This window comes from Dermacentor variabilis, chromosome 2, assembly GCF_050947875.1.
Source record: "Dermacentor variabilis isolate Ectoservices chromosome 2, ASM5094787v1, whole genome shotgun sequence".
Lineage (NCBI taxonomy): Eukaryota > Metazoa > Arthropoda > Arachnida > Ixodida > Ixodidae > Dermacentor > Dermacentor variabilis.
Window position 1 is genome coordinate 239,344,933 of NC_134569.1, and position 72,089 is coordinate 239,417,021.

Below are 72,089 nucleotides of genomic sequence, written 5' to 3' on the forward strand. Positions count from 1 at the left end.
GGGGTCCTGGAAAGGGAGGCTATATGTGATACGACTTAGCACTAAAGCCTGAACGAGCCGGATCGTCTCTGTTTCCTTGAAACCTTTACGGTGACAAGTTACTCTACGAATCATACGGGAGATCTGTTTCACCATAGTCCTAAGGGTTTTGATGATGTGGTCTATTCGTTTGTTGCTTTGCAGCCACAGTCCGAGGACTCGCATTTTCTGGACCTCCATTATATGGCTGTCTCCTAGAAAGAGGTTGACCGCCTCGTGAGTTTGGCGGCCTCGACCTCGTAGCCTGATAAATTCTGATTTATCGGGAGCGCAGCTCATTCCGCTGCTGCGAGCGAAGGTTTCAACAACGGTCGCTGCTTCTTGCAGGATTTCTTCTTTTTGTCCTAACGAGCCGCTGCTTGCCCATAGGGTAATATCGTCTGCATATACCGCGTACCCTAGCCCAGGTATGACGTCGAGTGTTTTGTCTAAGCGTCTCATGCCGATATTGAAAAGAAGGGGGGAGAGTATCGCCCCTTGCGGTGTACCTCTATTGGGCACGGGAAAAGGGTCTGAGCGCGTAGTGCCAATGCCTATTGTCGCGATGCGAGAGGTCAGGAAAGAGCGGGCGTGGTCATAGATTCTTTGTCCACAACCGATGTCATTTAGCTCAGATAAGATAAGTTCATGTGAAACAGTGTCCAATGCGCTTTTCAGATCAAGAGCAACGACGAGATGTTCCGCACCAACCGTGGTGTTGCAAAGAACTTCTTCGCGAAGTAGCAGGAAAACATCTTGTGTCGACAAATGTTGGCGAAAGCCGAATATGTTTGTGGGAAATAGGTTGCGGTCTTCAATGTAAGACGTGAGACTGTGTGTGGATCACCTTCTCAAATAATTTGCCAAGACAGGAGGTTAGTAATATCGGCCTGAGATTTTGTAGATCATGAGGTTTTCTTGCTTTCGGAATAAGCACGATTTTGGCCTCCTTCCACTGTTGTGGAACTACGCACCTCTCCCATATCTGTTCATTAAAATACCGGGTAAGCTGTTCTAGGTGCTCGTCGCTCAGGTTCCGGATCATAGCATTTGTGAGCTGATCTGGTCCTGGCGCAGTATTTCTCTTCGCAGCTTGCGCTGCTGCGAAGAGTTCTGCCTTAGTTATCGGAGCGTCTAGCACCGCGTTTTCTTGCCCTTGGTATGGCAAGGTGAATGGGGGAGTGATTACTGCTCCTACGTACTCGTCCTTAAGCTTAGTGAGGAGGGCCTGATATGTTCCTGAAAATTCTCCGGCAAGTTTTTGAAGGGTGCGGTTATTGGCCGTTTTTGTTTTTCCTGGTTCCATTATGCTGCGAAGTATCGCCCATGTCTTGGAGGTGTGTAACGTTTCGCGAAGTGAGTCACAAAAGCTCGCCCAACTCGCTGTCTCTAACTGCTGTGCGTAAGCGTTTGCCCGCTCGGATATTTCAGCAATTCTGTGGCGCAGTTTGCGATTAAGTCGCAATTTTTTCCATCGTTCAGTTTGCCCCCTTCTGGCTTCCCACATATGTGACATATGGTTGTCAACTACCGGCGTTTTCGCTGTGAGTGCTAGCCGCTTAGATGTTGCTTTATGAGCGTCTCGTATGTATGTTGCCCACTCTTCAGCGTTCTCAGGTGATATCTCCGGCATGGGGATTTTGCGATAATTTACCCAGTTAGTGATTACCACCTGGCCACAGGGTTGTCGAATTTTCGGTGAGCCTACCGACACGCTGATAATGAAATGGTCACTGCCTAGATTCTCTTCTAGATTGGTCCAGAATACCTCGTCGACATTATTTGTGAATGTGAGATCTGGAAAGGCGCCTGCACTGACGCTCTTACCTAATCTCGTCGGGTTTTGAGGGAGAATGATGAGTTGGGGAGATCATATGCTTCGGCCGCTCGCGCGAGCTCCCGGCCTTAGGGGGTGTCTGTTGGGTAACCCCAGCTGGTGTGAGGAGCATGGAAGTCCCCAAGTTGCGGTAGTCTATCCTGGATGCCGGAGTGACACATGACGTACCGAATGATGGCCTCAAAATCGGCCCTCCTTTCTTTAGGTGGGCTACACACGTTCGCGATTATGGTTCTTGCCTTGCTACGCTTCTGCGGTAGTATTGTTACAATTTGGTGGTTGATGCTCCTAGTCGCCAGATAATCTATCCTGATTGCTATGTCCTTGAGCACCATCGTCGCGACCTTAGGGTAGTCTGAGTGGGATATCGTGTAGTAGCCACTCAATGTGACCGGCTTGTTACCGATCTCTTGCAAACGAATAACATCAGGTTTGACTGGCACCGTGTTATAGTATTGTTGTAGAGCTGCCGCCCGTTTGTGGAAGGTGCGGCAGTTCCATTGCCAAATTTCGAAATATGCGTGATGTGCTCGCGTTCTACTCGCCATGAATAGTGCTTTCGCTGTCCGAGGTCGGTATGGGTCGCGGACGGCGGTTAAACTGAGCCCTGGGGCTAATGCTGGCTCGCTTACGAGCCGCGCTCTTTGCACTGGCCACGGAGTCATCGACGTAAGTTTTTAGGCTTTGAAATTCTGCATACATCTGCTGCTGAAAATTTTGCAAAGTTTGTAATTGATGCACAACTTGCTGGAGTGTGACCTCCATAGAATTCGGCGTCGTTATAACCTCGAGAGGCGTGCCTGCTGCTTTAGTATGTGCTGTTTTGTTCGTTTCGGTATAGCGACTTGCTTTGAGGGAGGCCAGCTCTCGCTTAATTTCCGCCAGGCTCTCGCGGAGAAGCTTGTTCTCGTTAATGATCTTCCGATATTCGGGATTTTCTGTTACAGGAGCAGTAGGATAAAGGACTCGTGCCCAGCTTACTGTGTTATCTTGTGGCGCTTGCTTGGTCACTGTGCCGAAAGTCCCCGATTTAGGCGATTTTGGTGATTGGGAATGAGGTGGGTTTTTGGGATTGGAGTTCTTTCGGGTCCGCGATCTTGACCTGAATCGACGGCGAGTCTCTGATACCTCCGGCGAGGGATCCGATGCGGATTCTCCATCATCGGAACTGAACCAACGTAGGCGTTGAGGTGGCTTCGTTCCTTCCGGGTATCAGCTATCCTTCCGGGTAGTCCGTTGAACGCCAGTACTCGGCGTTCTTTTGCTTTGGGGTTTGAGACGTGTCTTACAACTTCGGTTTCCTGTCATGTGACCCTCCCCACAGGCTGCACACTTGGGAGCGCACTCATGTCCGGCCACAGGGTCCCGTTGTCCATATGTAGGACATACTGGAGTGTCCGGCTGGGGACAGACGTCCGATCGGTGACCAATTTGGTGAAACACTTTGCACACCTGAGTGGTAATATTGTAGGGAAAGCAAGCAAGTTCTCCGCCGTTGTAGTAGACGTACCGCGGCTTAATACCTCCATAAAAGGTGACAACGGCCGTTTTAGTGTTACGGAACATGTGCGCTTGGAGAATTTCAACCTCTTGAGTGCGTATGCGTAGATTCGCTTTTAGCGTGTCAGGCGTCGTGTGCGGGTCCAAGCCGTGAATGACACCCTTGGTTGTCCCGGCACTTGTCGCTACGTAGGCGTTGACCGAGTGAGGCCGGCCGTTGATGTTTAGCGTTGCAATACGTCTAACGCAGTTCGCCACTGTGTGGTGCGGCATGGACACGATAAAGATGTTGGAGCCCGGCTGGATTCTGAGCAGAAATTGCTCACCTGATATTTGCCCGTTGCATGCAGCAATCACGGCATCCGCCAGTAGTAGACTAGTCAGGTTCTTGACCGGTAGCCCTTGATGCGGTCGCACCACTATCTTGAAATCATCCTTTGGCAGGGAGGGTAACCGCCTGTATGCTGGTTTGTGTTTAGATTTTCCGGTTGCTTGACCAGCGGAAACTTGCTGATTCTTCAAGGTCCCCGAATATTCCAGTGCTCTGGTCTTCTTCCTTTTCGCATCGTTTCTTTTTCTGCCGAAGCGTGAGGACCGTCTGCCAATCGCTATCTGTTTGACTTTGGCTCTCTGTCCCGGCGCTGGGTCTTTTTGATGTCGTGAGGTTGTGAGCAGCGGACACGGAGTGGCAGCGGAGTCTTGAAAATCCATATTGTCAAGGTCCTGGCGGCGCATGTCCGTCACCCGCGAGGGTCCGGGACGCGCAGTTACGTCGGGCGGTTGATTTGCAAGAGCCATCGAGTGGTCGGTGGGAAACGGCGAGAAAGCCGCTTCCCATATGACTCCCGGCGAAAGCGGCCCGGGCAAGGGCGGGCGGTGAAGGTCGCGTCGTCTCGGTGGTTGGGGAGCGCGCCGACGACACGTACGTTACCTTCCAAGGCGAAACTCCTTTTGCGAATAGCCGACACACGTCGTGTACGAGGCGTGTACTGCAACCGGGCACCTCTCTTGCGCTTCCTTCTTTTTAAGGTGCCTCGATGCTAGCGCCGCCGTTGCCGGCGGCGCTGGCATCGAGGCATTCTATATTTTTTGGACATGCTACGCTAACTAGCGGCGGCACCGCGCAGTCTGCGCAAGGCCTTCGCGGGGACTCTGAGATTACGTGGTCTACGAGATTGCATGGGTGGCATGCCGGTGCGTATGAGCCACGTACTGCAGCCAGGCTCCTGTCTCGCGCTTCCCTCTGGACACGCTTTGTCATTTAGCGGTGCAACCATGAAGTCCGGGCGTGGCCTCCGAGATGCAAGGCATGCCGGTGCGCGCGAACACTGTGAAATAACCCCGACTTTCACTCAGCCATTACTGGCGTAGTGCGTTAAACCATTAGGCTGCGGTGTTTGAAGAATCCGTGCAACGTGGGCTAGATGCCACGTAGCACCGGATAACTTATACGAGTTTCAGAATGCAACGTCTTTCGAGATTGATCCATATTTTTAGGCTGCACTATCTTCGGGATTGATAAACGAGAATGTTTTGATAGGTTAAACAGCCGAAAAAAAAAGACTGGTCTTGCAGTGCCAAGAATACCATTTACAATAAGAAAAAGAAGATCCCGGAGAGCGAGTGAGGGCACGGTAACAAGCGGCAAACCCATCCACTCATTGTGGCATGTTTCAATCCTATTTCCAACTTGTTTTGCAATTAGACAAAACAATAAACGTAGATATCTCCAACCAATACAGGAGATATCACTGTATGCAATACAAAAAAAAATTGGCTGCGGCTTAGGTCAACTAACACTGGACATGCAACGTGAAACGTTTGTTTAGCCTGGTTAAGTCTTGGTTTCACTTGGTTAACCTTTTACTTAACTGTAGTTATTATACTTAGGTATACAATCATCGCTAAGCCAAGTATGACGGCTGTGTCTAGGTTGGTGGATAGACATGGCTGTGATTAGGCTTGGGTAGACAGGCATCTTTCGGTGGTGTGACGCCTGTTGTGCCACAGGGAAAGTGCAAGTGCCAGACATTCAAGGAGACGCCGCGAACAAGCTCAGCGTCGAAGCACAAAGGACAGGGCATGAACGCGGTCGCTACATTGATCTCGGCGGTGCGACGCCTGTTGCATTCCGGACCCTCTCCAGTGGAGCAGTTCGCCGGGCAATATCCGCGGGGTAGTCAGACGCCCCTTGGCGACGACGGCTCAAACTCTCCTGCTACCGCGCAAAGCTCAGAGAAGACAGCCTGGCCTCGCTCTCATCCATGGCCAAGCCATAGAATAAAGAACCAACTTTAGAGAAGGGAAACTACCTTCCGCAGTGGTACGAATATAAGCAGCGGCAGCGCATGGAACCTAGGTGGACGCCACATGGCGCTCATTAACCAGGAAGCGAAAGTGTGTTTTTTTAGAGCAAAATCAAATATGACCGCTTTTTACCGGTGGCATACGCTGGTACGCGCCGTGCTTGACCTGCCGGCTATGCGGCATCCCTCAGTGCCTTAGCTGCCTCGTAGCTGGTGCGTTCTAATTGCCAGGAGACCAAAGAGCCTCTACTGACGCCCATACAAATAAGCCAGAAGTGGGTGAACAGAACGCGCGACTTTATTGGCAGAACACAAGCAGTGTACATTCTCGTGCGATAGAAGAAAAAAACATTTGCATATCGAGACACGCTGGAATCATTGACGCGAGCACGTAAACGGCTCTGTGTGCGTAAATTGGGAGTTTATGTCGCTGTGCAGACTGCAGGAGCGAATGCTTACTTCGAGAGACTGTTTCGCAATGCAACTGACCAGGCCGCCACATCCGAGAAGCATAACACGGCGACCATAACCAAGTGAGATGACAGCGAAATTAAACAGCACTCAATCACCGGGTAGGGTTCAGACAATACATTATACATTGGCTACGAACCTCATGTCAACAGTGAGCATTTACGTACAAGGGTCTCTTACGGTACATTCAGCCGCCTACCTACAGGCATAGTGCTTGGCTTCGTCGCAAGTGGTGATCTGGTAACGAGCGACAACCAATAGCGGAAACAGACTGGACAGAGTGTGCCACCTGTTTGCAGCGACAGTCGCCCTTAAAGATGAGCAACTTGCATTGCGAATCATCGGCTGGCGCAGACATCTGCTGCCGCAGCCTACACAGTGTCATAGACTACCCGGCATTTTAGCGTTGACTCCTTTCCAACCTGCACGTTGCTTTTCAATCGGGGACCACTAATCTGTAGCTCACACTTGGTGTCGCACATTGCCTCAATATGATCAAGTCGCTTTCGTGGGCATCACCTTCATCAGCCACTTTTGCGGGCCTTTCCACCCGTGTGGCTATCAGCTTCATACACATCAGGCCATGTAAGCACGTATGCTGGTCTCCGTTCATGCCTAATCGCGGCCGAGAGAGGCCAGAGACACAATTTGGCCATGGCAGGAAAGAACGAACGGGGAGCACCAGTTACGGTGCGTGTATACTGGGAGTCTATGTTGCTGTGCGGACTGCACACACAAGGGTCTCTCGAGGAGCAAATGCTTACCTCGAGAGACTGCTTACCAACGCAACTGACCAGGACCCCACATACGATAAACGTAACACGGCGACCACAACCAGGTGGGGCAGCAAAACCAGATTCTGCAATCAATCACTTCAGTGTAGCTTGCGCAAAGACCGAGGCTATCGAGGAAGAAGAGCAATCATCAACGAGACTAGGAATATGGAAAACGAGAGAGCTTGCATTCAAGAGAGAAGCCACTCTGCTCTGCAAGCATTCAAGGCTAAAACATGAAGAAGAAAAAATGGTGCATAGCACACGGTGTGTAGGTTAATGCAAGACATATGCCGATGCTGCATCAGCTATTTCAGGAGAGGAATTGTACATGACAACATACACTAGAAGATACTGATGTCACGCTACTAGACAGTGACTGGTATTAAGTATCACGAAGAATCGGTTGACATTTATGTTTGAATGAGGATGAATGATCTCTAAGGAAAATGGGCGATGAAAAAGCTTGCATTTATAGAAAAAACATACACTTGACACAAATCGAATTGACATGTCCAAGAAGCTGATTAAGGGCAAACTGACGGAACTCTTTTGGCCAGCGTCGTCCGTACTTGGTCAAAAGTTGCAGGTGTATCTGAAGATGAAGAACTTCTGCAAAGTCCTTTTTGAGTTACCTGTTGACTCGACCAAATGTACGTGCTGGTGAAATGGTGGCTGAAGCACTTTTCAGTCTTTGCGCAGTCCTCTGCAGACTTGATATCTCATCCAAATTCTTCTATATGCGCTTCTTTGTTTGTGGCGTAGAAGTCTTGCAAATTCGGCTCCAGCCCCTTCCTGTTGGTGTAGATAGGAGCTCCTGTGATGACCAGGATGTGCTTGGCATAGACTCTGTTGGGGCCGAACAGTGACACATGAGATACAGCACAGATTAGCCAAACTCATGTAGTGTTTTCTTTTATGTTCAAACCAATTATACTGAACCATAAATATGAACAAACATTCATATCTGCTGCAAACAAATGACATGTATGTCCAGACTAGCAAGCCAATATAGCATATACCAAGCATATTCATTTCTGAACCACGTGTTGTTTACCTCGTAGTGGCCGCCAAAGTCCACACAATGTCCTTGCTGTAGTAGGCACCAGCTTCTGTTTAGTGCGTGGAGTGTGTTGCTTCATACTTGTGCCGTCCTCATTACTGCATGTCTGGAACAGAATGTTTGGCTGCATTAGAAATTGAAAAAGCACAATTTTGCATTATGTAATGCAAAAAGGTGTGACATAAGTATTGTAATGGTTTGCGACTACAGAACACATGCAAATGTGCACTGTCTGTTCTAGGGTGCTTAAAGGGACCCTGAAACGATTTTGACGATTTTCTACAAACGTACTGAGTTGTTAGAGTAGGTCCTTCTGATCCTTAATTGACGCATCTAAGTGCTCCGCGTAAAGCGTGTAATTTATTATAAGGTTTAAAAATGCACATCGCTGCCGATCGCAGTACACTGCGCGGCGGAATTTTAAGCCGCCCCTACCCATATGACGCAAATCACCCATATAACGTGAGTGGGGCGAGCTATCCGTTTGGTTGACCAGGGCGCGTGATCGATAATTTTTCCAACTTTATGGTAAACAAATGCTCGTAATAGTTGGAATGTTAGTTATTTTGTTTTTATAGAAAGAAAGTAACATAAAGGGAATGCACAAGAACAATTTTTCAGTAAACTTAAGCACTTCCGGCTCACAGCAAGTGAGTCGTCTACTCGTGTTACAACGTGCTCCGTCTTTGACGAGAGCTCCGCCGTCAGTGTCGGTCTGTCTTTGTTGCGTTGTGGACTGCAAACCTAGTGACTGGCAATATGTCAAGCTGCGACATCGTGTCCCTCTGCAAGCCAGTAGGCGAGCGGACTCGCTGCAGCGCATCGGGCGGCCGCTATGCGATCGGCGCCAGGATTTGCGCGTTTGTGGCCGTCACTTTACACCGGAAGATTACTAGCGCAATAGCGTTTCGCGAGCCCGGTATTAGAGAGTTTTAGCTCAGCGGTTTTACGTTTCGCTCCGCTCGCGGTCTCCACCGTTGCGCCAGCGGAGCGGCTCGCGAAAAAAGAATTTTAGCCTGGCGGATCACTCACCCGCTCGAGCGGAGAGAGCGGGGCGCTCTGCTTCCCCACCTAGTGGTCCGAATAGGAGTTACTGAGAAATGAATTTGAATTACGCTTGCTTTTATAATGCAAGAAATGTTGAATAAAGATATATTACATGTTCTCAGTACATTATTTGTTAATAATATAATGAGTACTAATGTACGGGTCAGCGCCGCAGTCGCCGTCGTCGATGCAGAACTGCCGGCGTTCATGTTCGCGGCTGCCATCTTGCATTTCCCATACACGCCCGCGCGCGCTTACGCACGGTCGCGCGCTGCGTATACCCTCCGCTGGGGAGTGCTTTCCAGCGGGCGTAAACGTTGCTCCGTAAAACCGCTGGCCGCCTCAGCGTTGTGCGCATGCGCAGTCGTGTCTCCGCTCGCCCGCTCCGCTCCGCTGGCCGTAAACCCGCTGGGCTAAAACTCTCTATTAGGGTAAACGCAACCGCAAAGGGGACAGGGCCTGGCCGTGTCCCCTTGCGTGTCGTTTCGTGGGATGAACAGAAGCGCAAACGTGAATGGTCTGCACGGTGCAGCCACCTGGTGGCATAGAGTTCAACCAGACACAGCAGCACTAACAAAATGCATTCCTTGCTGCTGGTGTAAATTTTTTGCAGGAGTGTAATCGTTAACGCGTTGTTTTGGTAAATGTTTAAATTGTTTTACACTTGGTAAGAGCAATATTAGCTCTTTCTTTCGCTGGTTGAGCTCTGCGCCAACGGGAGGCTGGACCGTGGAGACCGATCAGGCAGCTCACGCACGTCTACGCTAAAGTTCCTTCATCAGCTAGAGTTTATGCTTCCCGCGTTCCTTCGAAACGTTCCGCTAGTGTGTGGTGACCGCAATACCAGACGCGTTCGGCGCTGCGACGGAATGCTCGCAACGCACGCTGCTTCGATAGCTCTCGTTTGGGGTCAACAGCCGAGCGGCTAGCGGAGAGGTTTTGCGGGGGCGGGCTCCAAAACAACCGAAAGTGGACGATGCGGCCTCGCATCGTGAGGCAGACCCAGTGAAGGCGGAGCTTAGCCCCGATCGCTCCGCGAACGAGTTGAGGAGGAAAAGCATGGCAAGGGAGGAGGGCAACTTGTAATTGCTTGTAGCTGCATTATTGTGGTGCGAATGTTCTACCTAAGCTGTACCCTACGCGTCTACAAAATGTGTCCGAACCGTTTCAGGGTGCCTTTAAGCAGAAGCTTAAATTAATATTGCTATTGTCCATAAGATTGAGGTCTGCCCAACTACAATACATGTCGACATCTTAAATATTATTAAGATCAGAAATGAGAAATACACTATAAGAGATCACATGTGCACTGCTGATTCCACAAGCAAATGCATGAAAGTCATGAAGCTAGCTATTAGAAGTGATGCATTATTTTTCTGCAGCAACGTGATGCACCACTTTACTGTGAAAATTAATGCCCTACTATACACCAAACTGAACAGCAAGAACATGTGGAACCAACAAGTATGAAAGATGGGTGAATTATCATGCTTGCAACCGTTTAATACATTAAATTCTGTACTTTCCCTTCATGTTACCAAAGTATTATTCGGTTTTGTGGACGAAAGAAGTTGCCCGCGGGCTCAAAGAAAAGTTTTATATGTATACTGATAAGACTATTCAGTCACATTAGGACACGCTTTAAAATGATGAGAAATGTGACGCGTGTTCCGATATCGCTCTTTCTTTCCCGAATCTGTGTGTATAACAACGACCTCGCAACTAAATGTTTATTTAGGAAACAGCAACGGAGGATCCTGACTGCCCATATATAATGCAGGATCTAGTTTGCTAATTTGTCTCCGCCTGTAAGTTAATGAGACGAATACAATATAACGTTTCAAGCAGCGGTGTTAAACGACTCACCGTTATTGCCATTCTCAGCCGCAGCAGAATGCAGCACCCGTTTCGATGCAGACGTGTTCCGAATGGCTCACGACCAAAATCTAGCTTTCTGGCTTACATCTCCGCTTGCAAACACGTCACTTCATCCCAAGTTAAATAACGCGGGACATCGAAGCGCAATAAAGTAGCTTTAGCCACAAAGAAGCAACCAGTCTAAGTGTACGCACGAATGAATCCGTGCGGCCGTGCACTCGAAAATGCCGGTAAAAATTTTAAATCCAGTCCAGAGGCCACGCGAAATATAAATGATTCTGAACGCTATGTGCGTTTTGGTGACAAAGAAACAACAGGCTTATTAATAAAGAGTACATTATCTAATTAGCAATGATAATTTTGCCCTCTTTTTTATGTAATAGAAATGCTTCGGTAATTGTAGCGAAAAGCTTGTAAGATAAAATTGCGCTTATTACGGCTCCCCTAGCGGGATATATTGGAACTAACGTAAGTATGCCGAAGTAATTCTGCTATGCTGGTTTAATTAGCAGTGGCGCGCGGTCGATTTTTTCGCCCTCTGTGGCCATTTGTTGCACTTGAGAGTCTGCGGGGCGTGGCCAAGCTCTCACTGACAAGGCGAGCGCTGGGATCCTCTTAGCCAGGCGCAGCGGCGAGTCGCGTGGTCAGGCGGCGACACAGCTGCGGAGAGGGCATGCGCTAAGCCAGCGGCGGCAAGCGCACGCGGTGGCGGAGCTAGGCGCGCCGAGTCACGTTATGCCAAGGCTACGGCGCAACTGCGGTCAAATGAAGGTCAAATTGCTGGCGATGGTGAAACTCGGCTCGACTAGGTTAGTAAAGCTTTCGCTTTAAAGGTACAACGCACTCTCTGGATGTGAAGAAATGAGCGCCTTCGATCCACCGCCAATCTCAGACATGGCGCCGCTGAGCGGGCTCGGAGTGCGTCCATAGTGACGCCATCGCGCTCTCGAGTACAGCTCGTCGTCGGGGCTGTCAGGTGCGCCGGGTGGAGAGCGCCCGTTGGCGAGCAGCGGTTGCCGGTCGTGTAGCGAGTGCGACTCCGAGAGAAGTCGCCTGCGCGAAGAAGAGTCGTCCGACGCGCGGCTCGTGCTCGAACGGACGCCGCAGCTGCCGTACCAGGCCATCAGGATGTACAGCAGGACCATTACAGTCACCACGCACGAACACGCAATGTAGAAGACCACCTGCAGGTGCAGAGGGCAAAGAGGTTCTCGCGATTAACCTGGTCGTTTATGAAACCTCAGGTGGGGAAGAAGGGTAGCTTTGTCAGATCTGCATAACCACCGCGAGCCAAGAGCGTAGCCACGGGGGAGGAAGGGCACCTGACATGTATTGCCGCGCCCTTATCCACCGGAATTTCTGTGCACCGGGGGACCATCTGGGCACCCCGCCTCACCACCTCTCATCCCCCCATTCCCCGTCAAATGCATGCGCGCGCGCCCCCCGTCCAATGCACCCTCCCCTTCCCCCTCCCCCCGCTCGAAAAAACATAGAACAAAACGGGTAGGCTATTTGAGGGAAGCAGCCGCAGGGGTGTACGCGTGAAACGTGCTCCAAACGCTGTATGGACACTAGGGTACAGACATGACGTAACGGAATGCGCAAGTTACATTTATTCGCGCGTCAGAAAGCTCACATGCCTAACTTATGTTACAGCTAGCGGGCGCTCTGTGATGTGATTTTCTGATCGCGCTCGCTCCCTCTTCTTATGAACCGGTTTGTTTTTACAGAGGGTGTGTCAATATAGGTTAAAAAATGACCCTCCTAATGATGGCTCCGGAGACGGCCCTGCGCCGCTCGAGCCCACCACACTCGTAATTGGTTAGGACTTCTCCCTATGCAGACGGACACTTTCCGCCTTGTTCAAAGGGATAACGTATCCCTTTGTCTTGGTGCCCGAGTCTCACTAGACCACTCATGTGAGTTATAAAACACCCCTGCCTTCGACCGTAGCGATAAAACGCAGTTTGGGGGCCATAACTGAACATTCCTAACGTGTTTGCTACAAATTACAGATTTTCAGGCCTTATGAGTCCTGATGGGTACCAATATGAGTTTGATCAATCATACCTACTATGGCCTAGTCAGCTCTCTGCAACGTGACCATTCCAGCTCGGATGGGCAAAACAAACGTACTGCTAAGCGGCGCCTCTGCGAACGCCGGGCGCTGGGCTACACTTAGCTTTGATTGCGTCATGCCTGACGTGACACATGCGTGGTCAAGTAATGACTTTCTTTCCGCTGCACAATAATACCAAAGTAAAGCGCATAACAGCTATCGGCGCAATAAAAAGTTCACGTGCAAAACTCATGATGCAGCTCGTGGGTGTATTATCGTGTAATCTCGCAATCGTGCTCGCTGCCTGTTCGTCGTTGGCCCACCGCGTTCAAATGTGGTGGGCACGAATTGGCATCTCTCTGTGTTGGTGCCAGAATTTCTTCACGCATTTATGCACCATGCGTGTAGAACCCAGGGTGGCCATAACCGAGCAGGTGCGAAATTTCTGCAAACAATTGCGCACCAGTAGGCCTTATAGCGCGTGATAAGCACTAGATTGAGTTTGATTAATCATAGCTGCTATGGCTAAGTGAACTCTTTCATATGCGACCCCTCCTGCTGGAATTTATAAACGTACCCAGTCGAGGTAGTGGTGCTCTTGGTCAAAAAGGAACTCGTGAAATCTTGCCCGATTTATTGTGTTAAACTTGGACTACGAAATGATATCTTTGAAAATGAACCGACTCGTTATCGCTGTTCTGTAGCGACCCCCTACAGGGTCCGGTAGGCACAGAAAGTGCTTGGTTGGTCCGGCGATAATCAATAGAGAGTTATCTTGGGTGGAGATTTTAACATAAATATGCTTCGTTATAACGCCCACAAAATGAAATGAAGCGATAAATACAAACATTTGGATGTATAAACGTAATTAGTTCGCCTAGACGTATAACAAACACGTTCCTCTCTGCCTAATTTATTTATCAATAACACGTGTACACCGCTTTCAAAGGCTAGTGTTATTTCTACAGATGTTAGCCATCACGGTGGAATATATGTTTGTTTTGAAAAAAAGAACTGCGCCTTGCAGCATGAAAAGACAACAGCACTTTTTCAAAAAGTTACGCCCAACAATCTCGAGCTTTTTCGTGGAACAGTAGAAAATTTTCATTCCAGTGGTATTCTCGAATTATGGGATGTAGATGATGCGTGTGTTTGCTTTGTAAGTAATATATTGGACCTCTATAGATGAACATTTCCATATAAATATTTCCAGCATCCCAGAAAGATCCGCAAGCTTTGGGTGAGACCAATGCTGCTACGTAATGTTGAGACAAAAGATAGGTTGTAAAAACTGTTTTTAAAAGCTCGAGATCCAGAGGCCCATAAAGAATACAAGCCTTTTAGGAAAGCACTCACAGAGGAGCTTCGCCGAGCTAAAGATGAGTACTATTGTAAAATTTTCTCTGGCCCCATAGGTAGAACGGTCATAACATAGAAAAAGTAAATACCCTTCTTAATCGCTCCAGCCCAACTAGATAATTTACAGGGATACAACATACAAGCCAATAAATATCTGGAAGAATGTTAGCGAAAAGACTTTATGACTGCTTTATTGGTCAAAGTAAAAGCAGCTACAACAACGGAGCACTAGAGTACATAAAACATATGAATGATTTATCTTGCTTCTTAAATCCAGTAGACGAAGCTGAAGGGATAAAAATGTTGCCTGAAATGAAAAGTGGGAGCTTTGATGCAAAAAAGAAAAATTATGGGGTTTTACTTGCCAAAACCAATTTCTGATTATGAGGCACGCCGTAGTTGCGCACTCAGAATATTTGGACCACCAGGGGTTCTTTAATGCGCACTTTAATATAAGTACACGGTTGCTTTTGCGTTTCGCCCTCATGGAAACGCGGCTGCTGTGGCCGGGATACTAGCTGTGATGCAGACGGTGCGAATATTAAAGACGTCCAGTACCTCATCGATATCCAGGCTCTCTGCGTGACCTTCAACCTTTGCCTCACAAACGGCATATTCCAAAAAAAAAAAAAAAATGGAACTCGCGAGAGTAACAGTTGTGCATAAAAAGGCGACAAAACAAATTTGCAAAACTTGGGCTTCTCTCTACAGTGTTTTCCCGAAAGGACTTGAAAAGGAATTTTTTTTTTACACAAATGACAGTTTTTTTGTGAGAAACATCTGTCCAAAGAAGTTCCCTTGCTACGACAAAAAGACTGCATCTTAAATGCATTTGAAGAGAAGAAACTTACCCTAGGTATGCCGGGTGTCCCATTAACTTGGACCAAGACTAAAAAAAAATCCCAAGAGCTCTAGACAAATCGCACCGACAGCGTAGTAGTAGTAGTAGTCGTGTGTACTTACAGCAAGTGTTTTTTTCATCACGGAGTATTAATTGATTTAAATTAGTGAACTTTTCAATATTGTTTCAGTCGCAAACATAAGAATAACAGAGTTGTAGGGCACCTCAAATAACCTCCGAATCAACCATTTCGTTCGTGCTCGGCTTTGCCTCGTTGGTTTTTCCGACAAAAAACAAAAGCTCGCGAGACATCCAAAATATGAAATAGATACGCGCTCGCGCACCGCTACGAAAGCGCTCGGAAGCGAATAGCCACGGACACACGGCTTTATTAGCGGCGACAGCTCGATACAGCGTTTCACACTATGGGATTTTGACGTAATAGTCCTGGTCCGGGTTCCAGTCCCGGACCAGGACGAATTTTTCTTCAACTGTGAGGCTTTTCTTTTGAGGAACCCGTATGGGTTTCCTTTGTAGCAATTGCTACGAACGGGTGGATGTCTGATTTTCCCTTTATTCATTACTTCTCTCCACCTTGCGGGTTTCCCCAGAACTACTAAGTCAAACTCTTGCCTTTGCTTCGCGTTGTCGACAAATTCGACTTCGCCCTGCCATCTGCTAGCCGCCTGGTTAGCTCAGATGGTAGAGCGGCTGCCTCGGAAAGGCGGTGGTCCCGGGTTCGATTCCCGGACAAGGACAAATTTTTCTTCAGCTATGAGGCTTTTCTTTCGAGGAAACCGTATGGGTTTCCTTTGTAGCAACTGCTACGAACGGGTGGATGTCTGATTTTCCCTTTATTCACACTATGGGATGGTCACGGCATCATGAGAACACGACGCTGACGCATTGATAAGCGTAGCGGAGCCGTAGAGGGGGAGGGGGGGATTTCGAATCTCTGGAAAGCGTGACGGCACACTTGGTACTAATTTTGCGCACTTGCACAGGCTATGCTCATCTAATGCGTTTTGGCGGATCTGTGCGGCCAGCATAAGCAGTTGTCGACTGCGTAAATCATTCTTGCTTGACGTGTCAGATCGTACATAATAATGGGAGATCTCAACGGTACCACGCCAGTTACCTGCTCTTCAAGAAGACAGTCATGCCCTTCACGAATGTTCAGAAAGCTAAAACAATCCCGGCTATCGGGGCAGCGCACGGCGACAAGAGGAAGGCAGCCAAGCTATCCAGGATGTGGCATTGTGGACGACGCCCTAGTCCGTCAACAATACTTAAAACGTACGAAATCCTTTGCGAGACGGGTAGCTTCAGAAGAAAACGACACAGGACTGCGATGGTAGTCCAAGAAGTGGAAAAGGATGTTTTGGCATTCTTTGCTGCTAACCCTCACGGTAGTGCGCGAGACGCCAGCGCGGAGACCGAAACCTCAAGGTAATTCGTTTGGAGGGTTTTAAAAAAGGTCATATGAATCCATACCATGTACAGTCTTGGTAAAAAACTTAAGGCCGCTGTGAACGGCTGGGGAGCAGCGGTGCTTCGCTATCGCAGCTCTGCAACAGTCGGCGCGCGCCGCTTCTCGCTTGCGCCGAGGATAGAGAGGGCGAGGTAAGCATGTCTCTTACTCTCAGGCATCTTTTGTAACAGGTGAAAAAACTCAGTGCCCTTCCACTCTGTGAAGAAGGATGACCAGCGAAGTTGTGTATGCGGGCCCCTTAATGGTGAACTGCACTTCCACCGCGGGTCGGCCCGGCATTGCACTATCTTTGGGATCGGCCCGCGTATGGGAAGTGCTTAACGCCGTCTTCACCTTCGCCGCGGGTCGGCTTGGCATTGCAATATCTTTGGGATCGGCCCACGTACGGGGAGTGCTTAACGCAGGCTTCACCTCCGCCGCGGATCGGGCCGGTATAGCACAATCTTGGGGGTCGGCCCACGTTTTTTGCTTACAACACGAAAATTTCCTTGGACGGCAGAGGTATACAGCCAGGCTCTAAAGCTAGTGTGGCGAGCGCGGCGCGAACGCGACGGTGGCGAAGCGGGAGGCACCCGATCGGCTATCACGCTGTTCGCGGCGTATGCTGGATGAGCGGGCGAAGGCCGTTGACGACCGCTGTCAGATGCGATACGCTCAAATTTCGCAATTCCGAGTGTCGTAATCACCAGTAAATTTTTTCCCCACCAAATAAGACGGACAACGCCATGAATAGTCCGGCGCATGCTTGAACACGGGCACTTTGCGAGGACCGCGCAGCTAAGATCTGACGACAACAGCTGAATGCTATATTAAACAATGTGCTACAATGGCAGCTCGTATTTGTCATGATGATTGTCACAAGTAGGAAATTATTCAAGAAAGCTTAAGCGTCAGAGTGTCACCTGCATCTCTCCACGAAATCACAGGGGGTGGCATGCCCTCGGGGCATTGAGTGTGGTTTGGTCTGTGGTTGCCCCGAATAATTTCCCTTGTGTTTCACTGTAAACTAGGCAAGGTCTCTACTTTGGTTGAAAGGACGCTAAGTATAACCCATTTTTTTTTAACTACCTGTGAAGCCCTTCCTCCTATAGAGACGAACGACGCCTCGGTGCACTGTATCCTCGTGACAGCGACAGCACTGCCGGCATGGCGTTTTCACTGTGCCCGAATGTTAAAATCTCGTGGTCGTGGTCTACCTAACTCGATTAAAACGCATAGTGCCCAATGAAAATGGGATGAACCTAATTTGGCCTCACGTGTGTTTGAAAGTGAGCCCGAACGACAATGAGGCAGTATGCACGAAGACATAAAAAAAGGTCAGGTACTGGGCACTTCACAAAATGTCGAAGGAATCGGTCTAACTCAATCGGCTACTCAGGCAGCGCAAACGTCTGCAAGTTCCGAAAAGATTTCATAATCGCACTGTGGGATTTTATAAAGAACTTGAATGGTCGAACACAATCGTCTGGTCGTGTCGTACCGGAGAGGTGCGGTCTCCGTTATGCAAAATAGAAGTGAGGCGTGCAGACAGGACACAAGAGTAGAGAAGTGGACAACACGAACGCCGACTATTAACTGAAGGGGGCACTGAGGCGAAAAAAGAAAGAAGGCACAAAACTCATCTGCGCATGCTCAGGAATGGTAACACCACGTGTCAATCGGGTAAACGTGCCGGCCTACGTGAGAGATAACTGTTAAGGTACTTAATCTCTTCCTTATGTAAAGTAATCGAAGGCTGACTCACGCACGCACTTCCACCATTATAGATATGCCATGCCTCTACCATAAGACGCGTATCTTCATTCTTATGCCTGTACAATATCGCGCATTCATCTAACTCTGGCGTGCAGTTACAATCTCGGCAATGAAGCGAAAGATTAGAAGGCGATCCACCGGTTAACTACCTTTTATGTTCCATTAGCCCCTGATTGATACACCGTCCCGTTTGCCCTACGTAGAACTGGCCACAGCTAAGGGGAATTTTATAAACCACACCCATACGACAGTCAGTAAAACAGTTGTCCTTATTGTGCTTCACTGGACAAATATCTGTTCGTTTTTTGCCTTTTACCCGCTCCTTTTTATTCTGTACGGCAGCGCATACCTCACCTAGCTTACCTATCTTAACTAGCTTTGCATAACGAATCCTTACCAACTAGCTCAGCTTTCTGTCGTTCTAAGCGGTCTCCGTATTTGAAATATGGTAACCCCACCTGCAGGAAGTTGTTCTTTCATCCATTTTCATTTCTTTAATACAATTAGTAAGTACAAGTAGTTTCCCCTATGTTTTCCTTGGTGTCTTTGTTTGTTGGCTTCTCATGAAAGCTTGCTTAGAGGCGCTTGAGTAGCGGCGTTCGAGCGCACACCTTTTTCATATCTCGCGTATTTCGCGGGTTTTTGTTTTTTCTTAGAAAAACAACCAGACACACTTCAGCACGAAATAAAAGCTTCATTCGGAGGTTATTTAAGGCGCCCTACAATTTTATTATTGACATGTTTGCGATTCAAGCAATAATTAATATGTTAACTAATGAAAAACAGTTTAACAATTAATACTTCGTGATGAAAATATATAGACTGTAAGTACACACGACTGCCACTACTGAGCAGTTGATGTGATTTCTCTAGCGCTCTTGGGTTTTTTAATCTTTGTCCTAGTTTACGGGGATACCTGGTATAAACAGATCTCACGAAAGCTTTATATTACTTGAACCATACTTTACTCATGAAAGAAATTAGAAGCTCATGGTTTCTGAGGAACATGCCTATTGCTCTTGCGTAGTTATTTAACCCGCAGGCAAAATATGTAGACCTAAACGGAGACTCATCTGACATTAAGAAAATATCTTTTCTGGTCCTTCAAGATATTATGCTAGGTTCTTCTCTTTTTAATCTATGATTGAACGACATTGTATACGTGGACACTGAAATAGAACCCGTCATATACGCTGACGATACTACTCTACTATTCACAGCAACAACAGCATCAGTAATACTTACAAAGGCATATTCAACGTTTCAGCGCAAATATATATATATATATATATGTATGTGTGTGTGTGTGTGTGTGTGTGTGTGTGTGTGTGTATAGGGAAATGAGCACATTATAATGCCATAAAAGTTAATACAACTAAAACTGACGCCATTCTCTTTCGGCAGAAAAATAAATACGCGCACTTAAACAACGATAGTATGCTCAATGGCTCAAGAATCGATATAGTAAGGTAATTTTAAATATTAGGAGTATATTTCAACGACAGTATGACACGGAACGACCATATTGACTACATTGCAGCAAAGCTCTCTAGTGTCAAAGGAATGACGCATACTAACAAACGGATTCTGTCGTCTAGCGTTAACTTACTCCTGTACAATACCTTATTTTACTCGCATCTCAATTATTGCCATATAGTGTGGGGAGACACGAGACAGCGCAACATGCAGAAACTGTACGTTCTACAGAAAACTATGTTAAGAAATGTTTACAACGTCGCATATGATCAACCATCGGAGCCACTTTTTAGAAAAGAAGATGTAATGCCGGTGCATAATATTTATAACAACCGTTTGGTCTCGCGGTATAGGAGACAAACGATAACGTTTCTCTAACTTCGTATGGTGCAATATTGACAAGAAAGAGACCAAATATGTGACATACATGTTAGACATTTGACAAGTTGTGATGTGTGGTGCGCGATATGGTGCTGTGATTGGGACGGTCAGGAGCAGACGACAAGGAGTGCGCGCGCCGAGGCGGATTCCATGCTGGAAGAAGGAAAACAACGACGCCGAAGAGCGTCCGGCACGAGAACGCGCGGCGCATGAAAAACAACAAAATGAAAAGCAAACCAATTAGAAAAGACCATGGGGCGTCAGGCAGCCAATCCGAGAATGCCAAATCGGCCAGATCAGAAGAAAAAGCGTGGTGCGCTGGCAGAACGTGAGGACACGCAAGGACACGCAGAGGAGACGCCAGGGAGACGCCAGGAGAGTTCCAGGATGGATGGATGGATGGATAAAACTTTATTGAATCTATTTGAATGTGGTTGGGGGGCTCCTAGACGTCCGGGAGCCCCCTGGCCGACATCTCTAGGCAAGCACGGTCCACCAGCCAGAGCTGGTCATCCGAGCAAGTGGCCCGAAGAGCGGCCTCCCACGAGGAAAAGGAAGGGTTGGGAATAGGCTCTACCGCCATGGGCGTGGGGCAGCTCCACAGACAGTGGAAAAGATCTGCCCGGGGCGCTCGGCAGGTGGTACATTGTGGATTATGGAGACCAGGGTGAAATAAATGTGCCAGATAGGGAGAAATAAATGCTTTGGTCTGGATCTGGCGCCAGATTGAACTCTGATGGGCGGTAAGGGAATGGTGAGGGGGAGGTAAATCTCGTCTGCCATCCCTGTAATACGTGGTAATCTGGTGGTAGGTGCAGATCCCCTCTCCTGGCTTTTCCATGGGGTTGGGTGAGTGGTCGTCCAGGGTCCTGAGGGAAAGACCTCGGACATGCGCATTAACGCGCTCGTTCCCGGGGACACACTCAGGCCCAGGTACCCACGTGATAGTCACCTGGTGGGGAAGAGAAGGAATGTTTTGCAAAATGTGTGTGACCGTCTTAGGTGCTACGCCTTGAAGGAAGTAACGGTACGCACTTTGGGAATCGGTGCAGATTTCTGTAATGGCAGAATCCCCAGCCGCATGCGCCACTGCTAGGGCTAATGCGACCCCCTCAGCCACATCGGTGCGCGCTGTTTTAATCGAGGCAGAGATGTTAATGCGTCCGTCCTCCGTCATGGCAGCGGCCGTGACCGTTCCTTTGAGCGGACCGACCGCGGCGTCGACATAAAGAACGTCTTCGCGATCTTGGTAACGTCGGGTGTAGTAATCAGCCCGCGCCTTACGTCGACCCGGATAGCGGTGCGAATTCATGTTTCGTGGCAACGGTTTGAGGTGCATGTTAGCTGTGAGTCTTACAGGAATGGGGAACCACGGCTCTTCCATCGGGATCGTGCCGCTTGGCTCACACCCCAGAGTTCGGAGTAGGTTTCGCCCAGTGGGTGTTCGGGTGAGGCGTAGAAGCTGATTACTCCTCTGTGCCTCTATGATTTCCTGGACGGTATTATAGAGACCAGTCTGTAGGAGGCGGGTAGTGCTAGCGCGCATCGGCAGGCTCAGTGCAGTCTTAACCGCCCGTCTGATTAGACGATTAGCCTGATCCATTTGTTTTTGAGTGAGGTGGTGATACGGGAGGTGGTAGGCAAGGCGGCTGACCACTAAAGCTTCAATCATTTGCATGGTGTCCTTTTCAGACAGGCCGTGATTGCGTGACGCAATCCGGCGAACCAGTCCTGAGATTTGTTTTATTTGTTTATCGAAGAGGTTCAGTGTAAAACCCGCATCTAGGTTAGATTGGATGTGCAGACCAAGGATCCTGATTCTATGTACCTTAGGCACTTGTTGACCGTGTATGAACAGATGTATGCCTGGGTCGCCTTTGTGGGTTTTAATAGTGAGCAATTCGGACTTTTCTGGCGAGCAGAAGAGCCCCATTATGCGAACATGCCGTTCGATAACGTTGATAGCTGTTTGTAGGACATCTTGGGCCTCCCCAATAGAGCCTTGTGACACCCATAGAGTCATATCATCAGCATAGAAAGCGTGGTGCAATTTAGTGATACCTGCGAGCTCTCTGGCGAGTGGGGCCATGGCTACGTTAAATAATAGTGGTGATAGGACTGCTCCCTGGGGTGTGCCCCTGTTTGGAAGGGCAAAGGCGGCCGATGTGAGTGGACCTAATCTAATCTCAGCGGTACGATTTTCCAAAAAAGCTTTGACATAATGCCAGATCCTACGGCCGCAACCTGTGGTGGCAAGGGTCCTGAGGATATGGTCGTGTCCTACATTGTCAAAGGCCTTTTGTATGTCTAATGCTAGGATGGCTCTGGTGCGGGCTGTCCGTCGTTTGGGATTTAATAAGGTCTCTTTAATATGCAAGAGGACATCCTGCGCCGATAGGTTGGGGCGGAAGCCAAACTGAGTGTTGGGGAAGAAATGCTTAGCTTCTAAGTGCGGTTGTAGTCGCCGGACAATCACATGCTCAAAAAGTTTGCCTACACAACTCGTGAGCGAGATAGGTTGTAAATTCTGAAGTAGTAACGATTTATTCTGTTTCGGAATAAGATTAATCTGGGCGTGTTTCCAATCGCCAGGCAGTGTGCCCTTTCGCCAGTGTTCGTTAAAGAGATCCGTGAGCTCCTGCAAAGATATGTCATCTAAATTTCGGAGGACTTTGTACGTTATCCGGTCGGGCCCTGGTGCAGTGTCCCTGGTAATATAGCCAAGGGCCTGTTTCACCTCCGGCAGTGTGACATCTGAATCCAGGTTTTCGTCTGGATCAGGGGGTGTTAAAGCGGCTGCGTTCGGATGTGTAGGTATGGGCTGTGGAATATACAGATTTTTGATGTGTGCCATAATATCAGTGCCCTTTTGCTCCTCTAAGTAAATCAGCTTCTGAGTAGTAGTGTCCGCATGGTTTTTCGTGGAAGTGGGATCGAGAAGAGCCCTCAGGAGGTTCCAAGTGCGTTTTGTGCCCAGCGTTCCTTTCAGTGTGCCGCAAAAGTTGGCCCAGTTTGTTTGAGCAAGCTGGGTGGCATATTGTGCTGCCTCCTCCTTGACTGCAGCGATACGAAGGCGAAGTTCGCGGTTTAATCTCTGGCGCTTCCATCGTTTGGAGAGGCTTCGACGAGCCTCCCACAGATGGAGGAGGTGGGGGTCTACTTGGGGGGCATTCTTGGTGTTCTTAATCTTTCTTCCAGCTCTGTCGAGGGCATGTTGTATCTTTTGAGTCCAAGACTCTAAGGTCTGCGGTATGGTACCCTCCACGGCGATGTGCGAGCGGAGTTTATCCCAGTCAACGAGGGTCGGAATTTCGGGCCGAAAAATTTTGGAATTTTGCGTTAGGATTGTTTGTATCACGTGGTGATCGCTGCCTAATGTGTCCGTCAGGACCTCGTGTGCTTTCACCATCACATGCGTGCTTGTCATCGTGAGGTCTGGCGTGGTGTCTCTTGCCGTACTGGTGCCCACTCTCGTTGGTATAGTGGGATCTGTGATTAAAGTAAGTGTGTGGTGCATCATAGTGTTATGTATAAGGTTGCCCTTCGGCGTGTTATTTATATAACCGCATGCTGTATGGCGGGCGTTAAAGTCGCCCACTATGATTCGATGTGTATAGCGTGTTTGAGCAAAAATTTCCGGTATCCTTGTGCCCTTATCTTTAGGGGGACTGTGTATGTTGACAACCAACAGTCCTTTTCCCGATGTGGGGTACTCGGTTCCTCCTTCTGAAGGACCCCCGGTAGGGTTTCGGTCTATGAAGGGGAGGGTTTTATTAATAACAATAGCGGTGCGCGATGTTACGGATGCTACGTGATATCCCTGCAAGGATAGAGACGCGGACCCCGTTTCCTGCAGGGCCAGTATATCTGGCGGCTTCGGAAAAAGTTGCATGTATGCGGCCAATTGGGCGAGTTTCTTTTTGATGCTTCTACAATTCCATTGCCATATGATTAGGTCAGATAAGTTTGGTTTCCGGGTGGAGGAGTTAAGCCCACTCTACCCGAATTCTGTCGCTTATTGGAGTTGGCCATGTTGAGTCGCTACGGGGGTCGAAACCCCCAGCTGTGGGCTGGTCATCTCCTCCGTGGGCTGAGGGGAGTGAGCGGCGGCGGCAGGTTTGAGCTGTTTATGCTTACGGGTGGGTGATGATTGGGCATGCAAATCGAAGAGGTGATTAATTGCAGATTCTATTTTGTCGATGCGTTGATTAAACGCGGTCTGCACTCTTTGTAGGGCCTGCTCTTGTTCCTTAACCATTTGTGTTTTGACAGCCTCGAGGCTGTCGCTTACAAATTTCAGAACTAGTTGCGTGAGGCCTTGTGTGAATTCTGGAGTTTGGAAATATTGTGCACAGGTCTGTTGTGAGAGGACTGGGGCATGGGGCGGCGCTGGATGGGGAGGTATTGGGGAGGCCTGCTCAATGGGTGACTTACCAGTGTCGGCCAGGGGGTCCTGCCATTGCTGCAGCTGTGGGTCTGGATCCAGGCGCCCCCCGGTTGCCAAACCAGATGAAATCTTCAGACCCCCTCTTGCCGCCGAGCCAGGCGCATGGGCGGGCCCTCGTTGCGCGAGTGCCGGCCACGTGGAGTCGCTTCTCGTGCTGCACTGCACAGGAGGGCGTGGCGGGTGGTTCGTGAGTGGGGTCGCAGGTTTCCGTATGGCAGGAGGTACTCGGGGTTGAACATGTGCTTGTTTGGTTTTCTTTTCGTGGTATGATATTTCCGGTTCCTTCTGTCGGGCTGTGCTGTGAGGTGCTTGGCTGCAGGCATTCTTAGGAATGTCGTCAGGTTGTTGGTTTGTCGTTGATATCTCGGTACTCCGCCTCGGTGGAGTCGTATCGGGTCCCTTTGGGCGCTGGCGCCGCTTTCACCACTCGGGGCCCGAGTCTCTTCTGACGAGCCGCGCAACTCAGGTATATGGTGGGATGGTCATCGGATCCGCAAGTAAGACAGCGTGGAAGGCAATCTTCGTGGTTTTCATCTGGGTTAAGCAAGCCACAGTTCCCGCACCGCCGTTCTTGTGGGTATGGGCAGATGTTGTGCCGATGTCCGGTTCGGAGGCAGCTGTGGCACACTTGGGTGACTGGGCGGAAAGGTCTGCATCGAAATTCTACGCCTTGAAAGTACACGTAGCTGGGAACTCGCCTGCCCTCGAAGGTGTAGAGGCATGCTCCGTTCGTTCCGAAGGGTCTGGCTTGGATTTTGTTGATATCATGGGGGTAGGTAACCGTATCGTTCATGAGGGCTTCCTCGGTAGGTATAGGTAGGGCGCCTCTGATTATCCCCTTGCAGGAGTTGTCCGGGGAAGCCACGTACGCGGAGACTTGATACGATTTGTTTGCGAGGAGCGTCTGAATGTGGCAAAGCTGTTCCGCCAGGTCAGGATACGGGGTGCTGACTAGTGCGATGTTCTGTTCCTTGCGTACTCGTATGCGCGCCGTCGGAGGCAGCGGGGCTCGGAGTGCGGTTTGTATCGCGTCTCGCAGAGGTAAGACCGCTTCTTGTTGTAGTGATATACCTCCTCTTATTCGGAGAACCACCTTGTGGTCCCCTGCGGGGAGGCGCGGCAGTCGAGGCCAGCCGGGTCCGTGTCGACGTTCGCGTGAGTCGAATGGGGCGGGTGGAGTCTTGAAGGACTCCGCGGCGACAACCCTCCGTCGGCGAGCGTCGACCACCCGGTACCATGGAGTGTGAGGCACGGGTGGCTGAGGATGTGTATCATTGGGCATGTGGGCTGCTCCGCTCCGGCCGGGGCGGTAATCGCAGAACTCGATGTCGCGCTCGGGCTCCAAGTCGTCTGCATCCATGCAGTCCAGTTGGCCGGCCGGGTCGGAATTGCTGGTGGACATCTCCGCGGCTCGGGCCCCTACCCTGGGAGCCGCGTTGCAGGGTGCGTCGGATGCCGACGCGGCGTCCGCGTCCGCCGTGCCGCTGTCGCGGTGGCGCGTTTAGGCTTAACGCGGTGACCGCCGCTTAGGGATTTCAAACGGCCGTCTCGGGCTAAGAAAAGAGTCGAGCCCTGAAATACTGGTGTCAAGTAAAAGCTGGTGACTTGCCAGTGACGATGGTTGTACGATTTCGTGCCGATGGTGAAAGATTCCGGGTGGTTGAGGGTGGATTAGCAGAGCCCGCTGCGACGCGATGTCCCGCTCTGGGAGCGTCGCGGGATCTCCGAGTTCCAGGAAGCGACGGCAGGAGGAGGTCAACCAGCGGAGCGGGCGTTGAAGACGGGCCGTCGGGTTCCGGACCCGAGCCACCAGGACTTCACCCGACCGGGGCCTCCTGCCAACCTGTTCCTGTGCGTCGCCCGTCTACCTGAGCGTGCCGCCAGCTTCTCAAGGCCGGTGAGCTTCTGCGCCCGTGGGCAGCACGATAACAGTCGGGCTACGGGCCCGAGTTCTACGCCAGCTGCCCGGCCAGAACGCCACCCCCGTCTGTCGTGCCGCCTGCTGCCCGAGGCCGGCGTTCGAGCTTCTGTGCCCGTGGGCAGGACAAGAGCAGTCGGGCTATGGGCCCGAGCTCTACACCCAGCTGCCCGGCCAGAACGCCGCCGCCGTCTGGTCGTGCCACCAAGCCGGCTGGTTTTCTTCTCCGAGACAGAGCTGGCCAGCTCCGGTCGCCCGGTCAACCAACTTAGACCACGACCTTTGGTGAGACCGGCGCCACTCCTTTCACCAGCTTGTCGCAGCGTCACAGCTTCGGGACTGTTATGTATCCCTGCCGTCGTGGCAAGCCCGGACTCGCGCACTACTTAGCTCTACCCAAATATGTGTCTTGATGTGTATTTGAGTGTTTCTATTATGTTTGCTATTTTCTTCTATTTAATTTTAAGCCTTCTTTAGTTCCATTAAACGTTTGTGTGTGTGTGTTCGAAACGAATGGCTTTGTCCTCAATTGGGTTCTCGGAGGCTCCGCCTAAGAGAACCATCAGAACCTTTTGAGTACACGAACCTTTGTCCCATATTATAGGGTCATCACACAAGTATATTCAGGTAGAACAAATTACGGTCAACACATGTTAACACACACACTAACAAAAATACTTGCGTCAAAAGCATGATATTGTCACAGCCTAGTAGGAGACGGGAAAGCCGGTGTCGAGGACGTGTAAAAGCACTTTATGAGAGGAGTCAACGCGACGTCATTGTCGTCTTTGTTTTTCTACTCGCGCGCTACTTCAGCGTCATTCTCATCGCCTGGCACATACCCGCGGCTACCATATAGGATGCGGCATTTGCCCCCTCCCCTCCCCCCCCTTTGAAAAAAAAGGCATCGTCCCGATGCACCAACCGCCGAAGGCTGTGCACAGACGGTGCAAAGTTGAGATCATGAGAAAATTTATGGCTTCATACGAAGCACGTGCACAACCTCGGGCAGATGCCGCCGGCGTTTGGAGCAGTTATGGCTGTCGGCGACAACTTCATAATTCACATCGCTGATGCGGCGCAGAACTGTGTACGGGCCGAAGTATCTTCGCAGGAGCTTCTCAGACAGCCGCCGCCTACGAATCGGAGGCCAGACCCACACCTGGTCACCGACGTTGTATGGGATGGGTATGTGCCGAAGATTGTAGTGTCGGGCATCGTATTCCTGTTGTTCATGGATTCGCAAACGCGCAAGCTGCCTGGCTTCCTCTGCGCGTTGCGTTAACTCCTCGGCACCAGTATCGTCATCACCGCACTCGTGTGGCAGCATTGCGTCCAACATTGTTGTCACTTCGCGTCCGTAAACGAGGTTGAAAGGCGTCACGCGTGTTGTCTCTTGGCGAGCCGTGTTATACGCAAATGTAACATCGTAAAATCTCGTCCCAGTTCCTGTGGTTGACGTCGGTGTACATACTCATCATGACTGCCAGAGTCTTATTCATACGTTCCGTCAGCCCATTGGTTTGGGGATGATAAGCCGTGGTCTTTCGGTGAGTGGTACCATTTAGTCGCAACACGGTATCCAGAAGCGCAGCCGGGAATGCAGCTCCTCTGTCTGTTATGACCACTGCGGGAGCGCCATGGCTTAGGACGACGGCTTCGATGAAAAATCGCGCTGCTTCGGCTGCTGTTCCACGTTGCATAGCACCTGTTTCGGCGTATCGAGTAAGGTAATCTGTGACGACGATTATCCATCTATTTCCGGCAGTAGACAGTGGAGACGGACCTAAAAGGTCCGTGCCAATTTGCTCGAACGGTGCTTGCGGTATCTGAACAGGATGCAGCTGTCCAGCTGGCTTGCCGGGTAGGGCTTTGCGGCACTGGCAATCCAGGCGTGTCTGTATGTAACGTTTCACGATCGACGCAAGTCTCGGCCAATAGTACTTTAGCCTAATTCTTGCCAATATCCGAGTGTAGCCTAAGTGACCAGCGGTCGGCTCGTTGTGACAGGCATGTAGGACTTCGTCGCGAAGAGATGTGGGAATGACGAGTAGTTAGCTGCTGCCACTAGGTGAAAAGTTGTTTTTATAGAGAACGTCGTGGCGTAAGCAGAAGGAAGGCAGCCCTCTGGCGAATAACCTCGGCACGCTGCTTGTTCTTCCCTCTAAGTAATCGAAAAGAGGAACAAGTTCTGCATCCTCGCGTTGCTGGCGTGAAGCCGCCACAGTATCTAGCACGCCTAGAAAAGCCGTGTCATCATCGTCGTGCACTGCAGTCTCACAAGGAGACCGAGAAAGGCAGTCGGCGTCGGTGTGTCGCTTCCCCGATTTGTAGACAACCGTGAAGTCGAACTCTTGGAGCCGAAGACTCCAGCGCGCAAGCCGACCAGCTGGATCTTTTAAATTAGTCAACCAGCAAAGTGCATGATGATCACTGACAACGGTGAAGCACCGACCATACAAATACGGCCGAAATTTCAAGACGGCCCACACCAGTGCGAGACATTCTTTTTCTGTAGTAGAGTAGTTAGCCTCCGTTCTTGAGAGCGTCCTGCTGGCGTAAGCAATCACTCTTTTGGTGCCGTCCTACCGCTGTACAAGCACTGTGCCAAGGCCGACATTACTAGCGTCGGTATGGAGGATCGTAGGGGCGTCTTCATCAAAGTGTGCAAGCACGGGAGGCGTCTGTAACCATTGCCTTAGGTCATCAAAAGCCCGTTGCTGGTCTTCACCCCACACGAAGAGGACATCTTCTCTGGTAAGATGTGTTAATGGCCATGTGATACGCGAAAATTCCGCGATAAATCGTCGGTAGAAGGCGCAAAGGCCCAGAAAACGTCGCACTGCCTTTTTATCTGATGGCGTTGGGAAATAAGCGACTGCAGCGATTTTATCAGGGTCAGGTCGGACACCGTCACGACTAACAACGTGGCCGAGAAATTGAAGTTCTTCAAAACCAAAATGGCGCTTTTCAGGTTTAAAAGTTATACCAGCTGAGCGTATTGCTTCAAAGACCGCCTTTAGTCTCTGTAAGTGTTCCTCGAACGTGACGGAGAAAACAATCACGTCGTCGAGGTACACCAGACGGGTTTGCCATTTGAGGCCTGAGAGTACCGTGTCCATTAGTTGTTGAAACGTTGCCGCCGCAGAAAACAAACCGAAGGGGAGAACCTGAAATTCATAAAGTCCGTCGGGCGTCACAAAAGCGGTCTTCTCACGGTCTCTCTCATCAACTTCTATTTGCAAGTAGCCGCTTTTCAAGTCCATTGACGAAAAGTAATGTGCGTTTCGTAGCCTGTCCAGTGAATCGTCGATACGCGGTAGCGGATAAACGTCTTTCTTTGTGATCTGGTTGAGTTTTCGATAGTCGACGCAGAAGCGCAGGCTGCCGTCCTTCTTTTTCACCAATACGACAGGCGATGCCCAAGGACTCTTAGAGGGCCGAATAACTCCGTCCTCAAGCATGGTCTTCACTTGTGTTTTTATTGCCTCGCGCTCTTTAGGTGCTACACGATAAGGATTCTGCCGAATTGGTCTGGCGTCGGCTTCGGTGACAATACGGTGCTTAGTGAGCGGCGTCTGGCTAACTCGTGAAGTGGATGAGAAGCAGCTTTTCAACTCATCGATGAGCTCAAGAAGGCTGTTGCGTTCCACAGGCGATAAGGTGGGACTGATGTCAACCACAGGGGCAGGCATGCAACCACGGTGGACGTCGCGTCCTCCACTGAGAGGCAGTCCTGTATTGAGGTAAATTCGTCGAAGTAAGCAACAGCCGTGCCTTTAACAATGTTTCGACGTTCCCTGGTAAAATTCGTCAGCAGGAGTTCAGCACGTCCGTCGTGTGCGTTAATTACGGCCCTGGCGATGGAAGCGCCTTGACTCAGTGCCAGTGCGTCGATGTTTTCGGTGACACCAGTCCCGGTGTTCAAGTTGTCGCAGATTACAGGTACGAGTGAACAGCTTCGTGGCGGAAGCGTGACGTCGTCGTCGGCGATACGTAAGCGGGGTCGCTGGTGTTCCGCAGGGTCGACGTCGTCTGAGCTCGTGGAAAATGTGACAACGAGGTCACGGACATTGATCGCTGCACCGTACTCTCTCAAGAAATTCATCCCCAATACAAGTTCCTTACAACACTCAAAGAGAATGACGAGGGTGGCGACAAAGGTTGCACCGGCGATTACTATTATGGCTGTGCATTTTCCAATCGGCGTCATCAACTGGCCGCCGGCAGTTCTGATGTTGGGCCCGGTCCACGGCGTCTTCACTTTTCTGAGCCTATCGGCCAGCTTTTGACTTATTATCCAAAAATGTGAACCAGTATCGACGAGAGCGGCCACTTGGTGGCCGTCAATACAAACGATAAGATCGGCGCTGACGGCGTCGGTTACAGGGGGCGTGGTTGGTGTCATCGGAGTTGTACAGTCGTCGATCGTTGGAGATGGGGGCTCTTGGGTAGCTAGCCGGTTTGCAACCTCACCCCCGGAGGTCGCTGCGTCTAGTTTCCCCGGCGCGGGCTAGGGGACCTGCCCCTAGAGGCGTCAGAAAAATCGCGACGGGTCGGTGGGGTGTAACGAGCCGGAAAGGGGAATGTGATCGAGGCGCCGCTGAACCTTCTGGCCGAAAGTTTCTAGAATTTCCGTCGCAGCCACGTGCGGCATCAGACACAGGGTAATTGCTGTTGGGAAATCTTGGATACCCAGCCGCGCGGTAGTGGCACGCGCGGTAAACATGTCCTGCTTCGCCGCAATGATAGGATAGCGGCCGGCGGTCAGCGGTGCGCCACAAATCGGTCTTTTGAAGCGGGTAGCCGGCAGGGGATTCACCGTAGAAACGAGGCGCAGCGATCGACTGGCGGTGATACGGCATAGTTGGCGGCGACTGTGACTGTCGAAAATAGGGCGTCGGGGAAGGTGGGGATGGCTGCGTCGTAGTGGTCGACGGTGTCAACAGCATCGAAGTGGCGGGAGGTGGACGACAGACAGCTTCCGCGTAGGTTAATAGTCGCGGCACCGCCTGCCAGTCGGGTGACAAAAAGGCCTCTCGAACTTCCTCCCGAGCAATATCAGCGACAGAAGCCACCGCTGGTGCCATGGGAGAGATCCTGAGCTACCCGATCTCTTCTCGCACAATCTTTCGGATGACTTCACGCAGAGACGTGCTGCAGCTCTCGGATAGAATTGAAGCATTCACCGGCGAGCTCTTGTGATCATATTGGCGGTACCGTTGCTGTAATGCCCGTTCTATAGCGGTAGCCTCCTTGGTAAATTCGGCCACTGTCGTCGGTGGGTTCCTCACGAGCCCGGCAAATAGTTCCTCCTTCACTCTGCGCAGGAGATAGCGCAACTTCTTTTCTTCGGCCATCTCAGGGTCTGCTCTGCGGTAAAGGCGGGCCATATCTTCTGCAAACATGGCAACGCCCTCGCTTGGTTTTTGAATACGGGATTCGAGAAGGCGCTGCGCGTTGTCTCTTCTGTCGCTACTAGTGAATGTGTCTGGCAGCTGGGTGCGGAAGGCATCCCACGTGGTCAAATTTCTCTCCCGGCTCACAAACCACGTACGCGCACTGTCTTGAAGCGCAAAATAGACATTAGACAACTCTTGCTCGGAGCCCCAGTCATTATAACTGGCGACACGCTCAAATTGGCCCAGCCAATCTCGGACATCTTCAAAAGCGTCACCATGGAAACTTTCTGGCACCTTGGGATTCTGCAGCGTCACCTGCGATGCAGTTGCAGTGGCCATGGCGGAAGCGTTCTTTAGCATCGGTAGAAGCGTTCTTTCAGGGTCCTGCAAAGTGTTGAACTCGGGCGTCAGGCCTAGCAGGCGGCGACTGTATCGGTGAACAGGAGTTTCGACGAACGCAGGTGATTCCGCGTTCGATGTATGGCTCCGCGAAGGGGTGCGATCATGAGGCAATCCTACCTCGCACCTCCACCAGTGTCACAGCCTAGTAGGAGACGGGAAAGCCGGTGTCGAGGACGTGTAAAAGCACTTTATGAGAGCAGTCAACGCGACGTCGTTGTCGTCTCTGTTTTTCCACTCGCGCGCTACTTCAGCGTCGTTCTCATCGCCTGGCACATACCCGCGGCGACCATATAGGATGTGGCAATATAAACAAACATCAATGTCAGGAATACAAATATGAAAATTTATTTGTTAGCTTGATTAGATTCCCTCTGTACTGCTTAATTTCTAAAATGCTTCTTATATGCTACATTTGTGTTCTTTTTCGATTGATCATTATATATCTGACTGCACTAACATACATATGTATTTCGAGAAGCTTTATGTTATAACTAGCATTTTTGCTTATATCTCGTCCGCCTATAGTTATCGTTAATTAATCTTACTTTTTTCAGTATTATTGTCAAAACTACCGCTGGTGGCCTAAAGAAAGAGTGCTAAGCCATTTGGGTTTGTTCCCCTACTGGGGAGGGGAGAGCTAGTCAAGCGATCTGCGGCTTTTTAGCTCTCTCTCTCCCGCCCCTGTTTTGATTGAAATAAAGTCTTAATATAACTGCCGAGCTATGCCTCTCTGAACGCCGAACTAGACGCTACGTTTAACTCGGGTTACATCATATGTGGCGCGGCAACAGCGCCACTTGCTCATGCGGCAAATGCGTGATCGAGTAAGGGCGTCTTTCCTCTGCGCAGCGATACCAAAGTAAGGCGCCTGGGTAGCATGGTTGCAAACATATAAGCGATAATGTTATAAATAACGTGTTTTCGTTACATGCTGTTTTAGCAAATGAATATCGCTGAGTGATTTTAAACACGTGTTGCCTCAAAAAAATCCCGCACTGCGATGGCGGAGTGAGCCCGACATACAGGAGAAGGCTTTGGAGCTACTGAATGCGACGTAACCGAGTGAGGGGGGGGGGAGGCGTTGCCGTCACATTTCATGCACGCTAAGAAATTCGGCAAGTGCTACCGGTGTCAATTTTTTGCGGAAGTCCAAGTGAATGGATGTGGTTAATAAAGTTACTTGGGAAAGGTGATTCTTCAAAGCGGAGGAAAGTGAAGACGTCCCAACGGAGAGGTCAGTTTTTTTGCTTGATCAGGGTCCTTTGTTTGCAGTCATGTAACTTGCCTATGGAAGTTCATATACAGCGAAGTGTTTGATTTGACATCTGGTGTACTGATAGATAGTACCGATTATTACGAAGCGTTCACAAAAACTTGTGGGGTCGACACTTCGGCTTTAACGAAGCATACTCCATTTCATGAAACATGTGAAGGGACCTCTCGTATAACGACGTAGCTTTAGCGAATACAGTGAAGCACTCTCATAGGCTTGTGTGCAGACAAGATTGGGTATAAAGAAGGAGTGCTTTAATTACACGGAAAAGCTTTATTAACTCCGATCTCGTACTTCCCTATGCATGACAAATCCAGCGCTGCTTCCCGTCCTTGGTTCATTAGACAAATATGGATCATAGAAGGAAAAAAACGTGACTCTATGAAGGAGATGTGCACTAGTACAGTTGTTATCGGGAGACATAGTTTACTGAAGAAGAGCCAAGAATTAAATTATGGTGCTGTTTGATAGCAAATTTAGTTTCTAACCGCTGTTAATATAATTTGTCTTACATTATGCAGGCTGTAGCGAATTAATACATGGACAAAGATCAAGTGTAGTTTTTCTTGCATCTGCACTGTGAACACCAGTCTCGGTGAGGTCTTCAGAGCCGTTCGTCATGGAACAGTAAGATCAACTTTGGAACAGCATGTTGATCTTGGAGAAGTGTCTTTTCCAAGATCCCTTCCAAACCTCGCTGACATTTATTCACCGTAATATGTTACGTCATGTTATGTAAACCCCTGTGTAATGCCTGTAAACGGGCCTTCATGGTGCGTGAATACAAAAAAAAAACATACAAGAGCAGCCCTCATGCAATTGGGCTCGCATGCAGCGCCATTTGTACGTTCCGTATCGGCGTACCGATGGCCAGCCGTGTTCGCTGAGGGAATCGCGTAAAAAATAACAAATGGTGCCTAACTATCCTCAGTGCGTCAAATATGCGCCTTCAAACGAGTAATTCCTCAAATAATGCGAATCTCCCTTCGACTTCTTTCATGGGGTTTGGTGTGCCTTCTTGGTCGGCTTGTTGCCCAGTAGGTTGGGCCGGTCTAGAAGATAGCGCAACATTAAACAGGTCTTATAGCGGCAGTGGGTCGATTAAAACTGGACCGGTCCCAGAGACTGTGTAATCCGCGGTTGATTATATCACGCAGGTCGCGCGTGGGGTTTCTCCGCGCTTTGCTAACCTGCAGAGTAGGCAAGCAATCGCATTGATGCAAAGCGTGTTGCAAATGACGAACAACGTTATGGCATTTATAGAGCCCAATAACGAAAGTTCTGTTTCAGAAAAAGTCCAATATGTGCATTGGATCCGCACAATATTTTTCTGTGCACTCGCATCTTAAGCTGAGGTTGTTTAAGGGTTCTTGAACTTTTACGTAAGGGCATTGCAGGCATCAAACTATTGAGGAAGTTGTGAACACTGTGCTAATTAGTTGTGGTCTGGCAGCAGAGTGTTGATTTGTCAAAGTCATAAGACGACGCATCATCTCTGTTTCAGCTGTTTGCTCCGTCCAAGGGCTCGATGGAGAATCAAAGCAGACACATCAGAGCAGTTTATGTGCTCAGTTTATGTGAGGGTGTTTGCAACATGGTAGCTGACTTCCAGTTCTTTACTGCAGTCACTTGAATACTTGCTTCATTCTTGAGACAGGGAGTTTTGAAATCATATCGGCTGGCACTTAAAAAAATTTACTCAGTACCACAATCCATCAGTATTTATTACAAGATCAAAATACCTTTTTGCACTGGCATCCGCCTGCCATTTATTAATTTATTTAATGGCTGGGCAGAAAATACGTAAAGTTTTGTATAGCGGCTAATGGATTCAGGCATTAGCTCTCTAAGCGGAGCTTCTATGCCACGTATAGTTATCATTGACGTAAACTCCATGACGTAGATGAACTTGCAAAGGTTGGCGCACTGCAATAAATACTATTACCCTTGCTTCACCAGAGGCGTACCTGTGCGCCTCTTTAGTAGTGCACTTGGCGCTCCAGCTTGTCTGAGCCCTTCGTCTTCAACCGCTACTTACAATATCTTCGAGACGCAACAGATATAGCCCCAACGCTGGATTCACTTTTAAAGTTTAGAATGCGCACAAACCCGTACTTTCTTGCAATTAGAAGCAGAGTGAAGAAACAACTTATTGTTTAATGAACTAGACATACAGTAAAATGACGACTGTGCGCACGAAACAAGACGGTTGCACATTGTCGCGCGAGAAAAGAAAACGCTTACCGTTGATTCGCACCGAGCCCGCCGATGCGCAGGCATGAGCGACCAGTTGCACGGCGAGACCGATGTAAAGAAAAGTTGAGTCACAGGCAGCTTCTTCGACGGAAGGCTTTGATGTAAGGCTTGTTACACAGCCTATGTACTCAGAGATCGGCCGAAGGCCTCTATTAATTGGTTGTTACATGAGTCGAGGGTACAAAGCAGAAGTCCGCTGCCCTATCTCGTCGAGGCTTCAGACTACTCTACGAGGAGTGTCCACAACAGTGTTGCGGAGTTAGGACTCATGAATTGCAATGACTCCGGAATCATTTTACGTTTTCGCGGTCCCGGAATGGAATGGTGACAACACTTGGAGGAATGAAATGGGAATGGAATTAAGCGTCTCTTGACGGTAATGGAATGGGAATGTAAATAAGTATTTTTCCAAAAATAGAGCACTTTTTCGACAACACGATGTTTTTTGTCAAAATATGCCGAAGAACCAACCCAGCCCACGTTCAAACATAAGTGAGTCAGGGCCTCGAATTTAACAATAGAGAAGTATTTTTAATATAGCTTGGCTGATTACAAGCACGGTACATTTATAAGCAACGCGCCTACTACAATGCTGTCCTTATAGACTGAGTTGCTCCGAAGTTTGCCTCGATTCTTCGCGTAACCATGGCTCTATGCCGCTAGTAGCGGTCGCGCAGAAACACGGCGGCAGCATACTCCCCTCCCTTACAGCCTTGCGTTTTTTTTTTACCTCGGCGACGCCTTCACCCCTGCCGCCTGCTGTCTCCCCACCCTCCCATATTTAGGTTTTGCTTCTGTCGTCGTGAGCAATTCGGGCGCATATTCGAAGAAGCGCTTCTCTAAGTTGTGATGTGTATTGACACTGACGCGAGGTTTATGTTCACTGCAAGCTTTCGCATACCAGCTAGCGAGCTGTCTCACCTCGTACTACACCCCCCCCCCCCTTCCGAACCCTTTTGCATTACTGTTCCCCATGTCTAGACTCACGCCTTTGCCCGAGACTCTATCGACGAAGGTCTGCAGGTCAGCGCATCACCCAATGCTCGGGAGGGGGCCTCTTTTGTAGGACAGGACAGTGCCAGCACCGTCGCGAATGCAGACTCCGAAGCAGGGCCAAGCAAACACTTTCGTCATAGATAATCACGAAAGTGTTACTTTTCAATTGTTCTTTTCAGCGCGTGCTTTATTGTTGTCCGTGGTTTATAGAGCACTGTTACGTTTCGCCTACGACGCGCGGTAAAGCCGGCGAGGATACAACAGACGCCAGGGCTTCGTTCAAAGCGGCAGACATTTTGGCCCGTTCGGCGCCGCCGCTACGCCTCCCTGCCAAGCGCGTCCAGGCATGTTCCAATGCCACGTGTCTTCATGTGCGTGTGTGAGTGTATGTGCATATTGGTGCCCACGCTTGTCGAAGCGCGGCAGCCGGGGAGAGGAGCTCCCAACAACTGTGAAGCAAGGGGGTCCGAGCGGCGCCGACACGACGGCTGCTCCTCCTTCTCTTCCCATTGTGCCCACGCTTGTCGAAGCGCGGCAGCCGGGGAGAGGAGCTCCCAACAACTGTGAAGCAAGGGGGGTCCGAGTGGCGCCTACACGACGCTGCGCCACCTTATCCCATTGTGTCCGAGCGGCACCGTCACGTGCTCGTCTATAGAGGGGTTCCTTCTTGCCCTCAACTGCGAGAGTATAAAAGCAGCTGCCCCCGGACGCAAAAAGAAGGCTCCGATTTCTTCTGTTGAGTAACGTGCTCTCCCGTCTCTCTACTTCGGTCAACCTGACCGCCAACTCTTTGCGATGTTAGAATAAACAAGTTGTTTTGTTGTTACCAGTCGACTCATACTTTGCCGGGACCTTCGGATGCTTCCAGTTGTACCCCAGGCCGCCAGGCCAACGCTACCCTTGGGGCTTGCGACCCAGGTGCAACCACGGGCGTCAGCGCCGAGTTCCCAACAACTCGCGCCAGCGGTGCGATTACAACAACTGTCTGCCAGCGGTGAGATCGCGACAACGGAGGCCAGCAGCGAAGATATGCAGTTGACTGTATGCTGAGCAGCTCAACAACGATCCGGGAGCAGTGAAACGAGCCCTGTGTGATGACTGGTTGCCTGCAGCGGAACGACTGCGCTGAATTCTTGGCTGCGAGGTTTGGTGAGTGCGGGACTTTCTTCTTCTGAGCTTTGCCAGGCTTTTGTTAGTGTCAGAAACAGAGCTGGTAATTGTGGTTGTCGTTGCTGCCGGGTTAGATTGCGGCAAGACAATAATAGGCAGTAGAGAAAGCAGCATTCAGAGCAGCCATGGATTTGAAGTCGTTGCGCAAACCGAAATTGTTGGAGCTTGCAAGAGAGTTGGGTCTGGATGTCTCAGACAAACTCAGAAAACCAGAACTGCTAAAGGCTATTCTTGAGTTAGAGGCTGAGGATGACGAGCTGTCGGAATGCCTTGAGACTATTGAGGAGAGGTCAAAAAGACAGGAGCGCGAAATTAAAGAACAGAAAGAGCGAGAGCAAGAAGAGCGCGACCGTCAACACGCTTTGGAAATGAAGCGTCTTGAGGTAGAGATGGAACGCGCTCGTAATGGAAGTCAGGCACACGGTGCAGGAGAACGCGTATTGTTCAAAATGACTGACCTGATGCGGCCGTTTAAGCTTGGAGAGGACATTGGTTTGTTCCTGGTTAACTTTGAGCGAACGTGCGAGAAGCAGGGGTTCTCTCGGGAAACGTGGCCACAGCGCTTGCTCACTTTGTTACCCGGCGAGGCGGCCGACGTAGTCGCTCGCTTGGATAGAGAGGAGGCAGAGGATTTCGACAAAGTGAAATCGAGTCTGCTAAAAAAGTACAGGCTGTCAGCGGAGGCGTTCCGTCGGAAGTTTCGGGAAAGTGAGAAAGGCAAGAATGAGTCATATACAGAGTTTGCCTACAAGCTTATGTCAAACATGCAAGAGTGGCTCAAAGAAGAGAAAGCGTTCGGTGACCACGATAAAGTTCTGCAGTGTTTTGGGCTAGAACAGTTTTATAGTCGGTTACCTGAGAACGTGCGGTACTGGGTCTTGGATAGGCCAGACGTTTGTACGGTGGCTAAAGCCGCTGAGCTAGCCGAGGAGTTTGTGACGCGTCGGGCTCGCGGAGCTAAGGACGGTCAAAAGGGTGAATTTGGCTGGAAGTTTGAGAGGCCGAAGTTCACACCCATGAGAGCAAAGGGGAACACACGTAGTGCGGATGCGAGTGAAAGCAGTGCGACCGAACCTAAGGAGACGGCGGCAGCCGAAGCCGAACGCAGAAAGCGGTTCGAGACGAGGCAAGCGCGCGTTTGTTATACGTGCCAGAAGCCGGGTCACTTTTCGGCGCAGTGTCCGGAAACAACACCAAAAGTTGTGTTTTTGTCATTATGCAGCACTGACGAGAACATGAAGCTTCTCGAGCCTTACATGCGAGACCTCCTCGTGAACGGGAAAGAGTGCCGAGTACTTCGCGATTCCGCAGCTACGATGGATGTAGTTCACCCCTCTTACGTAGAACCCCATATGTTCACGGGCGAGTGCGCATGGATCAAGCAAGCCGTGGAAGCTCATAGCGTGTGTCTGCCGGTAGCAAAGGTGCTTATCGAAGGACCTTTCGGAGCGCTTGAGACGGAGGCCGCAGTGTCATCTATGCTGCCCCCCCAGTACCCGTACCTATTTTCGAACAGGTCCGATCACCTCCTGCGCGAGAAGGGGCTTTTGTTTGGTGAGGCTAGTGTTCAGGCATTAACCAGATCGAAGGTTCGGGAGCTCGCTGCAAAGGCGGTAGTTGCGGGGCCGACGTTATCAAACAATGAAAAAGGGTCAGAGGCGCAGCAAGCCGATATTCAGAGCACGACCGAACTGAATAAAATTGAGTCTGTAACGTTCAAGGCACCAGATACTGGAGAGGAAAATCCCGATGCGGGAAAGTTAGAAGAGCTATCTGCAGATTTGCTCATCGCGCCTACGTCAGACGGACTTAATAGGTTGCTAAAAGTCAGCCGGTCGGCTTTGATAGCCGAGCAAAAAAAGGATGGCAGCCTAGAAAACGTGCGCTGCAATGTCAAGGAAGGTATCGCTAAGAAAAATGCTCGTTTTGTGGAAAGAGGTGGAGTCCTGTACCGGAAGTATCTAGACCGCAGAGGAGTGGAGTTCGATCAGCTGATCGTGCCTCAATGCTATCGTCAGGATCTGTTGCGCTTGTCGCACGGGGGTTCGTGGTCCGGACACCTAGGAGTTAAGAAAACTAAGGACCGTCTCTTGCAAGAGTACTATTGGCCAGGGTGTTTTCGGGACGCAGACCATTTCGTGAGGACATGTGACACCTGTCAGCGGGTGGGCAAACCAGGGGACAAATCAAGGGCGCCGTTGAGATTGGTACCTATCATTACGGAGCCTTTTAGACGGCTCGTTATTGATACAGTGGGACCTCTGCCGGTAACAGCCACGGGGTACAGACACATTTTGACTGTGATCTGCCCAGCGACAAAGTTCCCTGAAGCAGTGCCGCTTAAAGAACTCAGCTCAGTTGAGATAGTCAATGCACTACTGTCCATATTTGCGCGAGTTGGTTTTCCTGCGGAAATCCAATCAGATCAGGGCACAGTGTTTACTAGCGCTTTGACGACAACTTTTCTCGAAAGGTGTGGGGTAAAGCTGTTACACAGCTCAGTGTACCACCCACAGTCGAATTCCGTTGAGAAGCTCCACTCCGTCATGAAGCGCGTGTTGAGAGCCTTGTGTTTTGAACATCAAACTGACTGGGAGCTGTGTCTGCCTGGGGTGATGTTTGCATTACGGACCGCGCCGCATGCAGCTACGGGGTTTTCGCCAGCTGAGCTGGTGTACGGTCGCTCGCTTCGATCTCCGCTTCGCATGCTTCGAGAATAGTGGGAAGGCAGGGGCGACGACCCAGTCGTGGTGGAGTACGTGCTTAAGCTCCTCGAACGCTTAAGAAGGGCACAGGAGTTGTCAGGTGAAGCAATGGCAAAGGCCCAGCAGAAGGCCAAGGTTTATTATGATCGGACCGCCAGGGCCCGTCGTTTTGAGGTGGGCGATGAGGTCATGATATTGCGCACATCGCTAAACAACAAACTAGACGTGCAGTGGGAAGGCCCAGCACGAATTGTTCAGAAACTGTCGGACGTTAACTACGTGGTGAGTCTGCCAGGAAAGCGGAAAGCACAGCAAGTTTACCACTGTAATCTGCTCAAACCTTATAGACAAAGGGAAGCAGTAGTGTGCATGATGGTAAACGTTCCTGAAGAGCTTCCGGTCGAGCTTCCGGGACTAGGCTCAGTGACGAACAGGGAAGACACCGATCAAGTCATTAGTGACTTAATCAGTAAAGCATCGCTGTCGCCTGAACAGAAAACCGAACTACACCAGCTCTTACAAGAGTTTCAAGGTCTGTTCTCTGAGAGGCCTGGTAGGACTTCTGTCCTTACTCATGACATAGAACTTACCTCCCCAGAGCCAGTACGATCCAAGGCGTACCGGGTGTCACCCCGCCAGAGCGATATTATGGAGGCTGAGGTAAAGAAAATGCTACAGCTCGGTGTTATTGAGGCAGGTGAGAGTGATTATACCTCCCCTTTGATTTTAGTTGAGGTGCCGGGCAAGGAACCTCGTCCTTGCATCGACTACCGCAGGCTTAATTCCATCACTAAGGATCAAATTTATCCGATCCCTAACATCGAGGAGCGCCTTGAGAAAGTTAGTAGCGCTCAGTTTATTTCCACCCTAGATCTTGTCAGGGGTTATTGGCAGGTTCCACTTACAGAAGAGGCTAGTAGGTATGCGGCGTTCATTTCACCAATGGGAACATTCCGTCCTAAAGTGTTGAGTTTTGGTTTGAAGAACGCGCCATACTGTTTTTCAAGCCTCATGGATAAAGTGTTGCGGGGACAGCAAGAATTCGCTTTACCGTATCTAGACGACGTAGCGATATTCTCCGCATCCTGGTCTGAGCATATCGCACACTTGCGGGCAGTGCTAACCCGCCTGCGCGAAGCGGGCTTGACAATCAAGGCTCCCAAGTGCCAGTTAGCACAGGCCGAGGTTGTCTACCTCGGTCACGTGATTGGTCAGGGTCGTCGCCGCCCCTCTGAAATAAAGGTGGCCGCTGTGCGAGACTTCCCGCAACCGCGCACGAAGACCGATATTCGGTCGTTCTTAGGTGTCGCCGGCTACTATCAGAGGTACATCCCCAGGTACTCTGATATCGCGGCTCCCCTTACGGATGCTCTAAGAAAAACAGAGCCCCAAACAGTCGTCTGGGACGAGACAAAGGAAAGAGCTTTTAGCGTCCTAAAGAGTGCCCTAACAAGCCAGCCTGTGCTACGATCGCCAGACTATACAAAAGGGTTCGTTGTTCAGTGCGATGCTAGTGAGCGAGGCATGGGCGTTGTACTGTGCCAACGGGAAAATGGAGAAGTAGAACACCCCGTCCTGTATGCTAGTCGTAAGCTGACCAGTCGTGAGCAGGCGTATAGCGCCACCGAGAAAGAGTGTGCATGTCTCGTGTGGGCCGTTCAGAAATTGTCATGCTATCTAGCCGGCTCGAGGTTTATCATTGAGACGGATCACTGCCCTCTCCAATGGTTGCAGACCATCTCTCCCAAAAATGGCCGCCTCCTGCGCTGGAGCCTCGCTTTGCAACAATATTCCTTTGAGGTGCGTTACAAAAAGGGGAGTCTCAACGGTAACGCCGATGGCTTAAGTCGAAGCCCCTAACGTAGGAATCAGCCTCCAAATTGTTTGTTACTGATGTTTTTCTTCCTGAGGCAGGATTTTTTAACATATTGTTTTTGTGTAGTGTTTCAAAGTGATGACATGCTTTCTAGTGCAATTTTCCAATTTGTGGACGCGTTCTGAGTGCTGCTAGACTACTGTAAGGAACTAGGCAGTGGTATAAAAGGGGAAAGAGCCTGGCAGGGCTTAGTGAGGGTTGTGCCGTGCTTGCTGACTGAGCGGTTGAGTTTCAGCGTAGTTCTAACGCTTGCCGGGAACGAGAACAAAAATGTGAACTCTCCCGAAGTCACTTTGCAGTGTCCCGTGCGAACCTGAACGAGAGAACGAGGTCTTCTCTGTGCGCTGCGCTCAAGAAACGTCGAGGGACGCCCGACTTCGGTTATGAGCATCATCGAGCGACATCCCTCCGGACAGCGGATGCAGTCCCCTGACCATCGGGATCTCCTTCCCCCGGCGGGGCGGTCTGTTACGTTTCGCCTACGACGCGCGGTAAAGCCGGCGAGGATACAACAGACGCCAGGGCTTCGTTCAAAGCGGCAGACATTTTGGCCCGTTCGGCGCCGCCGCTACGCCTCCCTGCCAAGCGCGTCCAGGCATGTTCCAATGCCACGTGTCTTCATGTGCGTGTGTGAGTGTATGTGCATATTGGTGCCCACGCTTGTCGAAGCGCGGCAGCCGGGGAGAGGAGCTCCCAACAACTGTGAAGCAAGGGGGTCCGAGCGGCGCCGACACGACGGCTGCTCCTCCTTCTCTTCCCATTGTGCCCACGCTTGTCGAAGCGCGGCAGCCGGGGAGAGGAGCTCCCAACAACTGTGAAGCAAGGGGGTCCGAGCGGCGCCGACACGACGGCTGCTCCTCCTTCTCTTCCCATTGTGCCCACGCTTGTCGAAGCGCGGAAGCCGGGGAGAGGAGCTCCCAACAACTGTGAAGCAAGGGGGTCCGAGTGGCGCCGACACGACGCTGCGCCACCTTATCCCATTGTGCCCGAGCGGCACCGTCACGTGCTCGTCTATAGAGGGGTTCCTTCTTGCCCTCAACTGCGAGAGTATAAAAGCAGCTGCCCCCGGACGCAAAAAGAAGGCTCCGATTTCTTCTGTTGAGTAACGTGCTCTCCCGTCTCTCTACTTCGGTCAACCTGACCGCCAACTCTTTGCGATGTTAGAATAAACAAGTTGTTTTGTTGTTACCAGTCGACTCATGCTTTGCCGGGACCTTCGGATGCTTCCAGTTGTACCCCAGGCCGCCAGGCCAACGCTACCCTTGGGGCTTGCGACCCAGGTGCAACCACGGGCGCCAGCGCCGAGTTCCCAACAACTCGCGCCAGCGGTGCGATTACAACAGCACGGGAAGCTCCACCGCGACTTCTGAAAGATCTACGCGATCATTAGGGTCATTTTCTTGCAAACAAGTAATCATTGTTGGCGATATTAATTTACCTTCTGTTGAGTGGCATTATCCTTTTTGAAATACAGATCAGTGTTGAGATGTTGGATCGTTGCTTGATATTATGCTTAACCTGGATGTGCAACAAGTAGTAACCGAGCCTACGCGAGCTTGCGGTGCATCCTGTTCAATCTTAGATCCTGTTTTTGTTCCAAGGACAAGCGAAGAATATACAGTCTGTGCATCCTAGCATTTCTTATCATGCAATGGTGTTGTTATCGTATACGCTTGAAAAACATTGTATTCCTCCCTTTGAAATAGTTTCTGTAAAATATTTTTCTCGTGCCAGGGATTAGAGTGTCGTGGATTACCTTCAACTAAAATTCAGCAGCTTTCAAGGGCCAGATGTTAATATGCATTGGAATCAATATTAACAGATATTCACTTACTGTCTAGATAATTTCGTACCAAACAATACTAAGAATATAAATACGAATCCCTGGATAACGAGAGACATCTTGCATCTGAAAAGAAAACTTAAGCGCCTTAAAAAAAGGATGAGCTACAAACATTGTTAAAACCGCTCGAATGGTGTTTAATGAGGCGTTGAAACGTTCCAAATGGCATGTATTCAACATAACCGGCCAAATTTTTTAAAAGAATCACTTCAGAAATGCTGGGTCTTCTTGAATGAAAGGAAAAAAGTCTGTTAAAGAGATAGAACTCGACGATGTTCGAATTGTTGCCAAAGAGGCCAGTCCGGAACATCTTATATTTTCATAGCGTGTTTTCCGTCCCTTCTGAAAGAGTAAGCCACAGCCCTGTATCATGCTCTGATCTCGAAGATATTGGATCATTAAAAGGTGTTGTGGCTACGATTCTTAACGTGACGACCAAAGCATCACCCGACTCTGACGATGTTCCAAATGCGTTCCTTCGTCACTACGCAGAGATGCTCGCCCAACACCTTGCACGCATTTTCGCAAATCCATGTCATCTGCGGATCTACCTGCTGACTGGCGAATGGCGCGTGTGGCGCCCATACAGAAGAAAAGTGACACATCGCTGATTTCAAATTATCGTCCTATATCTCTGACTTTTTCGAGCTGTAAGATGCTTTAGCATATCGCCGCTATACCCGCCGTGGTTACTCGGTGGCGATGGTGTTGGGCTGCCGAGCGCGAGGTCGCGGGATCGACTCCCGGCCAGGGCGGCCGCATTTCGATGGGGGTGAAATGTGAAGACACCCGTGTACTTAGATCTAGGTGCACGTTAAAGAACCTCATGTATTAGAAACTTCCGGAGTCCTCCACTACGGCGTGCCTCATAACCAGAAAGTGTTTTTGGCACGTAAAATCCCAGAATTTAATATTGCCGCTAATTACATAATCAAGTTTCTTGCAGATAATAACATTCTATCCTTCTTTCAACATGGTTTTAGGAAGGGCTTTTCTACGGTCACACAACTAACCACAGAATTTCACAATTTGGCAAGCGTTATCGACAAGTCTGGTCAAACTGACGTCATTTATTTGGACTTTCGAAAAGCGCTCGACCTTGTTTCACATGAAAAGTTAATTTTCAAGTAAGATAGATTAGCCTCCCCTATTTCATAATAAACTGGATTTCCGCCTACTTAGCAAATCTCACACAGTCAGTTTATGTTAATGGTCACCACTCGCGTCGTTTGCCAGTTACTTGCGGGGTACCACGAGGACCAATCTTATATTTAATTTTTTATTAATGATATTGTTAGCGCTATTACTGAACCAGTACAAATACGCTTGTTCGCAGACGACTGCATTTTGTTTCATGAGATTGCTTGCCAAGAGAATCAGGAACGTTTGAATGCTAACCTTCATAACATTTATTTATGGTGTAAAGAATGGGAAAGGACGCTAAATGAAGAAAACCAGTATACATGCAGATAACCCCCCGCGCCCCCCCCCCCAAAAAAAAAGAAAGAAAACGAGGTGGGCGTTTCCCTATAGTCTTCTTACTCATCCTCTCGTCGATGTAATGAATATAAATATTCAGGTGTGACAATAACTAACAATCTCAGTTGAAATTCTCATGTCTCAAATGTATGTGCTGCATTATTTAGCCCACTGTGTATTCTGCATCGTAAAATAAAACAAGAGCCCCCAGAAACTAAACTTCGTGCATACAAATCGCTAATCAGGCCGAAAATGGAAGATGCATGCACCGTCTGGGATACACATAAAATACTCAATAATAATGCACTGGAAATGATTGAGTCGAAAGCAGCACAAGACAAACCAGACATCACCATTCTGAATCCTTAACTCCCTATCAAACAAGAACTAATGCCTTCAAATTTTCCTTTTCCCCATTATCATTATCATTATTAAACAGCACTGGCTCAATTGATCTGATTAATTTTTGATCTGCTATTTTCGCGACACAGATGTCAGCGTTCTCTTTTCTTCTGAATGCATGTATGGGCATTTTTGTAATTTTACCACTTCTGCATAGGCGCGCATGGGCCTGCAGTATCTTGTAAATAATAAATACAAATGAATAAAAACATCAAGCAAATTGAGAATGCCCATCAAGACACTGTACCTGGATCCATTGCAGGGGAAGTTTCGCTTTACCTTAAAGAGGGGACTTGCGCAGACACCGTTAAACCCGTCACCCATTGGAAAGCGAATGCTAACCGCTTTACCTTGCTTTCCCGCCTCGCAAGGGCAGTTTTCATTGTGAATGCGACGTCGGCTGACGCGGAACGTGTGTTTTCTACGGCATCCCTGATAATAACAGCGAAGCGAAATCGGCTGGCAAGCACCTCTTTCGAGCAGCTCATGTTTGTGAAGCGCAGCACATGGGTAGAAGGCGACTGTTTTATCTCACTTTTTTTTTAGAACTAACTGTTGGAGTAGCCGTCATTTGCAGTTCGAGTTTTCAGAACTAAACGGCGAAGCGCCCATTTAGCTCATGACATTTTGTTGCAAAATTTAGATTAATAAAACTAACATAAGTCGTCTTTTCGGGCCTTGCAGTGCTTGCGACCTTTATTGCCGCATGTTAAAATCCCGATGACACCTAAGCAAAAATACGCTAAGTTGTCATTTTACAATTAACCCATTTGGGCTTAAACAATATTAAATTATTACATGCCGTTAAAACATGCTCATCATGCAAATACCATAGGTAGCGGAGGAACTGCCGATGTGGGAATTAGTAGGGTTCTTGTACAGCACGAGATATGTCACCAAGCTACAATCCCTCGACCTTGGTAACATGCTTTGCGTATTTCTGATGTTCTTGACGCGTCGGATGACATCAGCTTTATGGTGCGTTCATCGGTAACTCGATAATACCACCAAGATGCCTTTCCTACGTTGAGGAATTACAGGAATGAATTTGAACTGCCCGGCCATTCCCGCAGTGGGAATGGGCTAAGTTCTTTTCATTTCGAGGAATTGAAAGGAATAGAATCGCGAGTATTACTCGGAATGGAATTGGAACGGAATATGGCAGCACCCATTCCGCAAAACTGGTCCACACGCAACGACAGGAAGCAGGATCACAGCAAAACATTTACCCCGGGTGCGCATAATGAGAACATTTTCGTACCTGATTTTGGTGCATGAAATGCAGGAATCGACGGAGGAGCTCGGGCCCGCGCCACTTGCCATCGCCACCAGCGCCGGTGCGCACCGAGCCGCTGTCCCCGCTGAAGCTGCTGGACTGCGGCACTGCGGGAACCGAAGCTGCAGGCGTTGCGTGCCGGCTGCTGGCGTTGGCGCCGTCCCCGTTTCCGGCGTTGACTGCGGCGAGCTCCGTGTTCTTCTGCCGCTCTTGGACGCGGTACGCGTCGTAGTCCGGCAGAGTCGAGGGCTCTTCTTTTGCCGTCAGCGACTCCAAAGCAGACTCCATCGGAGGCGCGGTGGTGAGGTCCGCGACGACGTGGCATAGCAGTAGGAAGAGCACGGTAGAAACGGCCGGCATTCTGAAGGGTAGAGAGAGGTGGAGACGGGGTTCAGGCGTGGTAACCAGCAAACGAAATGCACTAGGTTGCTCCCTTCCTTGCTTCTTAAGTAATGGCGCTTACCCACTACGAAGAAATTGGCATAGAAGTCGGTCATTTACTATTTGAAACTTAAGGTCCCTGCTGTGGAACCGCCGCTGTGACCTTTTCAGACCGATAACAAAGAACAAGACAACAACAAGAATACGTATCCGCGAGCGACTATCTTAAGGATTACGTTTTTTTTTTCTCCTAGCTCTAAAGGGATCCGTTCGATGGAACACGTGCTCTTATTCTCTCGTGCGCCCACCTGCTCCCTCCCCTCGAAACCTCAGAAAGGTGAACAAAGTTTTCTTCAAGGGGATGCTGGCTGGGGTAGCCTTTACCTTTGCATTCACTTGAAATTGAAGCGATTCAACAAGGAAGTCACCACTTTTTCGAACAGTACGACCCGGTCCCGAGATACCGGCGTGCGCCACTTGTTGTGAACAGTCCCGTGCCCTCGACACGCCCGGGATCCCTCGTTCAGAAGGTCTGGCCTCCCCAGGGACCGGCAGGCTTGCTTCAGCACGCTGAATGATGACTGCTTTTAATAAAGAGCCTTGCTGAACTTCCTGCACGAGGCAGGGTTGCATTGATTTATTTAACCTTATATCATTATTCCTTAAGCTACCTGATAGATATTTGCTTGTTTTGTTTATTTGCTTATACGCAAACGCTCTGAATAAACAAGGGCCCTCACGCAGCGGTTACGCATGGACTGACTGTTGTCATCACGGAAACGGAGCTTTTAATTTTATTTCATTGCAGATAAACTTTACCCACAGATTTTCCACACTTCATATGTATGCTTCAAAGGAATTCAAGATGCCACTTCATGGCGGTGAGGATGAAAAGTAAGAAAAGAAAAGAAATACACGTTCGCTGCTCATTACTAGCGAACTTGTAGCATTGCTTGTTTATAGGCATGGTTACTGTTACCAGTGCTCGTGTCACCAACAGTGAGCAATCTTGAAGCTGCACTACGTGCTCTTTATTTCCTGTGTTCTTTGCTGTATTGGCTAGGCTGTGTCCGAGAGAAACACTGAAGTAGTTTTCTGCTTTTTTAGGTCTCGAGACTCCTACAAGAAAAAATGCGATTGATCGCACTATGGTACTGAAACAATATCGATTCACATGCGCCCTCATTCTTTTTCGTCGGCTACGCGACTATAATTTTACATATTTTTACAGGAGTAGCGCAGTCAAATAAAGGCACAGAAGAGCCGTAGAAGAATGAAGAAACTTCTTAAAGCTGCTTCATGTGTTTGCGTGTGGGGCGTCGAGATACTAATAACAGCACAGCGGGTTACTTCTTATATCGAAGAAAATGCGAGGCGTCACTAGCTAAGTTCAAAGGAAGTGGAAACTTATTTGCATAAATGACCGTGACAGCAAATGCTTAAAAGCAAGTCTGGTGTTTCTTTAATGAGCATGAGACTGAACGAAATTTGTATCGCACGTTGCCTTATGCGGTGCTAGATAACATGAGCATAAATATAACGCGAGGGGCACTCTCGGTCGCCGAATACTATTGTGAGAATATATTATGATTATACCGTGAACTAATAGCAATATTGTTACGACATGATCGCGTTATAGCCTATGCCAGCCGACTCCTATCACCCGCCTAGCGCAATTATTCAATACCAGAGCGCGAGTGCTTCGCTCTTGTGTGGGCAGTTGCGAAGTTTCGGCATACTTGTACGGACGCTTATGACGTGTCATCACTGATCACCAGGCTCTCTGCTGGCTATGCTCGCTCAAGGAGTCCGCGGGATGACATTGTCGCTGGGCTTTACGACTGCAAGAATATGCCTTCCCTGTCGTATGTAAGCCCGGACGCTTGCACCAGGGTGAAGATTTTTTGTTTCGCTACCCCGTGGAAAAACCGGCAGATGCGGACGCAGTCATTTCCGTCTTCTCTGTGTCACAGTTACTTCAAATCGGCAACGAACAATGGCGCGATTCTTCGAGCCCTTATCGACCGGCTGGAGTCAACCCCTGGTGGCGCCTCTCTCCAGATCTTTCTCCTCAAGGAGGGTCCATTATATCACCGTAATTTTGATTCCCATGGCCCTGACCTTCAGCTCATCATCGCATCGCACCTGCGTTCGACTGTGCGCCACCAATTTCAAAACGTTCCCTTGACTGGGCATTTGAGCGTCTCACGCAAATACACAACCGTGCCCGCCATCGCTTCCTTTGGCCCATTCTGGCCCGCTCCGTGCGGTGTTACGTTGCGGTTTTCAGCCCTGTGAGCGCAGGAAGAAGCATTCCATGCTTTCAGCTGGATGTCTCCAGGTAATCGACGTCCCTCTCGAACCCTTGTTCGGGATGGTCTAGACCTTCTTGGTCCGTTTCTTCTCTCGGGCTTCGGAAATCATTGGGTCGCCGTCACTACTGATTACGCTACTCGGTACACCATCACAAGAGCCCTTCCGACAAGTTGCGCTACTGGCGTCACTGACTTTCCACTCTACGACATCATTTTAGTGAATGGCGCTCCACTCCAATTACTAACTGACAGTGGTGGTAGCTTGCTCTCGGCAGTCATTGAAGACATCCTTCCCTCCTGCTTTGCAAAGCACAAATTCAGCACGTTTTACCACCCACAGACCAAAGGCTTAAAGAAGTGCCTCGACCGGACCACCGCCTGTCATGCTTTAGAAATACGTTGCGACCGACCACCGCGACCGGCCTCTTAACTTACCATATGTGACGTTCGCGTATAAGTCATTGCGTCACGAAACCGCCGGCTATTCGCCGTTCTATCATACTACGGCCGAGACCCCGCGTGGGTCTGCCACAGAATACGCCCGCGGCAGCGCTCCCTCCCGTCCAGAAGCCTCAAAGGAGCATTGGAGACGCCTCTATGATTGCCACCATCGCGATGCGCACTTTTCTCCGTGTTCTCTGGTGCTTTTCTGGTCTGGTATCCGCTGTGTGCGCCTTTTCGAAAAACTGCTATCCCATTACACTGATCCGTATCGTGTGGTGCGACAGGTAACCGGTGTCACACATGAAATCATCCACGGCGACCTCTCAGCGTCGTTGTCAGCTATAAGTGACATCGTTCAAGTAGCGAGACTAATGCCCTATCACGCACCTTTCACAACTGATGTGTAGCATAAGCACCACGACGATGGTTCTGCTTCCGGAGGTGATGATACAGACAAGGTGCCACAGTGTGGCTGCACTGAGCAGCAGGAACACGACGTCTTCCCGACTGCTATAGGGTCCCCATCTTGGTCACTGTTGACATAGTTGTACATATATTGTAAATAGCCTTGTGCGTAAGCTGCGCGTAACAACATTGCCGCGTAACTATATGTGCCAACTCCACCCTGACGATGACAAAGACGGCGACCGGACAGCTCGGGAGTAGGAGCACGATAAAGAAAAGAAAAAGACGTTCTTTTGTGCTGGCCTGCATCCTGCACGTCCTTCTCGAGTACAACGCGGTACTGCTACTTGCCAGAATAAAGCCCAAGTGCTTTTTAATTTCCGGCACTGGAGGTGGTGCGGGGTACCATCGCCTCATGATCGGTACTCTTTCGAGCAGCCCTGCATCCAGCCCCTCAAGACAACCACGCGTCGAGGCGCCTGTACACCGCACGAGCCACCACCTGCAAAGTTTGTGCCCAGAATTTCGCTTCTCACAAGTATAAGGTCTGTCAACGGCCACCTCAACTCCAGAAATGGCACTTTCAAGCAGCCCAACACAAGTAACGGTCCCAAATCTTCAGGTTCCCGACGCCTTTCGTGGTGACGTGCACGAAGCTGGGGAAAACTTTGAGGCTTGAGCAGTATTAACGGATAGCTAGATCTAATCACTGGCGCTTAGACCAGGATCTTTTGAACGTCAATTTCGCCCTTGAAGGCAATGCGAGGACTTGGTTTTGAAACCACGAGATAAGTTTGACGACGTGGGACGAGTTTTCCCGTCGGTTACTCGATACATTCTGGAACATCAATCGACGTGAAAACGCAGAACGTCTGCTTGAGTTACGTATCCAACAGACAAACAAGGTATGACAATGTTTGCCGAAGATGTGGTGCGTTGGTTTCGCCGCGCAGATCCCAACATGTCCAAGGCAAAGAAGCTGAGCCATCTCGTGCGGGGTGTCAACGAACAGCTGTTCGCTGGCCTTGTGCGCAATCCGCTGACAACCGTGGACGAGTTCATTAAGGAGGCCACGGCAATCGAGCGGGTGCTGCAGCAACGATACCAACAGTACGATCACTTGGTCACTGGGGCACCGACAAGAGCCGCAGCACTCGTCACGGCCGATGAGACCTGCTTACGCCAACTGATCCGACAGATTCTGCGCGAAAAAATTGCAAAGGCAAACGCTAGACACGCACCATCAGCACATGCACCGCCGCCGCAGGAGGTCACGGTTGCCTCCGTCACTGAAGTCTTGCGCCAGGAACCCGGACAGGCGTTTGTTCCTTTCGAGCCATGTCCCGAGATGTCATACCGGCCAATGACTACAGCTACGTAGACGCGGTTCATCGTCCATCGTCTTCCTAGCTGTCATACAAGCCGAACGTATACAGCTATGCAGACGCTGTTTCTCGTCCTTTGCCTTCCATACCGGCACCGCAGTACCTTCAACGGCCTCCCGTCACAGCCTTGGCCCAACGGGAACCTGTAAGGCGACTCCAGCTACGCAAGATCGATATATGGCACACTCCAGATCGGCGATCACTGTGTTATAATTGTGGAGAGCCAGGAGACATTTATCATTTTTGCCCTCATCTTCCAGCTGGTCACCAGGGAAGTCCGCATGCCGCTAATGAAAGCCGTGCCTCCTTCCACGACAGCCATGCTGGCCGGAAAGTGGGCCCATTTAATCTACGGTCACGCTCACCATCTCCGGCACGTTTTTCCTCGCCGAACATCTAAAGTTTTTCTGACGTTGGCAGAGGTCGATCTCCCAGCCAACGGCGGGGAAACTGAAAGCAACGACCTCTGGGGGGAAGGCAGCAAGTCCTCAAGTTCAGGAAAATCCGCCACTGTTGCCAAAAAAGGATGACGCCCACAAAACGGTGACTGCCCACCATGCTGCAACGATTGACGTGCGCGAAGTCAAGAAAGTCAGAATGGAACGGGCGGGCCCTTACATTCGAAATGCTGTAGACCACGTAATGACACCTACAGGCAAGTGTACTGCAAGATTCAGAATCGGGAATGTAGCTTTTGTTGCCACATTCGTGATTGTACCGGAGTGCTGCAAATCACTTACATTAGAAATCGACTTCTTAAGGAATACGGTGCCGTTGTCAACATACGCGACGTGGTAACATTTTCCCCTGATGTAGATACGACCCATGGCGCAGAAACCAAACGCCGAGCCTTACGTGTTATTGACGAGGACGTGTGCATACTGCCGCTATTATGCAGACTTGCTTCCGTCAGTTGCGGCGCACAGTATAAAGAAGACGCAGTAGCGGAACATGTAACTGCCTTTCTATTCCGCCAAGGCGTTGCCATCGCGCGTGGCATCATCGGCTTAGTCAACGGGCGTGCGGAGGTGCTCTTGACAAATTTCACAAACGAACGTCGGCGCATCAGTAAAGGCACTGCTGTCACATACCTAGATGAAATCGACCACCCTCAAGGCTGTTTTGACATGCAAGAAGAAGCCAAGGCATGTACAACACGATGTATACCCGTTGTTGACGTTGCTCCAGGTTTAACGCCAACAGAACGACACCGTCTTACGGAACTGCTCAAATAGTTTAAGCAGTGCTTCACCTCTACGTCGCAAGTAGGTCAATCGCCACTGAGAAAGCACCGCATCATCACGGAGGAGGCAGCAAGACCCCTTAGACACAACCCGCATCGTGTGGCTCAGAAAGAAAGTGAGGGAATACAGCAGCAGGTCGAGAAGACCTATGCTATAGAATGATGTAATACAGCTATAAAATAGCACTCGGACTTCACCTGTAGTTTTTGTAAAGAAGAAAGATGGTACGTTGAGGTTGTGCTTGATTGTCGCAAGTTGAATCACGTTGAAAGAAAGATGTTTATCAGTTGCCCCGGATTGGACGACCCTTTTGACAGGCTATGGCATGCATGTTAATTCTCCTATATGGACCTTAAATTGGATACTGGCACATAGAGGTGAATGAGGGCGATCGAGAGTAGACTTCTTTTGTGAGGCCTGGTGGGCTTTACGAATTGAAGGTACTGCCTTTCGACTTTTGCTCAACCCCAGCCACGTTTCAAAGACTGGTGGACAGTGTCCTATCCGGTCTAAAGTGGAAGACTTGTCTGGTGTACCTCGTCGGCGTGATTGTTTTTTCTGCCAGTTTTGAAGAACATCTATAACGGCTGCTGTCAGTTCTTCAAGCCACACGCTCCGAGGGGCTTACACAGAAACCAGAAAAATGCCACTTTGGGTTTGAATAACTTCAGTTCCTAGGTCATGTCGTCAGTTAAGACGTAGTTAGGCCTGACCCGAATAAAATCGCAGCCGTCGTAAAGTTCCCCGGCCTACGGATAAGAAGTCAGTCAGATGCTTCTTGGGTCTCTGCGCCTATTACCGGCGATTTATTGCGGATTTTGCGCACCTCGCCTCTCCACTGACCGGCCTCACAAGAGAAGACGCTGCGTTTGTATGGGGAGAGGAGCAAGAAGCAGCATTCAATGATTTACGGCAGCCTCCGGAAACTCCGCCTGTGCTCGTTCACTTCGACGAGAATGCATCAACAGCGATCCACACGGATGCAAGCAACGTGGGCTGGCGCTGTTCTCGTTCAGTAGCAAGACTGTGCCGAGAGAGTAGTTGCCTATTCGTGCAGAACATTGTCACGTGCTGAGTCCGACTACTCGACCACGGAGAAAGAATGTCTGGCTGTCGTATGGGCAGTCGGAAAAGTTTTACCCGTACTTATATGGCCACGCTTTTCAAGTGGCAAGTGATGACCATTCCCTTTGTTGGTTGACCCATATGAAAGATCCTTCTGGACGTTTGGCACACTGGAGCTTACGGCTTCAAGAATACGACATGACAATAGTCTACAAATCAGGAAGGCAGCACTTGGATGTCAACTCAACATGGCTTATCATGGCAGGCTTGCAGAGTGTCTTGGCGTAACGCCGACGGCACGACAAGGAGGTACGTATCGGGAACACTTCCGCAGTTTTTCCTGTAAAGGACGTTGTTGTGCAAGTAGAATGCTGGTAAGCCGCGCACGAGCGAGCGGGGTAAAACACGTTCAACTCCTTGGAGGTTGTAAAGCAGTGATTTGGGCTTGTTGGTAAGACATCGTGAGGCTTATAGCGCGTTAAAAAGACAGGGACGACAGGGACAGTCCTTGGAGGTGCTCGATCAGCGGCAGCAGCTCAGCGTCAGCGAGCTGGTGCTCACCCATCTTTATGGCGTCGATAACTCCAACAAATGGCAAGTCATGGTCAGGGTCCGATGATGTCGTAGTGAGTGGTGCGCGTGACAAACAGTCAGCGTCACTGGGCTTCCTTACAGATCGGTAGACAACTGTAATATCATACTTTTGTAAACGCAGGCTCGAACGGGCTAGTCTGCCTGAAGGATCCTTGAAGTTGGCAACCCAGCACAGGGCGTGGTGATCGCTGACAGCCTTAAAGGGTCTACCGTACAAGTAGGGTCGGAATTTCCCAATTTCCCACACAACCGCTAAGCATTCTTTTTCAGTGGTTGAGTAGTTGTTCTCAGCCTTGGTGAGACTGCGGCTTGCATAAGAAATGGTGCGTTCCGCACCAGCTTGCCACTGCACAAGAACTGCGCCGAGACCCGCAATGCTGGCGTCAGTATGAATTTGAGTGTGAGCGTCTTCGTCGAAATGAGCAAGTATTGGGACCTCTTGCAAACGCTTGCGAAATTCATTGACCGACTGCTGCTGCTCGTCCGCCCTTATGAAAGGCGCATCGTCGCGTGTAAGCCGTGTCAGAGGCTCAGCAATTCTCGAGAATCCCTCAACGAAGCGCCTATAATATGCGCACAAACCAAGGAAGCGTTGGACAGCCTTCTTGTCTGTGGGTGGTGAAAACTCGGCGACAGCAGCTAACTTGTCGGGGTCTGGTCGACGCCTTGAGGACCAATGACATGGCCAAGAAATTTGAGCTCTTGGAACCCAAAGTAGCATTTTTCAGGCTTGATGATGGGGCCAGCAGTATGGATCACAGCGAGGACACTCTCGAGTCATGTGAGATGTTCGTCAAACGTGCTCGAGAACACGACGACGTCGTCCAGGTATACGAGGCATGTTTGCGATTTGAGTTCAGCAAGCACGGTATCCATCATCCGCTGAAAGGTGGCAGGTGCAGAACAGAGACCGAAGGGGAGGATTTTGAACTTATAAAGCCCGTCAGGTGTCACAAACGCTGTTTTTTCACGACCATGTTCATCAACTTCGGTTTGCCAATACCCTGATTTAAGATCCAACGAAGAAAAAAACTTGGCATGTTGTAGATGATCCAATGCGTCGTCGATGAGTGGCAATGGATAAACATCGCGCTTGGTGACACGGTCCAACTTTCTGTAATCTGCACAGAAGCGTAGTGTGTTGTCTTTCTTTCTGCCTAACATTACGGGGGAGGCCCACGGGCTGCTGGACGGCTGGATCACGTCGTCTTGGAGCATCTCTTTCACTTGATGCTTGATCGCTTCCCTTTCAACTGGAGACACTCTGTAAGGATGCTGACGAACAGGACGTGCGGACTCGTCCGTAATAATGCGGTGCTTTGTGATGGACGTGCGCCGCACTTTGGATGACGTTGAAAAACAGCCCACAGATTCATTCACGAGACTCAGTAGACGGTCTTTCTGATGGTCTGGCAGAGCGGCGTTAACGCGAATTCGTTCTTCTAGGCTGGGTAACTCAGATTGCTGAGACGATGCGGTTTCCAACGTGGCAATGTCAGTAACATCAGAGATTTCGCGAAAAAATGCGAGTGTCGTTCCTCGCGGTACATGGCGATACTCGTTGCTAAAGTTTGTTAGCAAAACGACTGAACATTTGTTTCGCACTTGAAGAAGCCCTCTGGCTATACAAATGTGGCGCTCAAGAAGCAGGGCATGTTTGCCTCAGCACTTCCTTCGGTGTCGCCCTCCATGTAGCATCGGACAAGGGTAAGCACGCTGCTCTTGGGTGGCAACGTGACGTGATCGTCAGCTACGCGAAGCGCGATGTCACGGTCGTTGTCATTACTGTTTGCTATGGCTTGCGCAGTAGCGAAGCTGACTCTAAGCTCTTACAGGTCGATGATGGCACCGTTCGCCTGAAGGAAATCCATGTCGAGTATAAGGTCCTTTGAACATTCAGGAAGAATGACGAAGTCACCGATGTGCGTGAAGCCCCGAATGTTGACTCGTGCCGTGCACCGGCCCATTGGAGTTATGAGATGCCCTCCTGCAGTACGAATCTGAGTTACGGTCCATTGCATCGAAACTTTGTTCAGTATACGCGCGAGATTCTGGCTCATAACAGACGTGTACGCACCCGTGTCGATTAACGCCGTGACTTCGTGGTCATCTATGGTAACTGGTACGTCGCAGGATACCGACACGGAACTATACTGGTTTCTCTGCGTCTCAATTACGTCATATTGCGGTCGTCGTAGTGGAGGATCTTCAGCGTTCGAAACGTCAGCGACCTCACCTCCGGAGGTCGCTGGACTCAGTTTTCCCGGGAGGCTGGGCTGGGTGAGCGACGCCTCGTTGCTCTCGGCGTGAATAGGGGTCAGGAAGACTTGTTTCGGGCCGGTAACGGTGACAAGGGTTCACGGAATGGTTGAGGAAACGAGGTCCTGGCGTCTGCGAGGTACGCTTCAATCTCCAGGGAGCGTTCACCATTGCGCGGGCACGGCGCATTCAGTGAAAATCCACGGAGCCCAGCCCGGCGGTAAACACGCCTCGTAGTGGTGATCGGCTTCACCGGAATGAAAACAGAAGGGCCTCCGGTATGCGGTGCGCCATACGTCGCTCTTTCGGGTTGGTTGTGTTTCAGCCATGAATGGCGTGTGGCGAGTCCCGAAGTCTCCAGTTGCTTGTTCAACGACGCGCACACCATGAAAGTCCGGGACATCGCGCGCATCGTGAAAAGTCGGAGACAACGAACTTCACGCAGCTTCAGCATATGACATGCGAGGCTGTGGCTGCCGTACCTCGTGCTGTGGTGTCTCGCTTCGCTCTGGGACTTGTACTGCCTACCTGATTTCCTCCCGGACGACCTCAGCCAGAGCGAGTCGCGGTACCGATGCCGGAGGCACCTGAAGATTTTGGAGCTCTTCTCGAACAACAAACCTAATGAGCTCCCGCAAGGCGTCGGTATTGTACAAGGGTATAGCGAGAGGGTCACGCGATAGGGTTGATACGTCGCGGTTGTACAGCCTTGTTCGTTGCTGCAGTGCCTTTTGCATTGATATGGCTTCGGCGAGACACTTTGCAACGGTCTTTGGTGGGCTGCGCAAAAGGCCACCGAATAACTCTTGCTTGACACCGCGCATCAAGTTCCTGACCTTCTTTTCTTCCAGCATGGATGGATCCGCGCGTCAGAAAAGTCGGCACATATATTCGACAAACATTGCCACGCTTTCGTTCGGCCGCTGTACTCTCGCCTGAACTGCAGATTCAGCTCGCTCCCTGCGATCGAGGCTGGCGTATGTGCTGATTAGCTGCCGTCGGAATTCGTCCCATGTCGATAAGGTCGCCTCATGGTTCTCAAACCATGTCCGCGCATAGTCATCGAAGGCAAAGTAGGCGTTGCGTAGCCTGCGCTCTGGAGTCCAGCCGTTGAATTCTGCGACATGCTCAAAGTGATCGAGCCAGTCCTCAACATCGTCGAAGGTGTCCCCATGGAAGGATGTGGGGATTCGCGGCTAGGTTAAGGACGACCTCGGTCGGTGCCGTTGAGGAAGAAGACGGAACCGATGTACTCGTACTCCTGACTGTATTCGGTAGAGGCTCGTGCTCAGGTGGTAGTCCTTAAAGTCGACGGCTTGTCCGTACGTGAACAGGAGTCCGCTCAACCAGACTTCATACTGGACTTGTACGCGGTGTTCGATCTGGGAGTGGTAGCATGTACCCAGCACCGCCACCTGAAAAATGTAACGTAGATTGAAGACGGAGTCTTACAAATTAGATGTTTCTGTTTTAATGGCGGGCCAGAAGAAGAGCGTGCAGCTTACGCACTTCATCGTCTTTCATGGCGCCGACCTTTGCGCGAGCCGTCCTGCGGTGCGGGAGCCCCACATGTTTGTGTCAATATAAATTAATAAATAACTGAATGCATGAGCACATGTCATTCATTTCTCTGCGCACACCTGGCAGCATACTTCCCTAAACAAACATCACTGTATAGATGTCTCGCAGTGCGCATCCACATTAACTGCCGTTTGCGTATTTGTATAGTTTATCAATAGTGCATAAAGATTACATGATAGTAAGGTTGTGACCTATCCGGTGCATAAATAACCCTTGCAAATGATGCCACATTGTATTGTTGAAAATAAGGGCAATTGTATACATCGCATTTACTTTACAAGCATTTTGCTGACCGCTTGACAAAAACTTCACTTTGCGTGGATTTCAACATCTGCACTAAATGCGCAGTTTCGTTTTTGCTAATTAATGTGGTCGTTAGTGTGTAGCCACATCTTGTACATTTGACAATACAGTTCTATAAATTGCTTTGTTGCAACATATCTACAAAAATGCATACATCACTTCGACGGCAGCCCCAGAATTTCATACAAACACGCACACTATACGATGCAGACAAATGATCAGGATAGACTCCTGAATGTTTGGATCCTGAAACTTACAAAAGTGAACGGTTTGATTCCATGGCAGTTAATGAGAGCGAGAAAGAAAGCTTGTGTTCATGGGACAAAATCACATTAATACGCTTAGAGATATAGTAATTGCTTAACACTTTAGAAATAAATAATTATTGCTTGCTATAGACATTGAAGCAGCCTTTCGACAGCAAGAAAAGAAATCAGTTTTTCCAGCTTTGAGCATTGAATTGCAGGCAGTTCAAGCGGGCGTACAATTCTGCAAATAGAATTTGTTTAGGATTAGCAGATAGGAGTGAACATTGATGCTTTATTTCGTACTTTCTTTGACTGAGAAATCAAGTTTGAAATGACTCCCATTGGAATGTCATAACAATGTTGACCTAATACCGGTTAAATACACGACTAGCTTAAGAAATCCGGATGATTGCTGTAAATTACAGTGAAGGAATTATAACATCTAATAACATTATTAATGTAATAATATCAATATTTGTTTTTATAAAACTGGCTAACTGTGAGCGGTTTGTGAGGCTGAGCAGGAAGGTCAAAAACCCTATGCCCAGTGCGCCTGCCGTGGGCCTACGTTCCCGCACTATGGATAGTGCGTATTGAATGGTCTTCTTGTTAGAAGTTCAGAGTATACTACCAGCGCCAGACACAGGGCAACACAGTGGAGGAGAAGTGTGTATTTTAGAACGCTATGATACGACGTACAGGTTTCTACAGAAATGACAGTAACTCTAAAAAAATTTGATGCGTCGGCTTTTGCGCCTTTGGGATATATTTGAGAGGAGACTCCCAAACATATATATTTACAGCACAGGCACCACGATGGACGAACCAGGCTAGCGCTAAGGTTGAATTTCACAACACAATTTCCATTACACGTTCAATAATAACACGAATCATTTGCGGCTTCGTTCAGGAGTAGACGCGGTCTTTCGGGTTGGTGCTTGTTGCTACTTTTGGTGCAAGAATGTGGCTAGGAGGAGGAACCGCTTATGTGCAATCACGACCAATGTGCACACATAATTTCTCCAGGTGCTGACGTTGAGCCCAGGTAGCTCGAGGATCTCGCTGGGCTGTCACGACGACTTCGCTGCACCGAATTCCGAATACTGCATATGCGGTGAGAGTAGCAATGTGAACGTGTTGAGAGGTCATCTTGTAGGTTGTTGTAGCGCAGACAGAAAAACACGGACATAGAATGCACACGAGCCAACACACAGCTCTGAACAACCAGTTGCGAACAGCTGTTCTTTACGTGCGCCGCGTCACATTGCACCGAAGTTCAGAACCGCCGTTGTGTACTCCAAACCAAATATACACTTTAAAGCGTTATTAAATTATAAAAACACATATTATTTGTTCCTAATAAAAACAGATCAGTGATAATATAACGCACATGTTTTCTTCGTTATATTAAAACAATTACGCGTTTTTTTTGCATCCTCAAGTCAGACGCCTGTCGACGTCGTGCACGTTTATTGAATTGAATGCTTTATTTTCAACAGACCTAATACAGAGCCTGCTAGAGGGGCAGAGGCTAAAGTGTTATAATGCCTGACAAAGGCCTCTGACCCTTTATAGCGTGGAAGTGGTTTTAGGCAAAGATGGCAGTCACGCTTTCATCACAGAACAAATGAACTAAAATAACACGAAAAAAAAAACACACTGAATATAACCATTTTACACTTTTATAAGAGCAGTATCAATGTCTACATTACTTACATAATGTATGAAGTACATGTATACATTAAACATACATTTCATGTGCGCGTTTTTTTATTATGCAACTATATTCATACAACAGACGAAGATGTCTGCATTTACATATACATAGTGCACGTGTTTGTATATTTACCCACACACAAAATTCAAATAGTAAGTAGATAAAGAACCACAGCAAACATTATTGCTGAGAGTGTTCTAATTCAAAAATGATTATTAAATTTTTATTATTTTTGAAAATATTTATTGTGGTACTGAAATTTAATTTTTCTTTGATCTTATTTAATACATCAGCTACCTGATATGCCATTTTATGTCGCCCGTATTCAGTTCATATTTTGGGAGCGCGTCGTTTTGGGAATCTTAGACAATAGCTAGGAGTTATTTAATCTTTTGTGTATAGTTTCTTTTTGTGTATTAATTGCAATAGCTTGAAATAATATAGCTGGTTTGCCCGCAGTATATCATGTTTCATAAATAAGGGAGCCGTTCTCAAATCTTGCACTTTACCATAGTAATTTTCGAAAGACCGTAAAATCCTTGTTTGAAGAATGACAAGCTCTTTGTAATTTGTTTTTGTGGTGGTACCCCAGACAAGTAAACCATATGTGTGTTTGGAAAAGAAAACAGAATAATAAAGAGTTCGCTTTAGCCAGAGTGGTATAAGGTGGGTTATCCTGTACAGGCATCCAACTGTACGTGCTAAATCCGAAATGAGAAAATTTACATGTGTAGCCCAACTTAGTTTGTCTTGAAATAATACCCCGAGAAATTTTTGTTTTTCAACATGTTTAATTATGCTTTTTTCGAATTTTAGCATTACGTTTATGTACAATGGTTTGTTGGTAGGACGAAATATCATGTATGTAGTTTCGGAGGCACTCAATGTCAGTTTGTTCCGTTTTAGCCATCTGGATAGATGAAAAAGATATGCATTGGCATCGCGTTCAACTGTTGCAAGGTTGCAAGGGTGCCACAGAACCTGGCGGCATGCAATCGTGGGCATCACATCAATCGCACTTTTGACATTGCAATAATGTGAAATATACTCTCTAAAAATCACATTGCAACGCTTACGAATGCACCGGTTTTCGTCGTTTCAGTTGCAGCATGTGAAACCTCCTTTAGGCACAACATGAAGATACAGGAAAAGAGTGGTGTGGGTCAGAGAGCAAACGGCGATAATCGATAGGCTAATTGGCATTAAGAGAAAAAAAATGAAGCTGGGCAGGCCATGCAGTGCATAGGGCGGATAACTGGCGAATCATTAGAGTGACAGAATGGGTTCCAAGGGAAGGGAGGCGTAGTGAAGGACGTCGGAAAATTAGGCGGGGCGACATAATTAGAAAATTTACAGGCGCGAGTTCAACTCAGCTAGCGCACACAGTGGTAATTGGAGACCACTGGGAGAGGCGTTCGTCCTGCAGTGGATATAATAGGCTGATTGTGATGAATGCAGCGAAGGAGCAGGAAACGACGCGTCAAAGCGGCAGCCCCGCAGGCCTTCATTCAACTTTAATGGGAACTGCTGTCGCAAAATAAAATGAAAGTACGAAGGTTGACGTCTTTGTCACCGTCAGCGAGAACGGCGACGTCTTCCTTGGAACCTACCATGGCGATTGGACGGGCAATACTTCGGAAATGACGCAATCGAAGATAGCCAAGCCTTTCCGAGTGGCTCGGTGAACGAGCGTGCAATCGCACAACAGCACCGATCGCCGGCGCTAATAAGGAAAAAAGAGGCTTGCATTATTTTCGTGGAAACACAGTAGTCCCAATGATGACCATGCTCATTCGCCATGTGTTCCCACGAACGGGGGGATTTCTGCCGGCCAAACTGTGTTTGTCACTCGTGACGTCTAGTAAGACCAGCACGGATGGTTCCGACATTTCCCGAAGCTATCTTTAAAGGGGCCCTGACACAATTTAATGCGTTATCATTCTTAGGGTACTTCACGCTCTTTCCTGGGCCCAACTATCTATGTTTGTAGCTATGTAAGTATCCAACCGTTTCCCCGCCTACCAGGGTCGCTATAAAGTTGGTGGTCGAATGGGTAGGGGCATCAAGCTGCTGTGCTGAGGAAATAGGCCTCGAGACCAACCATCACGCCAACTTGCGTCAATGAATACCTTGCCGTGTGTGCATATATGCCGCTCTTCAATGAACCTCTTTCAGGCCGACATGGCTATTTGTAGACGCGGGCCTAGGTACGTACTGCTGTTTGAAGAAACACTTTGAGGCTGACTTGGATCACAGGGCATATGCCATTCAAATCGTGTTGGTCTCGAACGAACCCTTTTGACGCCAAGGGTAACTAGGTATATGCCACTGAGAATGTGTCGCTCTACAATGACGAAAAAGATGCTTTAAATTTATCCGATGATGGGGTGAATCAAACCCATGCCATAAGGGTTCCTCAAACTCGGCAACCCGACGCCTTAGCAGACTGCTCCACAACAGCGCATGGTATGTGTCCCTCTTTAAAGAACCTCTCACCAACTTGGGCACTGAGTGTGTGCCACCAGTTTTGCTGCAAACGAAGGAAGAAATCTGAGCATTCACAGGCACCGGCGCGCCTAGCTTCTCGTCGCCGAGGCCGCGCGAGGACTTCGCGGCAGTGCCTCTGGATGGCGCAGCGTGTCCACAAGGAAAGGCGCGAAGGGAGCCCGGTTGCCGCATGATGCGTTTCTAACCGACGCGTCACGAATTTCGGAGGCCACACACAGGATTCGAGGTGCCGGCGCTAGATGACGCCGGGTGTTCTTCGGCAAGCGTGAAACAGGAGTCCCGATGCAGTACACGCCTCATACATAACTCGTTTCGACGGCGCGAATACGTTGTGTCCGCTAGATTTATTCTATGCTAAACGCATTCTATGCTTAGATTGATTCTATGCTAAAGCACAGTCTTCGTGAGATGGGTACTGTCGTATTTTAGAACATTAGGAAAACGTTGCCGATCTGTTTAATAGGCTCCTGTGAACACGTGAGGTCAAATATTGTTGCAGTGCATACAGCAAAAGATGTACAATCACGTCTCAAAAGCAGTGAAATATCGCTTGCTGTCGCTTCCGCAATGTCGTCATACAGCGTCATCGCAAGCAGCTGAACTCGAAGCAGTTATTGGCTGAATTTATGATCACCCAGAAAATTCTCGATAATGCAATGATTGCTCATTTCGGTTAAATAAATAATAAAGGTGTACGTCTGCGATCTGAAAAAGACCAACAAACATTTTATCTTTGCACTGTCAATCTAAACACAACCGTTGCGCTTTGATGTGCGTGATTCTCGTGGCGTCCACGATAAAAAGCGCAGCGTGGGTACTGCCACCACCACGAGGTGTGGCCACGAGCCGTCTCACGCGTTCCATCTTTGAGCGGGGCTAGCGGGGCATTGCGCCATTGCGCCTCCTCGCCGTCTTTCCTGTGTAGCTCACATCACGCTAGTGGAAATGAAAAAAGAGAGAAAGCGACTGATGACTCCGATAAGTGCGTTTAACTTTGCTTGTGTTCGAGGGATTGGCAAAATGTTTGCAGCAGGGGATTCGTGAGGTGAAGTAATTTAATGGGGATGTCATTCTGTGATTAGCGAGAAATATGTGCTTCGGTGCCCAATAAAGGGGTCTTGAAAAACTTTTTGAACATAGTAAAAAAAAAACGTTGACAATCTGTTAACGAGACTGCTGTGAACATTTGGGCCAGCTGATCTTGAAATGCATGCAACAAGGGATTCACGATCTCGTGACAAATCGATTGCTCTCTCCTTGCAATGTCGTCGCTAAGCGTAGTAGGAAGCAAGTGGTCCAACCAACAGCTACTGGTGATTTCGTGATCGCTAGAACATTCTAATACAGGATTCCGAGGTTTTACATGCCAAAATGAAGATGATTATCAGGCACGCCGTAGTGGGGAACTTCAGAATAATTTTGACCAACTGGGTTTCTTTAACATGCACTCAATGCATGATACACGCGCCTTTTTGCATTTCGGCCTCATCGAAATGAGGCCACCGGGCCTCGCATTTGGCCTGCCGCCGTCGTGCTGAGCAGCGTAACGTCGAAGCCAACGTTTATGGCCGAAGCCCCTACGTTGCCACGACGGGTCCTCGGTAGTACAATTTTTGCTCATTTGAGTTAAATAAATGAAAACCACATATGTCTGTGGTATAAAAGTACAGAAAGCCATTTTATCTTTGCACTACCGGTCTACGCACGACAATTGCACGTCGCTGCGTCCGTTCAGCGTGGATTCCGAGATTAAAAGCATAGTGTAGGTTCGGTGGCCGCCACGGGGTGTCGCCACGAGCAGTATTGCATTCAAACGTTGAGTGCGGCCAGCGAGGCGTTAAAGCCCTGCGGCATTGCTTCAATGTGTGCCCTAGCCGTCTCTCCTGTGTAGCTTACAACACGCTAGCGGAAATGAAAGGAGAGAAAATCCGCTTATCGGTCCGATAACTACGTCTAACTTCGCTTGTTCCTGAAAGATTCGAAAAATGTTGGCGGTAGGAAATTCATGAGCCGACGTAACTTAATAGGGGTCTAATTCTATGAGCAGTTAGATAAGTGTCTCATGGCCCCTTTATGAGGAAGCTTTATCCCAGGGGCTCCATTTCTAAACACATGGGGGAGAGTAAATCGTTTTTCTCGGCACAAAGTTTAAATAAGTGGGTGGCATGTAAACGAAAAAGTTAAAATGTAGTGACTGCAGGAAGCGAACTTTTTGTTTAGGCCATCAATTTTTTACAAAAATTGTTGAAAATGTTATACTTTCTGGAAATTGGGCTATCAACTTTAATGCTTTGTAACTGAGCAAAGAAAAACGATATCGCCCCATATTACTTCGCAACGCGGATGACAAACCATTTGCGAAGATATTAGCAAGTCGCTTTCAATATGTAATTCGATCAGCGGTGGGAGACAATCAAACAAATGACATTAAGGAAAATCAATCAAGAAAAATTTCCACGTTGCGCGATCTGAGCTAGAGTGCGTAGCAGAAAGTTTAGGTCAGGTCGCAATAGTTCAGGCTGATTTGGCAAAAGCATTTGATAAAGCTAACCAGAACTTCTTGCTTCGTGTGTTAGAGCACATAAACATTGGATATGTTCGTTTTAAAGGCATCACCATCTGTTATGCGAATGGCATAACAAGGTTAACAGTTAATGATTTCTATCTGAACTTATATAAGGAGAGCATCGGTGAGACAAGGTTGTCTGTGGTCCTCTCTATTATTCGCTTTGTACTTGGAACAGTTATGCACCCGAATTCTGAAGGATCATATCTTTCACGGGTTCAAATCGCTATCCAATGAGATCCGTGTAGTTGCCTGTGCAGATCGCATATCCTTCTTATATGCTGACAAGAAAACTGTAGGGACTGCCCTTGCTATAACGCAACAGTTTTGTTAAGCTTGCGGTGCAGCAGTCAACTTTGAGATGAGTTCAGGGTTTTGGTTCGGTCTATGGTCTATGATGCCAACTCCCTTCGCAGGTATTCAGTGGAGGCAAGACTTCAAGTACTTAGGGGTACCCCTCTCTGAATATCGCACTAGTAATCTTCAGGGGTCAGTGGAAGTTGCAGAAGTATAACACAAGGTTAGCAACTGGTAGGGGAGGCAGCTGTCCATATTTAGCCGAGCTGAAGCCTGTAATGTGTTCCTAGCAGCACGACTTATGTATGTCCTGCAGGTATTACACTGCTCGTGGCATGGGTTGAAAGCTTTCCATCGCGAGTTTGCTACCTACGTATGGAGCTCACGTGTTGAGGCCATGCGACATGATAGGCTTCTTTTTTCCCTCTTGAAAGTGGGGGTCTTGCTCTAGTTCACTTTTTTTGCAAGTCATCTTGTCTCCCGCTTATTCTTCATTCGTGATGTAAACAGTCCATTTCTAATAGAGATGTTAAAACTTTTCATGAATCAATTACCTCCTAAAAAATAGGTGTGTTATCATCTTTCAGAGATGCACCAACGGCTTCTTGGGGCTTCTTGAAGGAGGTTGTTCAGGGGATTCATTTTTGTAAAGGCTCGTTGTGGTATGGATTATATTTTTCACTGCCTCCCGCAAAGAAATTTCTGCTGCACTCATAGCAACATTGTTTCCTTTTCCCCATTATCGTGCGCCTTATTTGGAATGTTATTACCTAGATCTACTTAAGCGTGGCCGTGGAATGATCATTCCTCCAGGGAAGAAAACTTTTTTTATGTTACATTTGGTAACCGTTCCTGTCAAAACCTGGTTGAAAAAAAGGAGCTGTTTTGTACTGTAGTCGACAAACTGTCGTTTGTCTCTACATATTGAAACGATTGATCACTGTTGCTTAGATTGTAGGGATGCCGTGTTCTTCTGCGACATTCTCCAAAGAATACTTAAAAAAGATTTAGATATCACACCATACACAATTTCTTTCCCACCTTTTAAAGATCCCTGTGACCCACCATATGACATGTTCATTTTACTTGGCCTGTAGTACTTACTGTAGTAGAATTTGCGACAGGCACTTGGGGAACCAGCGCGAAAAGCTCGATCGTTTTTCCGGGAATCCGTTGCCTACGTTCGTAGTGTGTACGCTGCACAATAAACAGCGCCGGACTGGATGCCTTTATCAGACGCTTGAACGTGCTTGCCTGATTTTGAATGGGCACGAGGGTTGCAATGTGGGCTTGTTGGTAATGCGTCTTGAAGGGGCGCACGGTGGTGCGATTGAAAGACGGGACAAAAGAAGACGCACAGGGACACACACTGCGCTAACGTCCAACAACGTTTATTATCGAAAACCAGGTCGCACTTATACACTCAGCCAACATGAGTCGCAGCCACGTGAACAGATAAACAATCCATCAGAGCGAAACATTTGTGTACGTGATACGTTAAGCCATGCGTAAAAATTTCAGTTCTTTTTCAGAGAGAGCCAATGACGGTTTGGTGATACATGAATCCCCTAGGGCATGAATCTGCTCGGCTTCTATTATAAGTCTAGTGAGTTCGCACTTATTTCTACCTGTAATAGTTGTTGATTATGGATGTGTTGGCCTGGTTTTCGATAATAAACGTTGTTGAATGTGAGTGTTATGTGTGTCCCTGTGTGTCTTCTTTTGTTCCGTCTTTTAATTGCGCTACCGTACACTCCCTCAAAATTTTGAATGTGTTTTCAATCACCTCAAATTTCTGCAGCGCTTTGTTTTTCTTGTATTTTTTAAGCTCAAAATTCATCTCCCATGTAATTAATGAAGGGGAAAAAATCCAGCCTGGCGTATTGGTAAAGTACTCGAGTTGTGAACTGTAGTTAAGGTGATCGAATCCTGGTGGTAAGGTTTCTTTTCCACTTGCTTCTCGTTTATTTTATTTCTATCAATTCTCTCTATCGCATTATATATATATATATATATATATATATATATATATATGTATAGGGCAGCCATACGTCTCGCTTTCCTGGCTATCGAGCGCCTTTTCGCAGCCGTTCCCAACGACTTCCAGTATTCCACGCCACTCCAGCGCACCAGCATGCAGCGCATGACGCTGGGCCCATAATCAGGCATTGCATAGCACACTGGACACTGGGTTTTTCAATAGGGGGACTAACAGGCAAAGCTGTCTATGTTGCTAAAGCGGTCAAGAAAGAGCCAAAGCAGCACGATTACTTACAGATCGCAGACCCGCGACGACGACATTATGGGTGATAACTACTGAAGTTTTCTGTCGATTTCTATCAAGAACTACGACGATGGTTGCTTCGCTGTCACTGACCGCTTTCGCTATGGAACGTATGATGCTTTGTCACGTGAGCGCACATTAACTCAATTACTAATTCTATTACTGCATTCATTCTTCGGACGAGTCTGTATGTTTGAGCGGCGCTCCTGTATCCTGATGACACCGGATTACGAGTCCTGGCACAGACACCAATTGGTTTCAGTGAAGTATACCTGGCTAAATATCCCTGTAGAATTAACGGTCTTTTCATAATTAATCAAATCAGAAAGCCTGGAGAAGCCCAAATAGGAAAAAGTCTTCAAGATGGAAAATGTTGCGTAGTGCATTTATTACGACGTTCATTTTTTCTGAACCCAGCTATGCGTTAAAGATGTCCATCAACTTCGATCATTCACACAGGCTGCGCCATAATCACTGGTACGCCATGCCACGTAGAAAATGTCTTAAATGAAGGGGCTGTCGTGCTTCATGGCGGGAAAGACGTTCTCTGGAAGATGCCGGCTTCACTAGACGTCCGGGAAAAACGTGGAGATTCTTTTTCTCTGCAGCACGCGTATTTTTTCCACCCAAAAATAAAGAATTTGCATCGGGCGTCGTCATTGGAACTGTGGGTCCTGCTCTTCCACCCTTACCGTTGCCCGCAGTTGTACGGGTGGACATGGACGAACGGTCTTCTATCAAAGACAGCCCCGGTTCGGTCCAGTTGTCCGAGGCAGGTTCTTCGACCCATTCCTTTGTCCGAAACTGACTTGCCGCGGTGAGCAGGATGGCAACGAAGCAAGCCAGAATGGCCAGCCCAAAAACCAACGCCGTCGCCTTGCAGAAAAACGTTAGGTTGGACATGGCGCGCAGCCATTGAGGAGCTCCAGCATCACCGATGATAAGATCCGTGTAGTCAATGATTCTGCCGCTACTCGGCGGCGCGTGGGCTTGATCGTAGCCCCACATGTGGAGAAGCAGCGAGGTCGTGGGTGAGGACGACTCCTGGTGCTGGGTGCTCTGTGAATTGACAGGGGTCTTGGTGTAACACGCGCGGTGCTCAGGTGCTGGTGATGCCGAGCCCAGAGCCGGCGCCGACAGACTGCAGCGCGGGAGCGTAGAGACCTCGTTTTGGCCATACATACTTGCGAACGACGTTGTGCTCCTCTGCCTGTTCGTTTTCCTCTCGTGTCGTGGATCGTACCCACTATCGGGGATTTGCCGATAATCAAGTGGACAAACTAAACTACGATAAAAATTAAATTTAACGTGCAAATTTATGAGAGGACAAACTCGACATTAGGGATAACAGGAAAATGTAGGATGAAATCATAACACGAAACTAATAGTATAGATTAGATAACAAAAAATGGCTATGCATCCATTCACTGGAGATGATTGGTTATGTTAATGTTAGCAACGTTTCTTGTTACGCGTGTATAATAGGAAATTTTGTTTTTGTGTTTTGTATATTGTGATGATTGTTAAAATTATTATTGTATCCATATGCCATATCCCCATGCAACTCAGGAATCACTAAACATTATTGGCGCATCTGCACATACAGGAAACGGCAATCTCGCCGCCATCTTCAATGCTGAATGATAACACGATATAGTATCTATTTTTGCAGTCACAGCACCTAAGTTGAAATTCCGTAGCAACATCTACTATCCATAGTATCCGGGCTACAACTTCGTTGCATCGGCTACTCATCAAGTGGCCGCGCTAGACGTAGAAATGTCTGTCACGTATGGGCTGCTATCTCCTTAGCATCCTTTCTGGTGATGAGCGAAGAATGGACACAGACTTATCCCATACCCAGTGCTGAAATTGTCTGTTCCGTAAATAACCCGCGTCGCATACCGAGTAACCCAAGTTGTTTACTAGGCCAGCAGCAAGTTGTCTATTCAGGCACTTAACCAGTGGCCCATGGTGTCTGCTAGGCAAGACACCTACTGGCTCAAGCTAGTAGAAAATATGAACGTAGAGCAACTTTGTTTTCAGAATGAATAGGTCTTTCCTGCGACCGGAATTTATAACTTTTTTCGTTTCATCTGAACTCGGGGACCTTTGCTACATGGGATGGCAGCATTGTAATACAGACAAAAAGAATAGCTCTTTGTTTAAGCGATTTATATTTAACTAATCGGATAAGGTTATCGAAGGACGTATATATAACACAGAAATTGTCTCGGTTTTCATGTTTGTTGGCAACTTTTTAGTTCATTTAAGTACTGACGCCTCAGGTTTTAATTCACATGTTTTAATTAAAATGACGATGTTTTTTGAGTGCTTTGATCCTTTGTTTAGAGTCAACGCACGAAGTTCCTCTCGAAAGCTGCATCAGATATTTAGATTTAGGGCTGCATTTTCCCCCTCAGCATGTTTGCTCCTGCCAAGAAAAGTCGTGAGTTATGTTCTGAGGGACCAAAAACACGTGCTTCCGTTCGGATCCGCTCATTCTAAATTGGCGAAATGCGCAGTTATTTCGCCTGCCTTTTACAATGCCCTAAAGAAATCTTCTGAGCACAGAGTGGAAGGCAGTTGTCTAGGGTAAGCTAAACGATTCGTCACGGCTGGCTATCCTGCTCCGTTACTGACTTCGGTGGCGGAAGGTTTGCTAAAGCGGTGCACAGGGGGAAAACGGAATGAAATGGGTACATCCTGAAAAGCTGAACAAAGTAGTAGTTGCGCCCTACTTACACCGCATTTCTCATAATAAAAAAAAAGATCGAAATATAGCGGCCGTC

At 48.9% G+C, this 72,089-nt stretch overlaps 1 protein-coding gene across 1 annotated transcript; it reads right to left on the bottom strand.

Moving 5' to 3' along the window:
• Window positions 1–11,698: 11,698 nt before the first annotated feature.
• Window positions 11,699–48,061, bottom strand: LOC142570732 (uncharacterized). The gene is made up of 2 exons (XM_075679076.1): window positions 47,687–48,061; window positions 11,699–12,077 (listed from the first exon to the last, which is right to left on the bottom strand). Exons 1-2 carry the CDS (start codon window positions 48,059–48,061, stop codon window positions 11,721–11,723), a joined length of 732 nt encoding a protein of 243 aa, XP_075535191.1. The 3' UTR covers window positions 11,699–11,720.
• Between the last annotated feature and the right edge of the window lie 24,028 nt (window positions 48,062–72,089).

What these genes read in the sequence shown, in the direction of transcription:
- LOC142570732 (XM_075679076.1), bottom strand. Translation starts at nt 48,061, where the DNA reads ATGCCGGCCGTTTCTACCGTGCTCTTCCTACTGCTATGCCACGTCGTC. An exon ending in ATTTCATGCACCAAAATCAG is followed by an intron (nt 12,078 to 47,686) that starts GTACGAAAATGT and finishes CTGCACCTGCAG; the next exon opens with GTGGTCTTCTACATTGCGTG.